Source organism: Platichthys flesus, chromosome 20 (assembly GCF_949316205.1).
Source record: "Platichthys flesus chromosome 20, fPlaFle2.1, whole genome shotgun sequence".
Lineage (NCBI taxonomy): Eukaryota > Metazoa > Chordata > Actinopteri > Pleuronectiformes > Pleuronectidae > Platichthys > Platichthys flesus.
Genome location: NC_084964.1, coordinates 13,648,954 through 13,716,999, shown reverse-complemented (window position 1 = coordinate 13,716,999; position 68,046 = coordinate 13,648,954). Strand labels below are relative to the sequence as shown.

Sequence of the window (68,046 nt, the reverse complement as noted above, 5' to 3'; positions counted from 1 at the left end):
TGGGATTCTGGTGTATGAACACAAAATAAATGATAACATAGTAAAACACAACTGTACTAATATGTAATGTGATTTCACAGGATGTTATCATTGTCCCAAAACACTGTTAACGTCATCAATGCTTAATGCTGCACATTTCTTCCTATTTTTAGTTGATTCGTTTTCCAAAAACACAACAAAACCCACATTTGCTCATTTAAATAAACACACAGTGTGAACATCTTGCGTTAATATAAACCTTATGAATCTCGTGACATATTGAGTCTGTCTTGAGAGTCGGTCTGGCTGCGAATGGCGTATGTTCCCTCACATGTGTTCTCAGTGCGATCATTAGTGAAGACATCTGCCCAGTACGTCCTTAATCATGTCCCTGCCAAAAGAAACAAGGACGCACACAGTCGCACTGAATTTCATTAACTTCCAAACCATCTTCCCTCTCTCTCTCTACCTCCCTATCTCTGTGTCTCTGCGTGCTTGTGACGAATAGTATTGGCAAGCCTGAGAATCCTCGCTGCATCAGTTACCTTCGAGTGGCATTAAGCTGAATACGTTCTCCTGACCCACTAACAAGCATGTTCCCAGGAGACAGGGAGCGGGTAATCAGGTTCCTTTTCTGGGTCTGAAAAGATACATCTTAGGCTCAGACGGTGTTGGAGTCGATGCATGGACGGCATCAAGCGGCTGCCTGGCTGCCTGTGTATCCGATGACAACATTTGCATGTCCCTGTCTTAATGGTGTCTGTTGACATGGCTCCAAGGGGCAGAGGCGAAAAAAAAAAAAAAGACATCACGCCACTGCTGAGACGGGAGGTTGGACAGCACGGGATGGCAGAGCTGACAAACAAAAAAGTGCCCTCAGTTTCCATCAGTGTAACTTTAGGCCACTCGGCAGGCGCCCTCCTGAATGCAAAGCAGAGAACGTCGGCAGCTGAAGGGAGAGCTGAAAAAAAAAGAAGCTGTGTCCGACGTCTGTATTCACTGACAGTGAGCAGACGGGAGTGGGGACAAGGTCGTGGCTCGTGTGGGAAGGACACTGATAAAGAATTCCAAAAAAACCCAGACTGGTATAATAAATCACGCCATGACGCATTAACACATTCATGAGGCAGTGAGATGAGAGGAAATGGATTAGACTTAAAATAACCACCAGTTTGCAGATGAGAACTGATCAGCTGGAGCTCAACCTGCTCGTTTCAACATCTATGAACACTTCCTGGTTTGGCAGGCGATTTATCTTTGGAACGATTATTGTGACTTTTTCCTGGGAACCTCACATGTCCTGAATAATGAGACGCTTAACTCTCACAAGCTGCTGTCACACATGAACAATTCCCCAGAGGGAATTCATGCGAGAACCCAAACGTCTGAGTTAGTTAGTTTGTGGAACTTTTCCTGCCTGCCCTCTTGTAAATGTCAAGATAGTTCACAGCGAGCGAGTGGGCTTGTTGATGACATTTCTAACACATGTCATGTCCTGCCTCCTGCCTGCTCTGCCCAGATGCCACAAGAATATTCCTGTTGTTGTGAACCCGTCTGACTCGGGCAAACTCGTTTTTCACATCTCAAAAGAAAACCCCAGAAATCTTCTGGACACGATTTTCCAGACATTTTCTGGAAGTCATTAAATTGTCGTCAACTAGTGGGGTAACTTTGTATTTGGATGACAACACGTGACAAAAAGTGGATGGTCAAACAGTGGTTGACTATTTTTGAATATTCTCCCAGTGCCTGCGAGGGATTTCTCCAGGTACTCCAGTTTCCTCCCACTCAGGTTGGGTCAATGAGTTACTCTTAATTGCCCATAAGTGTGAATGTGAACATTGAGTGCTTGTTTCATCTCTTTTTCTGTTGCTCACAAAGGAACATACTTTTACTGAGAATCTCTGCACAAATAAACCCATTATTATTATTATTATAAAACCATTATTTAAGTTAATTTACTTAAATGTTTGACCCTGATTCCCTAAAGAGAGTCAGTTGTTTGGAGTAGAACAAACACCTTAATGCAGCTCTCTTGAACAGGAATAGGTTACATGGCTGTTTAACCTGTTAAATAAGCTTTATTCTCCACTTTCAATCGTTCTGCACTCTGATCATTTTAGTTTTCCTCCTTAAACTGCTCCCCATGTGTTGTTTATAACGAAGAATCTGGTTACAGATGTATCAGGATTTGTGTTCAATGAAACAAGATGTCCTCTCCTGCCACCTACTGGACAACACCATTGACAACACTTCAGTGTTCATTTTAAACTAGAAACTGTATATCTCCATTTTTTAGTTTCTTACCTCAGAATAAGGTCAGCTCTTGAGTATCTCATGAGAAGCTGATGCTCCCTGCAGACGTGTAGTACCCCGTACAATCTGTGGAATATCTCTGGGACAGCTGGACAGTCTTCAGCTCAAACTCTCCAAAACGATGAGCACCGAATTCCTGTTGAGAAAACAGCAAATATAATTACATTTAATGCATCTTTTCATTATCAAAAACGGTTTTAACCAGTGAGAGATTTAGAGAAATGAAGGTAAGTGTGTGCAGACATGACATTAACATAGTTACGGGGGACAGAAGATTTGCTTTGACACCTTTGTGTCATTTTCAGAGGAAAGAAAATCAAAGATTTTGTTTTTTTAAACACATGCTTTCTATCTGCTGTGTCAATTTGGGGTGAGACATCCATTTACAGAATTTATAATCATATTTTGTTGAGTGTTTCTTTAAAAAAAACATAAAGCGATAATTTTTCTCTGAAATTTAAAAGGCGTCAGTATGCTTCATCACTTGAGAGTCTCTGACACCCTCTTTTCTCACTTCTTTCCTATGCAGGAGGTGAATGTGCTTTGTCCAACAATTTCAAGGTCTTGCATGAAACATTCATAGCCACTTCACACAGCTCATAATCAGTGTTTAAAGAGTTGGGTGTATTCAACAGAGTTTATAGGCAAACCCATATTTTTGTAGTTCATTTAGACAAAAGCTAAAAACAATGTATAAAAATCCTCATGTGTAAATGATCCCTCTGACAGATGTAGGAAAACAGGTCACATGTGAATGTTTAGATTTAGATTTATTTATTTTTATTTTGAAAGCAAAGGCAGGACAAGATTTCCCTCGCACCTTTAATATGTTCCTGGCATCGAAAGCCTCTCTTTCGTTCGTGGTTTGTCTCCTGGAGCTGCCTGTGTCTTCACCTGGAAAAACCCCGGAGTTAGAAAGAAGAGCTCGAAAATGTAGCACAGGGCAAACACATGTGGACCTGTTATCTCCTGATCAAATAAACTGTGTGCTGACACAGTTGTTCGGCTGTAGTACATAATAAAGGGAGATCGAGGTCAGTTAGTCTGTCAAATTAGCCTGTGAAAAAAATAAACATTGAATTTTAATAGGACGTTGCCACATGCTGGTAAACATGGTCGGCAGTGACACAGCGCCTCTCTTGTGTTGTGTTGCTGCTCAAATTTTGCGAACTTGGGCTGGACTTGATCCATGGCCAAAATGAATGAAGCCATTGTCACAGTACTTGGAAAAACACGCAGCTTGGAGCATGTAAACAGAGCTGTGGCCAAACGCAGAGCTAGCAGCCCGATCCTGCCTCTCCTCAGGAATCTGTAGCTGTGGTGTCCGACATTAAGCCTTGTCGTCACTGCAGATCCAGTCCGAGCCAAAACACAATGAGGGGACATTGGCAAATGGGTTCAGGCCAGGAGGTTCCAATGGGATCACAGCTGGTTAGCGAGTTTGTTTTCACACAAGCGCCAGGCACAGATGCTGTTTTGCGTTAGCCCGTCATGTGTATGTAATGTTTTTTACCTGTGGTGTCCCTCCTGAACAGAGTGTTTATCACGGTGCCGTGCAGCTTCACCCGGTCCCACTCTCTGACCATCAGCCCTGCCGACACAAAGTGCTCGACCAGCCGCTCTGCGATCGCCTGTAGCCTAAAGTGTGATCATATTTCAAAAAGAGATAATAGATTGTCAGATTTTTTGATTTACTTATCGCTCCACAGGGTTTTATCACTAATCCACTTACTTGTCAGATCTGTCTTTCACATTGACTTTGGCGTACAACACATCCACCATGGCTGGGTCGTCATTCATGTACTCTATACCTGTCACCTCCAGCGGCAGAGGTTTTCCTCCAGCGATTTCCCTGATGTGCGACAACACAAAACACCATCACAAACCAGCATTATAGTTCAGTGTTCAAGTCTTCAACTTACACTACAGCTCTCTGTGTTGGATTCTGCTGTTTAGCAGACTTGGCTTGGGACACCACACATTTTTTTAGCCCCAATCTGACAATTAATTTGACTTTATCTAATCTATGCAATCAAATCTAATCTAGTTACATGTAATCTAATTTCCATTCTCAAAAGTACAAATTTCATTAAAGAATAAGGCTGGTGATAAACTATATTTTTCTAAGCCAAAATCTCATCAATGAACTAAAACCAACAACAGTCTCACGATACGTTCCCACTGCCAAACCCCCTCTCCATCCAGGGTTCATCCATCAAAGCTGAAGACGTCTTTAAAATAAGTCAAAAATATATACTTTCAATTGAAAATCATACTGGTTCATTTCCTAAAACTGTAGTTTTTAGCAAAAATGATTAAAACTGGTGTTTGTTGGGGACCATTTTCCCCAGTAGATATGGAGCCCTAGTGACTATTAACAGGAGGAAGGTGTAAGCGGGCTTGTCTACAACTTAACTCCAGTATCCATGTTTATTTCCATTTAGGAACACATAAGCCAGACAATAGAGTTTTGTGGCAGAGAGGAGAAAGGTTCACTACACAGGTAATACTTGTTTGTATGAGGAACTTATTCTTTGTTTTCATGGGCTTTGCTAACTGTAAGAAAATGATTAAACGTCATTAGAATTATCCTGTAACAGCAGAGAAGTTTTTTTTTTTTAAAACTCAAATTAAGACGTTATTTATTTAGTTATACAGTTAAAATCTGAGTAGGATATAGTATCTTTGTCGTGCCCCTACCTGAGGACGTTTTGACACTCTTGGAGGTGTTCACATGCTTTTCTCACTTCCATCTCATTTAACAGAGACATTGTGCCGATGGTCAGATGAAGCTTTGCAGGGTTCTGAAAGATGGTTCCATCTACTCCATGATCCTACACATCAAGATACAACAATTTGTCAACATAGACTTTAAGAACAATATAATGTGCCACACATATAAAACAACATACCTGTGAACACTTCTCCAACACCTCTTCTTTAAACCGAAGGAATCCTTCTTGGATTTTGGGATCGTTCAGAGGAAATGACAGGAAGTGCGTGAAAGGCTGCTTTCTACGGAAACCGTCGAGGAGGACCTCAACCCGAGTGACAGCAGATGAAACGGCAGCTTTGTGGGAGCCTGTAATAACTGTGATGAGATGGAGGCAAGTCGAGAGAGAATAAGTCTCTGTCAGGAATGTTCCCTCTCATCTGTTTTCATCTGTGTTATGATGGTTTGATTAATCCTCACCAATCTGTCCCTCCATCCCTTGTTTCGGGATGTTGATCGACGTCTTTGTGTCCGTCTCTAAACGTCTGCGTGTCTCTCCCTTTTTCCCGATGATGTATCTGCGTAGAGAAATTAAGCACCAAGGAAACACAGACTCAGGTTGTGCTGCTTAGAAACAAAAACTCATGTGCGGAACCATCAAAACACTTTTATGTAGATCACTCACTTGTAAAGGACACTTGGGACGTCGATGGCACAGCGGTATCCTTTATCAGTCTGTTCAATGAGGTGGGTGTCACAGGTTTCCTCTGCCGCGAGCTCTTCGCTCTCTAAACAGACAAATAAGTTATTGGTTTCTTTCTATTATGGCTACAGCCTGGCATCAGTAATTCACAATAAGCCCTCCCATTATGAAGGTAAAGTTTTGTTGAAACAGTGATAACAAGGTGTTGATTCAGCTTCATGGTCTTTCCTGAAGGATGTTGTGAGGAGTTTTCTGCTGATTAGCCCACCCTCATTGATTTTAATGGGATGGTCACAATAATAGGAACCCCTGTCAACACTATTCAGTACAGTTCAACATATCTTAAACACACAATGTGCATTTCATGACGGTGTTATTTATAACAGCCCGTCTGTATTAGACTGCATTAGCTTGATGTACCTAATAAACTCAGTAAGTGAAGATCTGCTGTCTGTCAACACTAACCTGAGGGACCCATGTAGGAGAAATCCTCCTCTTCCTCATACTGTTCCTCCTTGATGACATTTCTTCGGTATATTCTTCCATTTATATTGATGAGCGAGGGACGTAAAACCTCCATAGGGCAAACTTGACAACGTTAGCTAAAGCTAAGCACAGCTAACAACACAGGCAAGTCTCTGGTTAGCTCGTTGCTAATTCAGCTGGCTAGCTAACTTGCTGGTGACGTTTCAGACAACGTTGAAGTTAGCCTCAAATTCGAAAGCGTGGAGAAACATTGAAAAGTACACGTTCTCCGTTTCTTTACGCTTTAATACATATTAATAACAATAATAGTTTTTGACATTTTAGTTTAACTTTCATCGATGTTCGAATCCCATTCTCAAAAGTTCAAAACATTCATTTTCTCTAGAATAACATCACTGTCGACTCGGAGTCTGACTTCAGCGTCGTGACGTACAATTGGGTCGGCGTTTCCGCTGGTTTATCGTGAGCAGATCTACACGTTATGAGGATCGACCACTCCCTTAAAAAAGCTTTGGCAGCGTTTCATCCGCATAGTTTTGAAATCTGCTGTAGGACCGTAAAACGCTGCATGTGTCGCAAAGTGGTTGTAATACCACAACTACACAAACAAACAACAGAAGGAACTGAGCGGATTTAGAGTCAATGCAGATTCAACTGGATAACAACGGTTGGTTCATATAGTTTAAAATAGACGTAATATTCGCGTGATGTGTCTTATGATACTAATGACGGCTGGTTGTTGACTTTATTGCTGTTAGCAGGGTCGTTAGCTTCCCTGCTAGCCACTCACAGCTGATTGTTCCCACTTGCGTTAGAATGGACAGGTTTGTTTTATCTAACTGGGCCTCGTGTTTGTGTTTTGAAGGTTTCTAACACGATGGCTGCGTCCTCTTCGTCCTCCTCCGCGGGTGGTGTCAGCGGCAGCTCGGTGACAGGATCCGGATTCAGCGCCTCAGAGCTCATCCCCCCTAGGAAAGTGCTGTACACATATCCCAAAGGTGCAGGAGAGATGATGGAAGGTAAGAGTCACCACTGATTTGGGCCATCTTTCTGTCTTATCTTCACAATTAGGCAGGAGATTAGGGGGGTTGTGTGGTTCCAGCTGAACCATACAACCATAAAGGACAAGTAGCATTAAAGACTTAATGGCTGTGTCTTTTTCTAAATGTCACTCAGCTCCATCCTTACTTCAGGTAAACCCTGTTTATCATAGTGTATACGCTTATCAGCAACGACAAACGTCCTACTCCTCATTGGTCCCTGCATCACAACACTGGATGATCTCCTCTACAGACTAGAATTTAGTTATTGTCTCATATTTATTCATAAAGCTCTAGTATTTAGGTTCCCACATCTCTTTCAACATCTACAAACCCAGATCCATCAATGATTTCACCTCATGTACCCAGTGGGTACTACCCACTCATCTTTACACAACTGGGTTTAATGCTACACACGTTTTTCAGAGGAATGAGCTTCAAACTGTCTCTTGAACTGAAGGCCTTCATTCCCATTGGATATTTTACAACTTAATTATCTTGATAATGGTTAAGGACTCTTGCAATTTGTTGTGTTATTTCTGTTTGCTGATTCTGTGTATATCTGATCATGAATGTTTTGTGCTCTCTTGACAAATAGATTTCAGTTTTCATCATATCTGATCAGTAAAGATTATATAAAATAAAATAATAAATGATAGGGTTACATTCACTTAGAGAGAACCGAGGCACATAGGTTGGTGTTCAGTCACTTGGTTTCTCTGGTGCAAATGCAACATGATTTTTCCAGAGAGTTGCAGATTATGTTCTGAATGAAACTTTCAGAGCTTTTATTCCCCGTTGGAAAATGTATTTCACAATTGTGACCTTTGATCCTGTTTCTTATTTAGTATTGGGTACCAGTACTTTGCACGAGTGTTTCTATTGGATAGTCCACTACGTTTTTAAGAGGAATTATTGGCGTCTTTGTTCCACTACATTGTATACAGCTTTTCTAGAACAAGTGACTTTCTGATAAGTAAAGTTAATGTAATTAGCCTTACGTTTACCAGCAGCAATGTTTAAGTTATTTACATATTGATGTACCAATAATGCTAAACTAGCCTATATTAATGGAATTATCTGCCTAAAGAGTTATTCTACTTTTAGTACTATTAGTCTATTTTGATATATAAACTCTTATATACTTATACACATATAAATAGTTTAATGGTTAAAAAATTACTTGTGATGGAGTAAATTACTATTGCTCTGCAATATTAAGTAAAAGATCTTAAGTACGTCTTCGATATTGTGTTGATAATCTTCATTATTGTGAAGTTGAATTAGTTGCAGAACCGGGGTCTAAATAATTCTTCATCACAAAGCTTTTGACAATCCGCACTTTGAAACATTTATTTAGAACGTGTCTATTCTCTGTTTTACCTAAATCCAGCTTTAAGCCGGCAGCCGAGTTCCACTGATCCGCCCTCGTGCCACATTCACTGGCTCGTCACTGCCCTGCTCACAGGATTTGTTTATGGGAGCAAAAGGCCACCTGGCTCTTTACTCCCCCTTGTTGCCTGTGCGGCTCAAACTACACTAATTAACGTGATTATTTAGGCAGCAGTTCACCGTGAATTTGGAAAAACAACCAACAAAGTGATGAATAGGAGCACAGTGACGCTAAAGCTGTTCCTCTTTGTTGTCTTGTTTTTGACGATTTCATAACTCTGAATGGGTCTTTTTACTGAAAAAGCTTGACAGCCTCATTTTCCTACTCTGCGGTTAAATCTTCTGAAGAAATCTTAAAATTTCCACTTTTTTGTGTGTCTTTTCAGATGGCTCCGATAGATTTTTATGCGAGTCTGTATTCAGCTACCAAGTGGCCTCAACACTGAAACAGGTCAAACACGGTAAGCCAGTAACCGTATATGCAGATTTTCTTTTGAATTTGCATGCTCCAATAAAGACCATTACACTGACTGGCCCACTGTCTTACATTCCCCCAGATCAACAAGTGTCTCGAATGGAGAAGCTGGCGAGCTTGGTGGAGGAGCTGGAAGCGGACGAGTGGCGATACAAACCAATAGAACAGCTGCTGGGATTTACACCGTCTTAAGTAAAGATGACCCTGATGCCTTCGGTTAACAAATCAGCCAAATATAAGGAAAAGGGAAGCAGCTACTTTTTTTTCCAGTTAATGAATTATATCCCTCCTTTTTATGGGTTTATGTTTGAAAATGTTACCTGGAGATATACGATGTGAGATGTAATATTTTATCACTCCTTTTATTGTATGAACATGGTTTACTTATTACTTGTAAAGCAACTTGTTCTATTCATCCCTGCATATTTAGATAAACTCTTCTCAACTTCAAATCTTCTATAATACCATAACAAATTCAACTTTTGTAATAGATTGTTAATACTTTTCAACTGGTTTAAGCTAATAAAGTGTTGCCAGTCTCCTCTGCTCTAAAGCTGAGATAAGAAAGCTATCTTTGCTAGCGTAATAAATCCCTTGAAGTGAGACGTTGTTTTTCCACTTGGCTGCTCTGTAACTCATGAATCTGAAAACCTGGTGCCTGTTCAGTCCAGCCTCCTCTCTGTGTGGATCCTGGTCGCTGCTCGCTCTCTGCGAAAAACAAAGAAAGCTTGTAAATAAAGGCTCACTTCGACATGTCCTGGCTCTGTTTCTGTTTGTTTTCTCTGTGTTGTGTAGTTTGTCCCAGACTAGAGGGGGATAGATCCAATTTGCATGTTGTTTGTTTTTTAATGTTTTTCCGTCAACTGAACGAGCTGAAGCCTGACACTAATGGATGTGATGGATTCAGTGTCACGTCCCTGCCGTGTGTGTTCAGCGAGGAAAGATGCAGATCTCAGTGTTTTGCTCAGCGAGTTGAGTGTTTTTTTAAACAAATGAGCGGAGGGCACGTACAGAATGTCCTGTTCAGTGTAAATGTCTGAAAGCCCTGAGCCTGACAGGCCACACCTTTTTATACAGCTGCAGCTCAAAATTCCTTCTTGAACAACAGCTCACTTTACGACACAACTTTCTTGGAACTACTGTAACTTTTACAAGTGTGTGTGCTTTCCAAGAGCTGCCTGTCCCCTTCGTCCCGTCGGATGAAAAACAAAAGGGAACCAACTTTTTTCCTCCCCCACCCAAACTTTGTGACGACAAAACCCACAGCATCCTCCCCTTTAGGACATACTGTGCCTACACGTGTTTACGTCTTTCAGTTCCTCCCTGACAAAAAAGAACAGCCCATCCCACTCACGTGCAGCGATGCAGCACATATGTGGACGATTCTCCAAAAAGTTTCCCCTGTGCAAACCTTGCAGTAAGCCACAGTGCGGCCCTGCCAGAGAGGAACACAACACCAGGCAGTTTGTGCAATGAGCTGTGCACATTGCCACTGTGCCTGCTGTTTGCTTGTGCCTCTACCTCAAGTCGGGGTGAACAACAAGGGCAAGATAACTAATTGATAGATACTGCACTGTGTTCCCACTGCTCTGCGTGTAGTCTTTGTTCCATCTGAGGACAAAGAGCTGTCACATAGCTTTACAGGGCACACTATCATGTTATTGCCGCTGTATCATTTACGCAGTGTTGCACTATGCAGCAGATCTTGTTGTTTGCACCCCTGTGTGGCTGCTGAGAGAAATCTGATGTAATGCTTCTGCAAAACAAGTGACGTAATGTGCACTGCAACACTGATCAGGCTGAGTTCTGCCTGCTGCCGGCTGGACTCTGTTCCAGGCTGTCAGCAGTGAGGCTGCACACAGACACACAAAGACACACAACAGCACATATAGTCACCCCTGCTGAGGTGGTGGGATACATGAAACAACAAAGAGCTGCAACACAATCTGATGCAGGCAAGTCTCTGTACATTTCCACACTGGGATCTGCTCTTCATCCCCACCATCCCCCTCAAACCCCCCCTCCTCCTCCTCCTCCTCTTGCTGTTTTTCTCTCCTTCTCTATGTTACCAGGCAGGACACTGGGTCAGATGGCGTGCCTCTCTTTTTGATTGGCTGGCCCGGGAGGCGGGGGGCGTGGCCCGGCAGGCAGTATATAAGCATTGTTGCAGGACGGATCTGGGAGCTCGGACAGCTGATGAGGAACAGAGGAGTCACAGGAGACAGCAGATTGTTGTTTTGCGAGACAATAACCGTGGAAATAAGCAACCTGAAGAACACAACGGACTCACACAGCGTCGTCTTAACACAAGCTGTAAGTATTGGGTCACAATGGCTGGTTTTCTGCACTTGTTAGCTCGTTTTTCCAGATTAAACAGCTTCTCAACTACCTGCTGGCTACTTCTGAACAAAGATGTCTGAGGATAGCTCTGCTTCAACTGTACTGCTTTTCTCTGTCAGCGACTCGCTGCAAGTTTGACTTCACTGACCTGTTGTCTTTGTTTCTCCTGGTTAGCGATCCGACCAGAGAAGAGGACAGACATGCCTGCTCTCTGTGCACCCAGCGAGGCCAGCGGCTCCCCCCACTCCCCGGTGGACAGGAGGCTGTCCTGGGGCAAACTGGTGCAGCGACTCGCCGACTTCAGCGCATCTGGAAGCAGCAGCAGCAGCCTGGACCTGGGCTACAACAATGGAAGCAGGAGCGATCTGTCAGACTCAGGTGAGCAGTGCTGCAGAGGCATCCAGGAACAATGGCTGGGCGATGATAAAACCATATCTATGATTAGTGCAATTCTATTTTCCTCCAAAGTCCCATTATATGACGTGTGCATGGTGCATACTGCTGGTAAAGTGATTAAAACCACAACTTTATCTTAGGAGCAAAAATGTGTTTTTTTAAACTTAAAATAAATAATTATAATGCTGTAATATTGAATATTTGAAGTCATCTGAGTATCTTTGTATTGCTTTAATCTAAAAATGTGTTTACCAGTGTTCCCCTGAGTATCCTTTGTCTACCAAAACTCTTTGTTAACACCGTTTTTTAAAGGTGCTATATGAATAAAGTTTATTTTCTCTATAGAACTTTTGGTTAAATATCGCCCAGCCCTTCTTGAAATCTTTTTGTCAGATGTGGATTTCATTATTTTCTCGATGCCTGGTTCCAGTTCTAACCCAGGGTTTCTTCACTACAGGCTCTGACATCTCCAGTGACCTCTCCCCCTCCGATGAGGACCTGTTTTATGACCCGATGGAGGAGACCATCCTGAAGGACGTAGTGGAACTCATAGAAGCCAGCCTGCGAGAAGCCAAAGACTCTGACTGCGCCCTGCGCTGCACCAAACTGCTCATCCCGGAGAAACTCCTGGAGCACATCGGGCAGGAGCTCCTTCACCTGGCGGCCAGCGAGCCCTGCGGCCTGAGGGGGGCCCTCATTGACCTGTGTGTGGAGCACGGGGCCATCTGTGAGAGCATGGGGCAGCTGTCCGTAGACCCCTACCTGGTCCCCACCTTCCAGCTGACTCTGGTGTTGAGGCTGGAGTCGGACGGGCTGTGGCCCAAGATCCAAGGACTTTTTAGCACAAAGTCTCCCTCCGCTCCAGTAGTGAGACAAGAGATTAAACTTCGGACTGGTTTCCGCGTGATTAAGAAGAAACTGTATTGTTCTGAAGAACTGCTCATTGAGGAATGTTGAGAAATGCAAGGGATCCTCATTCTTAGAAATGCCCAGTAAATCTCTCAGAAGAGCCTCAGTACTCTTACTGTGTGTGTAATGCCTTCTGCGTAAGGTGCGAGGAAGCACTTAGTCATGATGATGACTCAACTGTACGGCAGTCGAAGGTTATGGTACGTGAGCGGATGTTGCTCCTCATCGACATTGTCATATTTTCAATTGCAACATGTAACTATCATGCAATATATGGTTAATAGCATTATTTTGCAAGTATTAAAGTGTGAACCTCAGTTTCTATTGAAACCACATGATGGCAGCTAGCTCTATGGTTATATTCATTGAAACCCATTGTTTTTTTTGTTTTTTTTTTCACAAAGCAGTTACATGATTGTACGTGATGAATTATACCATAAGCAAACCATTAGGGACCTTTTTATAGTGACTGAAACAAAGGACTACCAGTGCTTGCCTTGTGCAGTATATGTGTGAAGCTGTGGCGAATGATTCCAATGTAACTTGATCCTGTATCTGTGTAGCCCTGTCCTGCTTTTAACTTTATTTATTTGATATTCAAATACTCATAACATTGCACTGAGTTTGTATTTTTCATGATCGCAAATAAATTATTTTTTTTACAGCTCTCTTCTCTGTCGGCTTATTTCATGAACCCGGTCACATCTAGTTTGCAGTTTTACATCCTGGTTCGTGTTTCCTATGGTAATTGTGTAAATTCATTATTATATATAAGCAATGGAGAGTTAGCTCCATTGTGCTGAGTAAACAGTCGTAGAACATTTATGAAACTAGAACTAGCCTATTTGAAGTGAGGAATAATGTTCAGCCATTTCGTCATGAACTTCAGCTGAACCAGACATATCATGCACAACGACAAAAAGTGTGGAAGTAAATTTCGCAACCACTTCCAAAAACAGCCGGGGACATTCTGCACGTCGCCCAAAACGTGAACGTGCACTGAGCCATGTTCCCAGTTCCCAGTTCCAGCCCCTGAGCCAGCCAGAGTTTAGTGCTGACTCAAGCCTTTGTTTCCACATTCTGCTCTGGAGAAATGAGTCGCGTCCCACACGTTTCAAGCATCCACATTTATTGTTCATCCGGGACTAAAAACATGGTGGAAAAAGGTTCTGTGTCATAATCTGTTCTTAACAAAAAATTAAAACAGATAATAAATAGCATTCTATGAACAAAAAGATGAACATCAGATGGGACAGTACACTCCAACAATAAAACCTGTGAAAGCCCCTCTCTGTGGGTAGGCACCTCTCTCACTCTTGGCGTTTACAGTACATTATATCACTCTATCCTTCATATAATTAAAGGAGGCAAAGTGTAAAGGGACATTTCATAGTTGTTATCTCTCTCTCACACACACACAGACACACTAACAGCAGAAAAAGATGACAGATCTCAGTTTTCACATGTCTCGACAAACCTTAGACATGAGTGTGTATTCATTAGAGGTTTCACATTATCCCTGCATAGTTTCACAATGTGCATTTAAAGTCAAACAAGCAAAACTCCAGCCCCGACTCCTCCCCTGGGCTGATTTGACTGTTGAAAATGACAGAGGAAGCGTTGGCTGTGGTATCTAATCAGCTGCTACATATATAACATCCATATAGCATGTAACCCCACCCCCCCTCTCTGGTTACATCCGCTGAGGAGCTTATGTTTAATCCAATGCAGTGAATTTTTTGTGCAGATCCAGAAAATCAAGATGCAGGAATTTACATTTTTCGATGTTTTCCCAGGAAATAATTTATCGATCCTGGTGTGAAACAAACCAGGCACATTAGAGAAAATATATCTATGCAGCTTGATGGCATTTAAGGGAAATGAGGGGCGGTTCATACTGCATTCTTAGAAGGAGACAAAAAAAACAAGTGAGCTCGGCCTGGGTCACGGCTTTCAGGCGAAGCTGGGACGTGGAGGTTTTCCAGGCCGGTGTCTTGTCAGGTGGACGAGCTGTTTTCAGTGGCTTTTCCTTTTTCATATCATTATGTTAATATTACATTTTAAACTTGACATAATAAAATTCATAGTTTCATCCAGTTTGTTTTTGAGTTCAGTTCGATGCAGATTGCTGCTGGTTTGTTTGTGTTGCTCGTTGAGTCGTCTCCAGATAGTAAAGCTCGTCTATTTACAGCCAGCAAACCTCAGTATTGATTAGGGAAACCTAGAGACGACAAGAAAACAATGAATGAATATGCAGGTGGCCTCTGTACAAAAGGTTTTCGGTTTGATTCTGGATACTTGTGTTTGAATATGAAAGCAGCTTCAACCGTGTTGTGACGCCGTGATCTCGGACAGCTTGACGCAGCTCGGAGTGCGAGCCCTCTGCGCCCTTTGGTACAGATCCGAGTCTCCAAAGTAGCGAGCTCTGTACAACATGCCTTCCTCTGCAGGAAACGATTCATGAAAGACAGAAGAGAGGAGGGAGTGATAAAAAAACAGAATATGTTTTTTTAATCCTTTGCCCAGAACTGGCAGAACAAACAGTCAATATGCGCAGCTTAATAAATAAATCAGCCTGATTCGTTCTACTGGCACACATACTTTGTTGTTTCTCCTTCCAACAATTGTTGCGAAGGTTGGAAATATAATCGTCCTCCACCGAACGCTCTAAATTCCTCCGATTCATCCCCGTAAACTCTTTGGAGAACTGATCCCCCACGTAATATGGCACCTTCAGGTGCTCGGTTAGCCTCTTCTGAGTGTAGCCTGCTGACCTGCACGGGAGAAAGGACAAAAGTGTGAGCGATGTCACACGTGACCGGCGATGACAAGGCTGACAGGCCTGGCACCGTCTGTCTCTGTGAGCACGACTCTGATGATGATAACGGCTGGAGTACGGGCCAGAAATGACAGAAGTGGATCAGGGACACAAAGGCAGGAGAGAAATGTGGAGAGAGGCCAGACACACAGAGCCAGAAAATCCTGAGGAGGCGGTATGGAACCGTTCTTTCCAAAACAGACAAGTCATAATAGATCTGAGGCTGCAAAACAACTAGTAACACAATATTTCAAATTGCTTTTGTTCAAAAACTGCATGAAAATCGAACAATCAAACTCACGGCCTGAAGCTGAGGCTGTAGGGGGGGGTGTTGACCATGATCTGACTGAGTGCCGACACAATAACCAGGATGAGGATGGGCATGACCTGCACGAAGAGAGCGAGTCCCCCCTGCAGAGGAAACATGACATCATTCCAACCTCTCTCTGCTTTTAAAAAAACAGACACTTGAACGTTGCAGAGGTAAAAAAAAATCACAGATGACTCAAGGTCTCCCCCTGCTGTTGAATAGTTACATTACATCACGTCTGCAGGCAGCAGGGTCTAGAAAGGAAAAAACATCAAGCTCACCTCTCGCGGTCGCTCTCGTCGCTCTCTCCTTGGAGGACGCATCCGCCCGTTAGCGTACACGTTAGCAGTACCTGGATGAAGGAAGCACATGTGGCCCTTAACATACAGATCATAACCTCTTTAACCTGGACTGAAACATAGACGGTTTATAAAAGTCGACAACACGTCTCCACTTCCTTCCACTATCCAGAAATGAAGCCAAAACATTCCGTATATCTAATTGAACGCACCTTCGTGAGTCAGCCTATCGATTATGAAGTTTCATCCTGTATTTATAGCATCAATTAACAAATTAAAACCAAAATAAACACCTTGAGCAGAGTCTGTGTGACGAGAGCAACATAAAATTCAACTTTTGCGTTTGGTCCATCTATTAACATGGAAGCTGAAGGGTTAATGACCACCAGGGGGCGATGGATGCTTTTTCGCCTCATTTTTGTGGAGCCTGTTATGTCGTCCTTCTTGCTATACAGCCTATGGTCTGAAAGCACACAGTGTAGCAGAGGCACTCACTTGACGGGTATCCTCCTCCGAAGAACATGTTGAAGAGGTCTTCAGGTGAGATGTCTGGCTCGAAGTTTCCCTGACTGGGTTCGTGTGTGGACGGATGTTGCCTCTCCTCCTCACACTGATCGTACTGCTGCCGTTTGCCAGCGTTACTCAGGACGGCGTACGCGTTCCCGATAGCTTGTGGAAAGGAAAAACACAAAGTCAAATTGTGTTTTCGAGCATCACAGAGAACAGAACAGTTGAATGCATGTTACCTTTAAAAGCCTCCGTGGCCCCTGGAGCGTGGTTCTTGTCTGGATGGAATTTCAAAGCGAGTTTTCTGTACGATCGCTTCAGTTCGTCCTCAGGCGCGTCTTTCTGGACCCCGAGGGTTTCATAGAAGTCTTTGCATTGTTTTATCCTGTGAATAAAGAACACATCACATCAGACTCCATATAAACGGAGAACATATGACCGCAGAGTAAACTCGGTATCAGTCGGGCTGACCTCCTCACGGCCTCCAGCTGGTCCGCCGTGTAGGGTTTGGAGGCGTCTGAGGGTTTTGGTTCAGGTCTCGCATCTTCACCGGTGGTCTGCCGCTGTCGAGGCCCCGAGCGCCCACTGAAGTCCGAGTGGCCGCCTGCTCTGGGTGTGAATCCATTCTTCGCTATCAGGTCCAGCAGCACTGGAACCAACACAAAAGCACCATTGTGAGGATTAACATATATGCAGGCATCCAACACACTTGCATAGGGAGATAACAACAGCAGATATTTCCTGTCTGATCTGGTCAGATTAACCAGGAAGGTCCAGAAACACTTTAAAAGGAAACACCATGAAATATCAGAAACTGTGGCCGCCTCAGCGTACTAATACTAAGAATGAATTGTAGGTTTCTTTGACTGTGGATGATGTGTAGGTCAAATCTTTGCAATCCACATTATTTTTAGTGTGTACTTGTGTTTACTACTTCTGCCTTTGTTTCCTCCCACAGTCCAACAGTGGATAGGGGGATGGGTTAATTGGATAAACGACTTCTGCCGTTGTGAGGACCAAAGACAGACATGGCAGAGTGAGGACATTCTGGTTAAGAGAGGACATTTGGGCTTGTCCTCACTTATTAGCACACATTCGTTGAGCAGCTACAGGAACCAGGTTTAGATTGAAGGTTGTGTGAGTGTGTGTAGGCCTACTTGTGTCTCATTGCATCCTCCCTCTTGGTCTGGAGCTGGAGTGTGTGTGTATAGGCAATTGTGTACACATTTTAAACTCTATAAGCACAGTACGCATTTGTTACATATACAAATATAAACATACTTTGTATCTTTTGTGGTTCCTTGTGTTTATACTTTATTTCTTGCATATTTATTACCTTTAGTGACTGTATTCCCTTTTTCTGCAGGTGCTGCAACACGGTTTATTTCACAGTGGTGGGATCATTAAACTCATCTCCTCTCATCTCATCTCATCTAATGTGATATCACAACTGGCTGTCAGACAACTGGCTTTATTTCTGGCCCAGTCACTGACTTTCTAGGTTTAGCTTGCTAATAAAAACGAGCAGCCAATTGCAAAGTGACATCACTGACTCCCTGTGTACTGTTTCATGTACAGTTAACTACCACCAGGGTACTCTCATTGTAGATGCACTTCAGCACCCCATCTGCTGTGTGCACACAGGGACTGCAGCTGGGGGGGTCTACGCGAGGCCCCGGCTCATCCGGGACGATGCAGGTGGTGCTGCAGGTGATGATGCTGCTGCTGCTGCTGTGCACCCCCCTGCTCCCTCCCTCCCCAGCTCCCCCCTGATTCCCTTTACTCCAGCTCGGCCATTTTGACTCACCCCTGGCCTTCTCGGTCGGGAACAGCCTCTGCGCCTTCTCCAGGAACCGCTGCGCCTTCTCCGGCTGCTCGTCGGTCAGCGCCTCAGTGGCGATGTCGATGCAGCGCTCCGCCTCGTCCCTGTTCACCTCCATCGCAGCAGCAGCGGCAGCAGATACGCGGAGCGGGAGTAAATACAGGCGCCTGCTGATGCCGTCATGTGGATGCTGCGGATCCCGTCGGCCGGTGACATGAAGCCGTCAGAGCCGTGATGCTGCCGCTGGAGTCGGACGGGAGCCTCTGGAAATACGTTCGAGCCCGTGTGCGCGATGTGATGACAGCGTCCGCTCCCTGCGCCACCTCGTCTCTCCACTAGATGGAGACAAACCGCTTGTTTTCAGATGAGCCCTCTGATTGGTCGCTGAGGAGTGATCGTGAGTGGGCAGCAACACGAGTTCTCTTCTTGGTTAAGTTTTTTATTTCAAATAAAAATATCAAGTCAATGCATATTGAGTCCTTTCCCCTTTTTCACAGGTCATGAATCTGTTATGTGAAATGTTCCAACTTTTCGTTCCAAACTGTTTCATCTCGTCTGATATTTTCCTCAGTCATTTTCTTTCAGGTCTTTCTGATTTATTAAACTACTAAATGTTAACAGCCATTTCAAACCACAACAGACTCTGCACTATCTGAACTATGCACAGGCCCCAGGGCCCGGATCAACCCATGACTCAGTTAATAGACTATTTATACCATTTGGAATAAATAGTAAGGTTAAGGGTAAAGGGCGGTCTTTATTGTCCCTTGTAATTTGGTTTGCAAACAGTCTTCACAAACCAAGAAGTTAGTCCATAGCCTTGAGTCTGTAATTCACCACTTGAATGAAAATCATTCACGTTCCTTTTTAGTAGAGATTCATGAACAATCTGTAAAATAAAGAGAACGTAACAATGCTTAAGGTAAAATAATTAGCAAGTCTGTCACTCTGGAAAATAATCTGCAAGTTGATATCTCTGGAAAAATAAAATGAAAGTTGCGTTCCAGGGCGCGCTGTTGAGCCATTTTGCCACGCCCATTTAAACTTACTCCAGAATACATAAATTCTCACCACTAAACTTTGGTAACAATTTGAGCACATTAAAGCCCTCAAAAAGCAATTTGCCTGGAGAAAAAACAGTACACTTTCAGTAGGGCTTTCCACTGATCGGTGCACGGGCCCTATTTAGCAGACAGCCTCATTTTATTGTTTTTGCTGAAGAGGTTCTATTTACTTGTTTTCGCTTCAAATATCAACCCAGCACCTATAGAACACGTGTGTCTATATAACAGTTTAACATATCATCACTTTGGGGATTTTCTGTATTTGCATTGGTGGGGTGAGGGTGACGTGCCACAGCTGTGTTCTATCTGTGGGCGGGCAGAGGTTTCCTGTAAGAGCGGCAACTAGAACAGCCATTACCCAACATGTCTCTCAGTGCCACATGATTACTTATTTGTTTTAACGCTTGCTCATGTGACCGTGACTCCAGATCCACGCGCGATCGGACCCACGGTGAAGTCACTGCGTGTCTAGACGGCGGTCCAGCTGCTGCCGTCGAGCGGAGGTAAATATACATCTGGCCGCGCAATGAATAAAAGGTGAACAGCAGATAAACAGCCGGCCAATCAGAGGCCGGGGCTGAGGCGAGTACTGCGCGCTGATTGGCCACTCGCACCTCCAGCCCCGGTTCCCATTGATTCTCTGCTGCGACGGCGCTGACTAGCTTCTCTCTCCCCCTTCAGAGCTGCTGGAGCTCCGCGTGCAACTCGCCAGGCCGCCCCGTGTCCGCCGTTCCCTCCCGGTGAAAGAGAGAAAACGCATCCCCACTCGTCTGTCGTCTATCGGTGAGTTGTTCTTTCTCTCCGCCGCTCATCCCTACGTTTTTTCCACAGGTGTAACATCTGCGTTACGCAACCGCCGGCGAGTGTCGTCAGAGAAGTCAGGAGCATCATCGCCACATCCACGCAGCTAGCTAGCTACCCTGGATAGCTTTATTAATAACAATAATAATGATTTAAAGATGGACGCATTTATTGTAACACTGTGTTTGGATGGTGTTTGAGGCTCAACCGACGTCTCTCTCTCTCTTTCTCTCTCTCTCCCCTCCGTGTCACAGCATCGCCACAACCGCAGCCACGATGACGGAGGCGGAGGCTTTGGAGAAGAAGCCGCTGCAGCAGCGGCGCACGTCCGGCAGCGGGAGCAGCGCCCCCCCGGAGCCCCCCAGGGAAGACACCGTGGATCACACGTACAAAGAGAAAGAGGGGCCCAAACCCCCCAGGGTCATCGTGTGGAGGAACGTCGTCCTGATGACCGTCCTGCATCTAGCCGCCGCGTACGGCGTCCTCCTCATCCCCTCAGCATCCCCCCTGACCTTGCTCTGGTGTAAGTGCACAACACTTCTACCTGTTACTGGGCAGGGGGTGTGGGGGGGGGGGGGGGGGGGGGGGCTTTCATTCTCTCAGTGTTACATCTCCTCGGCTGTTATGTCAGCAGCCCTGCCCACTCTCTCTCTCTCTCTCTCTCTCCCTCTCTCTCTCTCTCTCTCTCTCTCTCTCTCCCTCTCTCACACCACTGGTGTCTGCATGCAAAAACACGGTCGCTTACATCAGTGCATAATCCTCCCAGTAGCCTGCATGTAGGGGGGAGTATGGATGAGGCACACATCCTCAGAGATGTAATGTCTGAATGTTGCTGCCGCTGCTACACGGGGAACAGAGAGCTGCTGTTAAGTAACAGCACAGAAGAGACGACCTGATTGGTTGCTCAGTCGATCAGCAGGAAACAATCCAGCAACTTCTTTGTGAATTGATCGATGGCCGTGGGGAATCGATTACAAATCAAACTTATTAGTCTGGAAAATAATCGGGGGAATTGTGGGAAGTACCTGTCAAATGGATTATTCTTGAAAGGAATCTGCAAGTGAAATTATAATAAAAAACATTTAATTGCAGCTATACAACAGCATATATATTGGTTATAACATATATTGAGATGTAGGTTTTTCATTAGAGCAAAGAGGCTGGACTCGTGGGTAGATTGGAATGCCTCCAGTTTCATCATACATGTCAGAGATGCAATCATCAAATGGTTTAATTCGTCCAGTCACCCTCTGATATGATGCAATTACACGAGAGTGGAATAGATGCATTGTCTTGTGAAACAAGCAGGCGAGTACAGACCAGTCAAAGGTGGATTTTAAACATTAACATTTAAGCTTTTGGGTGTGAATTCACTGATTTGTTGCCTTCAACTAACATTAAAGGTTTTATAAGCTACAAGGTGATTCACAGACTTTGCAATGAGCAGTATCAGTTCTTTGTCGGGATCAGATCAGCATAACGTGGTCAAACTAATTTGTCTTTTGCATTTCTTTCCACAGCCGTACTTTGTTTTGTTGTAAGTGCTCTGGGAGTAACTGCAGGAGCTCATCGCCTGTGGAGCCACAGATCCTACAAGGCCTCCACACCCCTCAAGATCTTTCTTAGTTTAGCTAACTCCATGGCATTTCAGGTACCTGAATTTAACAGCTCCACAGGCACACACATTCATTACAGTGTAAATACCATGTTGTGTCCTTCACTGTGTGTAATCTACGTCTTAACTTATAACCCTCAGAATGATATCTATGAATGGGCCCGGGACCACAGGGTTCACCACAAGTATTCAGAGACGGACGCGGATCCTCACAACGCCGTCCGAGGCTTCTTCTTCTCTCACATCGGCTGGTTGATGCTCCGCAAACACCCGGACGTCATCGAGAAGGGACGCAAGCTGGAGCTCACTGACCTGCAGGCCGACAAAGTCGTTATGTTTCAGAGAAAGTAAGTCACTTCAGTGAATGATCTATTTTTACACTAGTAGATATAGTAAAAAATATAATTGTAAAAGAAAAGAAAAAAAAAAAAGAACTTTAGACTTTTGTCAGGTGTATTTGACTGGAACCATTGTCTCAAAGTCACAGCGTAAACTTCACCTACATAGGAATACGGGTCACTGAAGCAGTGCAGGTTAAATTAGACATTCTGGTTTAACCAGGTGACAATTACCAACATGTCATTCATGCACTTAGAGATCTGCCAACAGTCACTCTGTCATGTGAAGGAAAGTTAGGGTGTGAGCATGTCTGCCGAGCAGCGCACTTTTTTTTTCCATGGTTATGTCACACTGAGTAAATACTGACCTCCATTCTTTCCATCTCCGCCCTCTGTTTCTCCCTCACAGCTACTACAAGCTGTCAGTGGTGCTCATGTGCTTCTTCATCCCCATGTTCGTGCCGTGGTACCTGTGGGGGGAGTCCCTGTGGGTGGCCTACTTTGTCCCGGCGCTGCTGAGGTACACGCTGGTGCTGAACTCCACCTGGCTCGTGAACAGTGCCGCGCACATGTGGGGGAACAGGCCCTATGACCAGGGCATCAACCCCAGGGAAAACAAGTTTGTCACGTTCAGCGCTATAGGTACGGAGAAACACGTCAAAAGTGGGATCTCATTTCAAAACCTGCTGCAAGTCTCTGTCGAGCTTTACGAGAACTTTACTCTCATTAGGTTTTGCCAAAATGTAGAGTAAAGTACATTTGTGCACTTTTATCTTGACATAGCATAATCTCTTTGTTGGATTTAATCACATCGAAGTTGTTAAGTGTATTTGCCATTACATGTTTGGTGACATTTTCAATTAACTGGTCCTAAATCAGTGGAAACGTCTGTCTTCAGTCTGAAGTGCTCACCTCTGTTTCCCGTACTTTACAGGTGAAGGATATCACAACTACCACCACACGTTCCCCTATGACTATGCAACCAGCGAGTTCGGCTGCAAGTTGAACCTTACCACGTGTTTCATCGACTTCATGTGCTTCTTGGGTCTGGCCAAGGACCGCAAGAGAGTGTCCAACGAGCTGATCCTGGCGCGTGCGCAGCGCACCGGAGACGGGAGCCACCGGAGTGGCTAAGATCGCTGCGCCGCGGTCAGCTTCGAGGAGAAAACAACCGAGAGAGAAGAAGAAGCTTCCCAGTCTTTGACAGCTATACATTTCTCATCCTCAGAGGATGAACGTCAGCTTCATGAGGGCCTTGACCACATTTTGCTTGTTTTTGTGGTTTTTTGTAGCTGTAACTTAACAAATTGTTCAAGTCAGATTTAAAAAAAAAAAAAAAAAACACGTGTTGCTAAGCTCTTGGCCCTCAGTTTCTGTATTGTTCAGTCGGGCCAAGGTCTTGCAAAGTTGTTTTAGATTTGAAGTTGATAAGTTTTAAAAGTCAACTTCATTCTCTGCTGTTTTGCCACTTTGGTGTGCATTTCCTCATGCAAGATCAGTCATGTAGCCATTTTTATGTAGATTTTACTCAATTATTAATCAAAATGGATGAGAAGTGCCGTAACAAAAAAGGAAACAACATTTTATTCGATAGGTTGTGATACTTTTGCCTTTGTTGACGGTTTACATCAGATTTTTACAGTTCTGATTTCAATTAAGATTTGGAGCACTCTTAAAGATGTGTCAAAGTTTAAAGAGAGTTAAAATCACATTTGTTTTGTTGAAACAAAGTTGCTGGCTTTCATGAAATATGGCACCTGTGGATGACTGAGGGAACCCAGACCATCTCTTTACGACTTGACAACCAGATTGCCAAAAAGTGAACAGAAACCTCAGTCATGTGGTTTGTTTCTTTCTAACTGGGTGGTTCTCTGCGGAAAGCAGAACTTCGAAAAGGACTAATGCTTTCTTTAGTCTGTGTAGTAATTGGAGACAATCTTAAAAAAACTGCCAATAAATATTAATAGTAAAAGATAAATGTTATTTTACCTAAGAACCATGCAATGTGTTGTGTGTTTTTGATGGTTGCATAACAAGAGCGTGCCTGTTGTCGACTGACTCATTCTTAACCATCTCCATCCAGCAAGCTGAGTCAATATTGCTTCTCTAAAATTCGTTGTTGAAGTATTTTTTTTTTTTTTACATGTCTTTCTGTGGTATTCGACATGTTCCTCCTTTGTCCACAAACACCTGCCGCAGACGTCTCATTGGTCGACGTAGCAGCAGCAGCCCGGTCATGTGACAGCTCTGGCGTTGTGAAACATCATGCCACCCCATGCATGACGATATACCGTAGTAGGTGTTTGTAGTGAGGTGTTGTTTTCTTTACCGACGGAAGAGCTGCGTCTGATTTTTGTGATGTAACCGCGGAGATGCATCGCTTTTTTGGATCAACAGAGCTGTTGCCATGGTTTCCCGGCAGATTTCAGGTGTTTACTCTGGTTTAGAATATTTCTTATTGACTCAAAAGAATATTGCTCTAACCCGAACCTGTTTCTGCTTTGCAAGAATTGGATGACTGTCTTTTAAATATAAAAAATACCAAATTGGAGCACATATGTACTTTTATCCCCCCCCCCCCCTCGAAGAGTCAGCATACAACTTAATGCCTTATATATACATATAAATATATATATATATATGTCCTGTCAGATAGAGATATAAAACCCGACTAAGGTCCATGTTTACAGGCTGACGCACCAGGTCCAACATTATTACCTGTTTTTATCATTTTTTTATTCAATTGAGGCAGCATGACAACATTACGGTATTGTGAATGCAAATTGATCTGATTCAAATTTAACACAGTGTTTTATCATGAGATTAAACTTGCAAAACATGGTTCCCCTGCTGGATGTGCCAACTGTGCTCTCACAGCATCTCACTCTAAAAACCTGCAAACAAACGGGTGCTGTCATCAGAAATATCTCCACACATGCCAACAACTCCCTCTATCTGGTTTTTCCTAAAGGACCCGGAGGATGGAGAGGTTGTCAGTCTGAAAGATCATGTCAAATCTAAACTGTATCCTATTCTGAAATAAAAGTCACGATATTTTCAATACACTCGTAATTCAATTCTAACTGTCGTTGCTTTTTAAAATGTGGTTTATCAGGGTACTTAGTGTCAGTGTCTCAGTGTCGGCTGGCACGGCTCTTGTCAAGAGAATCAGGTGATTTGGCGTCAGCTGCTGCCAGAACACTCCCTCTGATAACATCTGCAAACACAACGCATCAATCAGCAGATAATAATGTCAATAATTATTCACAGATTCTAAATTACAATTTTTTTTTAACAACTTCAGGGACAAGATCAACCCGAGGGGGTGTGACATGAATAAGGGGAGAGGAACTTGATAAATTCCAAGTTATTGAAAAGAAAGTTCTTGTGTTGTCAGAATAAATATCACAAGACTTAAACAACAGGAACTGATAATAGGAATAATGTGTCATGAACACTGGGTGCCCAACCTTCCTAAAAACTAAATATTGTAAAGTAAATGACCTAAATGCTGTTCTTTTTCTTTGTGTACACACACACACACGCACACATACACACTGAGTCAGATATCTCCTGTATTTAGTGCTGCAGTAATTAGCAGTTGCCCGCAGATGAGTATAAGACTCAGGTTTCCACGGGTCAGAGAGGAATGTAGGACCGATATGTCGACCAGTTTAAAATACATCGGACTCCGTCAGGGGGAAGTCATGGAAAGTGGAAGTTCTGAATGAATAGAAAAAATCGACCTACTGTACTTAAGTAAAAGTGGAAATACTACACTATGGAATAGGTGGCAGGTTAAGGAGATGCATAAAAATGTAATAATACTATTACTAGGCCTTTATATTGACAACATAATATGTGAACATAATTATTGATGCATTAGTATCAATTTAGTGTTATAAATGGCAGGAGGGACTAATTTGGTCAACTCTATATACTTTATTCATTACTGTCTTCATTTTTGGTATTATATGATTGTTTATGTATTTGATGTGAATGTGTAAATGTAGTAGTGAAGAATTCGATGTAGAGGGCAGCAGCTGACTGACCGTTTCCGGTCCAGATGAAATGTCTTCATACGTGGAGTTTATATACAACAATAGATATTGTTTGTGCATAAATATGGATCAGATTTCCCACAGTGACATGTCACAGAGTCACACTCAGCTCTTGGCTCACTCATTCAACTGCTGGTGGTGTGATGCTGCATGTTACCATCACCCCAGGGTGACATGACACCAGGTTACTGTAGTTCATCATCGGCCCCCAAAACATTCACGCCACGCGGGGTTAGAAGCGTCTGACTGCAGCCGACCAATCACGGGCCAAGATCTGACTTATGATCCTCCTGGACCAATGGGACGAAGGGCGGGTGACGATCCAGATCACAAACTCTCAAGACGTATCTTGAAGTGACTGTGGATCCAAGCGGCGAGTTTTGATATCTGCTTAGGTCGTAAATATAGACTGAGGTGCATTCAGCAGCAGGGGGAGGGGGAGAGAGAGAGAGAGAGAGAGGGTGTGCATGTGCATGTGTGTGTGTGTGTGTGAGTTTACACCCCTGACAGAGCACCAAGCAAATACGTGTCGAGTACCTTGTAAAGGAAGAGAAAAATCACGTGTTGTCATAAAATGGAAAACACCCAGTGGGAATACTGCTCAAACAAAGCAAGAGCACCATTCACATGTTACAAAACTTTACTGACACAAGACAAGTGTATTTGTGGCTAAAGTACACATTGCCCCCCCCCCCCCCTCCCCTTCAGAGAAGTAAAATACCTTCTGTTCTGTAGGATTGTGCATTTTGATTTTGTACATTTGCTTCCTATTTACCAATCTATCTATCTATCTATCTATCTATCTATCTATCTATCTATCTATCTGTTTATCTATCTGTCGAATACCTTGAGTACAAAATCCCAAGTTTTCTAATGAGGCACCTTCAGCAAACCTCTAACCAAAAAAATATTATTTACTAATGTTTAATTTAGGTATCAGCTGTTGATTAAAACAAGAAGTTAGTAGCTAAACTTAATATATAAAGCTACTGAGTTTTCCATTTTCAAATATGAACAAAGGGTCACATGTGGCTTTACTGCAAATAAAGCAACAGCTCAAATCAATAATGATGAATGAATGAGGGAATTTTCAAGTTTTCCTCATAAATGATGCAAACCATCAAGAAAACCACTTGTCAGTTAATTTTTTGAATGAACGAATCAAAGCTCAAACTCTTAGAAGAGGGATTTTATTTGAAAAAGATACCGAAATGAGTAAAGTAAGCAACGTGGATGGTATAAATATCTGTGCAACCAAAATGAGCACAGAGGCACTTCACTGCCTTCTGCTGCCATGATTCACCGAAATGTCCAGCTACAAACCTCAAGAGCGTTTTGTTTTTATTCCATTTAACAGTTTATTCATGTTGTATGATCTGATATATGACCGGTATGAATACAAAAAAAAAGAAAAAAAAAGTCATTCAGAGTTACAAAGGATAAGAGGCGGCCGGAGGACAAGCATCTTTAACAGAAGAGGATGTCAATTCATTTTCAGTTCAGACATAAATCATCAATCTTTTTTTTTTTGTTCCCTAGCTGCCGTGTTACCTCAGCAGTGAGGAGTGAATCAGGTGTGAGGGTGAAAGGAGGAAACTCATTTACATTCAGCCATTGACACCAACTATGAGGAAACAGGGATCGGTGAAATCCTTCTGCAGAGCTTTCGCCCCCCAAAAACCCCTCATGGCACAATGAACTGGACACAATCGGTTACTGCAGGTGAAGAGAACAATCAGAGAGTTTGTTGTTCAACGACACGCCCCTCTGTAAAAAGAACTTCAGTATCAGGCGGTTTCTCACTTAAACAGACAGTTTACATGGACATCAGTGTACGATACTAACCCGATAAAGCAAATAATCTGAGTAAGACTAGAAACAGCATTTTCTGATCAACTTAACCCAAATGACGGCATACTAGGAATATGCAGTCAAGACGTGTGGAGTATTCCGACCTTAGATTATGAAGACATGGATACTTCTTAATTGAATTATGCAGTTTTCACTGCATTCAGTGACATCGACGTGTAGCATAAAGTATTTGCCATCTGCCATCTGCTTAACGCAAAATAAAATGGAGTTGTAGTTTTTGTAAAACTAGAAAGAAAATAACCCAAACTCTACATGTTAGCATTGTTCATTTAACTGTTTGATTCATAACCAGACTCTGCTCTGTAACATGTTAACGAATATATGAATGAAATATTTAACTAGTAACTAAAGGTTAACACCATAATCGAAGATAATGTCTTATTCGGAAAATAAGTCAACAGTATTTTAAACCCTCATCCTGACAGTGGAGGTCCAGGTTGTTTGTGTCGGACGTTAATCACAAACGTGATAAGAAAAAAATTAAGCACCGGTGTCGCAAATGTGGATTATCTACTCGTATAAACCCCACCTTGATTCAAACTTGCTTTGTATATTACATCAACTGTTGAATTTACACAGAAACACAACTGTCAGAGTACATTCATCTTTCTCTTTTTGTAAAATTACCACAGCAACATCGACACATCTCTACAAGAACCCTCCCTGCCGCCCAAAATCAGCTGAGTCCTTCACGAAGGAGCACGTGTGGAGTGACAAAGATCACAAATCTGCAATACCATCTTGATATCTCGTTTTCAAAGCACGTCATCAGGTCAAAAAGAAATAAATACATATATAACAATATGATAACACTGAAGTCTGGTTGGTGGAGTATCCCCTCCCCGGGGGAGGGTTAGACGCCCAGCTTGTTGGCGATGGTCATGAGCACTTTGAGGATGGGCATGAAGCCAGAGATCTCACTGAAGTTGCTGCTGCTGACCACCTGGGTGTGGACCTCCAGGCCACGCTGGTAGTTCTGGCTCGCCACGCAGCGGCTGATCTCGTGAAGCCCGTTCAGGATGTTGTGAGAGAGCTGAGAGATCGGCAAAGGAACAACATCAGATGTGAAAACAATCCATGCATCATTTTGTTGCTTTTCGAGATGTAGAACTTATTTACCGACTCCAAAAAACTGTCTGTAAGTGGAAACATGGTAAACAAGGGATGTGTGTTGTCAGGGGCTGAAGGAGGTATAGAGTTGAATTTTTTTGGACAGGTTATAAGTTCAATATAAATATACTTTGAATAAACAAGCATCCACTGCTCTGCAGCAGCGGGGGGGGGGGGGGGGGGGGGGACTCGCCAAATCCCAAAAACAAGGCGATCATGACAACGGCAACTGATGGGTTTGGTATTCTGCATGCTCAGTGGAACTTCACTGAACTGTGAATAAAGAGTGGTGAACAGCTCTTTGTGAGGCAGAGCTGGCGTGTCACAGACTAAGTCCTGCAGCCAGTCTTTACTTGCTGTGGCTCAGTTGCTGCAGGTCACTCTCACACTTTCAGTGAGAAAACAAGCAACCAGCACCACCACAGAGTAAAGACAAGGCACAGATTAATGATTGAAATAGTTTTTTAGCCAAGAACATTTTGTGAGTAACACCTGTTGTGGTTGAGAAGAGTTGTGCACTGGGTTTAAAAGTTGCTGTCTCACCACTACTGTGTTTTTTTATCTTTTATAATTTAGTTTTAAACGACAAATGTATACTTTGGAAAGTAGTAAGTTATTGATGGGACCTTTTTCTAGGTCAGACATTTTGACGTGTTCCAACAGGTGAAGCAGAGGTGTGGTCTTAACATTAATAATAACGACAGTCTTCCATATAAGGGGAGAGATTAATGACATTCATGCTCTGACAAGTTAAAGTCATGATTATTAAACCTCAGCCTGAGACTGATCTGAGGTGATCTGTGGGACGCTGTTCCGATTTCTATCTGCAAAGTGAAAAGTAATGTTTGACATAAGCAGATATTAATAAAGTTACTGGGTGATGGTTTAGACTGAATATAGCAAGTTCTGCAAAAAAGAAAGCCAAATGTGTCTCAATCGCCCCCTGGTGGCTAACGGCAGTAAAGTTATAAACTCACCTTCTCCAAGTCAAGTTTTTGTTTTCTGTCATTTAAGGTGATTTATTATCAGACTGATGTATGATGAAGTATTCGTTTTATCCAGTAAGTGTGGTTTAAATTAGTTATATATCATTTATCGATGGGACCACGCTACTTCTCAGACCTTGAGATACGTTGTCCATCTTTACATATATACTGTCATGGGTTCCAACAGTTTCCTTCCTCATAAGATTGATGATCCCTTAAGCTTAAGAGGTTTTACTTTTTTCTGAATGATAATGATTTCGTCTTCCACTGGGTGTTTTACTTTCAGAACATTGTTGGTCTTTGGAATAATTTTTTTGGCAGCATATCAAAGACCTTGGCTACATGTAGTAATTCCTTACCGACTGCTCCCTCAGCTTGTCATAGAGGATCCCCAAACGTTTGCCTGCATCATCAAGTTTCCTTTTGGTTTGCTGAAATGAAAACAGTTTTCCTCTTTTAACATGTCATCAAACTTTTTAAATCAATACAAGGTTTAGCACAAACACTTGGATGAGACCTGGATGACAGGCAGCAGCAGCAGAAAAGGCAGCAGGACTTACAGGGTCTCCTGCTGCGAGCTGACAGCGATGCACCAGGCTGTCAAAGGTGGATTTGAGTACCATGTGTTCAGCGGGGATTTCTTTCTGCTCCACCCTCTCCGTAGGCATTTGCTGGAGGAGCTGAGCAACACAAGGTGTTAGAGGTGTTTGCTATGGTTGTGGCTGCTGAGATTTCAGAGAGCAGCCTCGTGTGACACACGTACCTGCACGCTGGGCTCCTGGGGGGCTCCAGGGGGGACTTGGGCGTGGTCGTGAGGCTGAGGGGCCTCCACTGGGTATCCCATCACAGGGGCTGTGATGGGTGCTGGTGGAGTGTAGTTATCAGGGATCTGTGAACAGAAAAAAGTAACATAACCATAAGTCTGTGAGGGGGAGGATATGAATAGGAACTCCAAACCTTGCTGACTGAATATTGATTTTTAGTTTAAGTTTAAGTCAACTAGTTGCTAACTTTGTGTCAGAGCAGATGGTGAACAGTTGCTTTATTAGAGCTTATTTGCTCAAAACATCTGAATCCTGCTGCTGGAGATCAGCTTAATGAGAACAAGGTTTTCCTTCCCCACTGTGGGTTCTTTACTACACAAACTGGTTTTAAACGAAATGTTGTAATTAAATACATTGTTTTTGGAAAACCTTAAATTATTGAACTGGGCTCTTAGTGGGTTTAATTATTTACCTCTGGGCGGTATTAAGTGCCGCCAAGTGCTTCCAATCCGGAGAATATTACATTCACCTGAGGGTAAGTGAAAGGATTGTGTAGCAATTCAGCCATGAAGGTGTAAGTGGTAACCCTGGCTTTTAGTTTTTGAATATTTATTTTTCTCACAATAACTAGTAACAAGAAAACAAGTCAGCAAGGGGAGCAGAGAAGGTGACAAGATCTGTACAAATTATTTGATTGCTAAGTATATTTCACATTTAACTGTTGCAGGGACTGGACAAAACTTTCATAACCAAAAAGACGATTTAATAGTGATAAATCTGTGAATACCTTCTTCTTCCTAGGTCCACCTCGGACAGCGGGTGGATCATTCCAACCTTCTTGAAATCCTACGAGTAGAAGAAGAGTGAGAATTAGAGAGAATCTAGTAACATTTTTCTTCATGTGGTCACACTCAAGCAGCCAAATAATGTCTGCGTGACAAGCTTTGTTTTAGTTTAGATGGCAAAACGCTTTCAGTGAGAACACAGCTTTAGTCCATAGACTTGAGCAATGTGTGCAAAAACAAAACAGCAAATGTTCAGGCAGCAGTCACATACGTACCAAAGGCTGAGGAATCATGAGCATTTAACATATAAAGTGAATGCAAGTATTGTAAAATGTGACAATAAATATTTTAATTATTGCAGTTCCCTGACACATTGCAAGAAAAGCATCAAACACACACTGACTGATCACTGAAATAAAAAAAATAGATTGCAAAAACAGAATGCAATCTATTGCAAAGATATAACATAATAAAATCAATATTGTATTGTACAGGCATACAATGTTATAATTGTCAATGCATCTAATTCCATATCCAGCCCTAACACTGTCACCTTCAAGGTCACACTGGGAATACAGCCACGGAAAATGTCCTGCAAGTCAAATCAGGAGTAAAAGCATGAGTAACAGAATTATCTGTATTGCTTTGTAGGTTTGTCACTATCTAAAATTATTTGGATAAACATCTGTGAAAAAAAAAAAAAAATGGAATAAAGATAATTGATCTCTTGACTATAAACGTGATCAACATGTACCTGTAGGAGGAGGAGCAAGAGTAGGGGCTGGGAAGGGCTTTGCAGCAGGAGCTCCGGGGCCTCCCTGTGGATACCCTGATCCAAGAGGAGCGTAGGGACCAGAGGTCATGGGGGATACTGGCCCCTGGTTGTGTGGGCCCCCTGGGTACATGGGAACTGGGGCTCCCGGCTGGGAGCTGGTTGGCATGAAGTTTGAGGGTAAAGAGGTAGACGGCATGAAGGCTGTTGGTGGCACCCCAGGGCTGGGCATGGGGGGGAGGCCTCCCGGGGCTGATGACGAAGGTGGTAGTGGAGGTCCAGATAAGCCAGCAGCTGGCATAGAAGGACCTGGAGGAGGGAAAGAAGAGGGTCCGCCCATGGACATAGGTTGAGGCTGGAATGGCTGGTGAGGCAGGAAACCTGGGAAAAGACACAAGTGATTGTAATTATGCATCAAATAAGATCAGCTTGAAATAAGAGGGCTACACAAAAAGTCAAACCTGGAGCCGGAGGCGGATGTTGTGGGTAGGATGGCCTCCTGGCAGGGCGGGCTGCACCGGGCGGCTGTATATGAGAGGAAGGAGGCAGACCAGGGCCAGTGCTGATTGGAGCAGCGTTTGGGGTAAAAAACGATGCCATAGGATTCTGTGGCGCCACTTGGGAAGGAGCAGAGGGCTGGTACTGACCCTAATAAAAAAAAAAAACTGGTTGCTCAATATGTTTTAAGGAAAAGCCCCAACATTCATAACTAGATAAGAAAGAATCTTGCAAACACAAAAATGATTTTAAGCTTTGCTGGTAAATGTATACCATAATTTGTGTTTTGGGTGCAGGAGGCTGAGCAGCAGGAGCCGGCTTGGCTGTCGACACATCGACTCTGTTGAAGGAATTTGGAGGCTGCTGTCGAACGGCAGCTTCTTCCTGAGCATGGAACAGCCTGTCCCTCAGCATCATGATCCCAGACTGGGGAGACAAAGAGCACAAATACGAAAAGGTGCTTATGCAATCCAAATCAAAAGACGGGGTTTTAAACTAAGGTCAGCTGGGTTCCCTCTCACTTGCTCCGAGTTCTCAGGCAGGTAGGTCATGGCGGTGGAGAGACTGCCCTCTGCAGCAAGTATGCCGGCATAGCAGGTCAGCTTCTCGGCCAGGATGGGGCTCTGGACTTCCACCTCGCTATTGCGGAGGCGTTCGATTGACTTCCGCAGCATCATGACCTTCTCAACCAGATCCTGCGAAACACACAGCCCATGACACTGTTAGTGGGGCAATCCTCAACGCTCTCACATTGGGGATACGATAAGGCATCGAATGTGCAGCCCATAAAAATGATCTTTCAGGTTATTTTCCAATTTGCAGGCCGTAGCGTTTCTTTATGATGGAAATTTAAACATGCTTAATTTGTTTAATAGGGGATGGGATCCTTCTGACATGTACTTCAAGACATCTGACATATCTTCTCTGGCAGACTTGACTATAGTCTCAAAACATAATTTGCTTCATTGTTACAGGACCCGACCTCTAAACCAAGAGGGGAGGAGCAGTCTCGATGCAAGGCCCAGCACTCCACCAGCTTCTCCACGTTCCCAGAGCAGATGTAACACAGACAGGCCTGCAGGCAACGCTTCTCCGTTCCTTCATGTTCCAACCGGCCTCCCAGCGTATCTACCGGAAAATACACAATCAAACAATGGTAAAGAAAGCGCGAAGGCTGACATGAGAGCAGAGAGGATGAGCGTAGGCAGGAATGCCATTCAGCAAGTGAAACAAGTACCGCTGAAGCAGTGCAGTTCTCATGGATGTGAGCAAGTCGCAGCACGTTCAGTGTGTGAGAGACTTACCGCACAGACGGGCAAAGTCTTCAGGGTGAGCATAGGTCAGGAGAGCAGCCAGAGCCTCCTTCCAGTTGTCCAACTCACAGCTCTGCACTATGTCTCTCCAGTTCTGGGTCACTACTGATGATATCAGCTAGAGAAGAGGATAATCTTTATTAACTTCCCATTTCGATATTTCTTTTCATGTGATTCCTTCGATTGAAGTACAATTGATGAATCAAATGTGACGATTTCATCTTTACATTGATTCTCTCACCATTGAAATGCTGTTCTTTTGCTTGCTTAGGTATTTTTGCTGAGTTTTCTTGAGCAGTTCTTCTCCTCCGCTGATCGAGAGGAGGATGGCTTCAGCGTACCGACCGTCATTCAGACACAGATCCACAGCTCCCTCAAAGTTTCCGACCAGCAGCGCCTGGCTTATCAACCCATCGGTGTCTTCAAAAGAACAGGGTCATTAGCCATAAATAATGCAACCGTAACAAGGACACAAATACGAGGTGCAAGATATATTATCAGAGCTAGTGTGTAATAAATGGTATTTACCACATGATACAGGGATCTGGAAGTTGGAGGTTTCCTTTGGGGTCTGAGTGAAAAAGTCTGCTGGTGACACAGAACCTGATGTTCTCGCATCAACTCCTGCAAATTCATCAGATCTCTGGAAACATGACAGACACCATTGCACGGTAAACATGAGCTGAAATTTACAAATGACCATTAAGACGTGAAAAATAAATACTTTTGTGTGCAGACCTCGGTGGAGAGCCGCTGCATCTTTTCTGCCAGATCTTTGGCGTCAACTCCATGACCGTTTGGTTGAAAACTCTTCCCCAGGCATTTTGAAATCTGAAGGAACAACATTTTCAGAACAAAGACACAGGATGAGGATGAGGATGATGATTTACGGGCAAATGTTTATGTGTGATAGGTGTTAGCAGATAGCTGCAGTTGTAATCACAGGGAAAATACCTTTCTTTCCAAGTCATCTTTGTTGAAACCCAAGAGTCTGAGGAATTTAATGCGAGCTTCCTCTTCAAAATTAACCTGTAACCAGAGAAAGGTCATTACTTTAAAATACAAGAGTATAAATCCGACTGACAGAATAAATAATATGTCAGTGTGTAAGGCCCCACCAGAAGGAACTTCCATATGTCCTGCTCAGCATCTGACTTGGCGTTCTGAATCTTGGCCTGGCAGTAGTTGTTGAACGAACCCGCCTGCAGCGCTGCCTGCAGCTCCCTGGAGCGCTGGAGGAACTCCGTCTCCGTGGTAACCTGGCTCATAAACACTTGCCTGGGGACGGGCTGGGGGCTCTGCACTGGAGGCATCTTGGGATTCTCAAAGGTTATCAGCTTTCCACCGAACTACCAAGCAAACAATGGATTGGACGTAAAGGTAAAGATGTTTCCCTTTTCGATAAAACCTGCTTATAAAATATTTTACTGTTGCACTTACAGCAAAGGACGCTCCCACTGGCCTGCGCACCCACTTCGGTGGCTTTTTCAGAGGAGGAACGATGGTGTCCTGCGCTGCAGGCTGAGGGACCTGCAGGGGAGGCAGAACCTGCCCTGTACCGAAGGGATCCATTGAATCAAATGAGGAGGATATCTGTTGAATACAATGTTAAATGTTAAATACAAGCATGAGTCTAGAAAACAGGATGAAACAAGCAGTCAATCAACAGAAAACTCAATTATCCTGGTAATCAATAAAGAAAAAAAAAACTCAAAAGGAATCTGGAGTTTTACACCAGCTCCATCTTGTGGATAAACAATGCTATGAACAGTGCAAGGCCTTAGGAATGAAACTCACCACATTAAGACAGAACACCCCTCACCTTATCAGCCGTGCTTTGCTGCTGAGCCTTCAAACTCCCGCCCATCACTGAGTAGACGGTGATTCTACCATCAAATGATGCTGTTGAAAGCAGGGCTGGATTTCTGGGGCACCACTGAACGTCAAAACACCACTGGTTTGTTGTTGGGAGCTCGTAAATGACCTAAAATGGGGGAATTGACACATGATAACTTATGGCATCATAATCAAGTCACTGTACAGGGACGAAGCCATTTAGAGAAGCAACAGTTAATGTGTTATACCTCTCCAGTGTTTGGATTCCAGCAGAGGATCCGGTTGTCTTTAGCACTACTCAGCAAGAGCTCGGAGTCGGCTTGGCTCCAGGATATGGATAGAATTCCCCTGGAAGAACATACTAACAATGTTAGATACACAACAAGATGGTCAATGACAAAACAAACAAATCAAAATGTTAAAGCTTCACCTTGTGTGGTTCTCAAAGACTTTGAGGGGTGATGTTGCAAAACGGAGGTCCCACATCTGGATGACTGGCAGTCGGTCATCCTCAGAGGCCAGCACCAATTGAGTGGCTACATCCGGGTGCCAGAGCATTCCTGAACAGTGCATCTGAAACCACATAACGGATAAAAGGGAATTTCAACAAGGCGCAACACAAACATTTAAACTTTCTGTCAAACCTTAACGGCTTAAAAAGATTGTCAATATGTATCCTGCCCTTTAAAAGTAGATACGAATCATCCGTTGAGAAGCTCTCGAGTTGAACATCAATCAATCAAATCAATAACTGTCTGTTAGAGACACTCCAGGGTGCACTAAGATTTTATTTCTCAACATAAACTTAAGTGTTTACAGCCTGTTTTATACAGAGCTGTTGTTGAATAATTTAAGAGCCCAGGGGTCAGTATATACATCGATTACAGTACAGTGGTCAGAGGGTAAGAACAAAAAGTAAATGTTGCTGAAGTGTGGCCAATGAGCCTTCTACTTAATCCATGACAAACAAACTTGCAATGATTTGGCAGAAGGTTTACTTTGGACTTGTATGAGGTTTTTCAAGCCACCAACCCTGTTGCTGTGGTCACTGATCTTGATGATGGGCTCGTTCTTTCTCAGGTCCCACACAACTGCTTTCCCACTGGGGCTGGCAGAGGCCAGGATGTGCTGAACCTGCCTGTTCCAGGACACTACACTGATGTCTTCAGCAGGCTGAAAGAAGAGATGGAGGCCGTTACAGTCAAAAACCAACCTGCTTTCTGAGACAACCATTCACGTTGTAAACTTCATAAAACCTGTGCTCTCCCAGTCATGCACCCACCTGTGACTTTGCTCCGGGTGTCATTGGACTGCCCAGGTTGTTTAGATCCCAGATGTATATCTCTGAATCGTTCGCTCCTGATGCGAGCAGATTACTCTGAGTGGGGAAGCAATTTAGAAAGATTGATACATCAAACACAGTCCCAGGAAAGAGAATATAATCGTCTTTCAGGACACTGAAGATTCAGAAGTCAGACATTTACCTGAAAAGGGTTGAAATCAAGAGCTCGAACGGGTCCTGTGTGTTTGTCAGACTGTCCCACAACTGTATCCGGTCCGGAGTTCATTATTTCCTCTGGATTATATATTGTCAATGCGCCATTTTCACTGCCTGCAACCAGTCTTCCTCCAATACCATCTGCTCCCATTCCAAAGTTCACCCACACGATGCTGTGCAACCTGTGGAATATTAAATATCTAGTGATATATTTGCAAATGACAGACTCATAACTTAACCTGAAGTGCACCAAGTAATTCAAACGTTCTGCATAATTTCTGCTTCCATACATTGCGCCATCTAAAATCATATTATTGAACCTGATCTGTTTGATTACCTGTTTGCAGTGGGTAATGATCCTTTCAGCTTCATGTCAAGACAGGGGTCAGAAAAGTCTGTCTCAAATATCTCCAGGGCAGCGGTGGTGTTGAAAGAGGCATCCAACTGTTGGGCGGATGTCCCTAAGGCCAGGTGGATGGGATGGTGCTCTGCAGGACTCCATGCCTGGTGGGCAGTCCTCTGGATCTCCTTCAGCCTCATCTTCCTCCGAGTACAAGTTCAAAGTCCTGAACAGACGTTTGGACACCTTACAAATCAAAAGGTAAAACATTTGTTCGCCTAACATTTATCATGGACTCACAGCAACGTCAAAGGAGAAAAATTAAGAAACACAAATATGAACCTAAAGACAGTGTATTTTCTCCATACAAATAACACAGACGACTGGTTGTTACCTTTGTGTACTGGCATTTGCATTGGTTTCTCAAATCAAATGAAGATTTCCCAAATGTAACCTTGGTCTACAACAATCTTTTTTAACCAGCTGTAATGGCTCTGATCTGATCTGAACATGGTCTAATTTAGTCTAGATGGGGAAAAAGCAGTAAACTCTACTTTTTAAATGTACAAGTCATAATGTGGGTTTCAAACCACATTTATCTTTTGCTGACTGGACTGATCTACAATATCTAACCCACGTTCACACATACAATTTGGTTTAAAAGAACACAGACTTGATCGCTCAATACTGTCACTGATGTTTCCTCAATCTGGAGAATGAGTTCAGACCCTGGAGGCACATGTTCCTGCTCTTTACCTGACTCGACTGCAGCAGGGTACCACCCTTACTGACAGATTACCTCCGACTATTTCCTGGAATTGTGGCTAATGCGTTTTTATGCCAAAGCAACTAATAACACGAGTCACCACAAAACAAGCTGTTATTTACACCACGATCTTATCTTATTCAACTGTTGTCGTTACCGCTGATATTGTTTATAATCAATTGTCGACGAGACTATCACAATTTAAGGAAGAATAACCTGATCGTAGCGGCTCCACACACACGTATCGTTAGCTTCATCTGACGTTACACACAACCTGACTGCAGCCATTATCTAACTCTAAGATAGTTTTCGAGGGAGTCTGTTAATAACTCTAATGTACCACTGTATTTAAACAATAATCATGAAGCTAACTTGCTAACAGGTTGGTGTGGCATCCTCCCCAGTCGTTTTATTCCAGTGTATAACCGGAGCCTACTTGGCTGCGAGCTAGCAAGCTAGTCACCGGCCACCACCCATTCCAACAGAGACGCTGTGTATCCGGCTCATTTAAACATGTTAAAACATGAAATGATAAAAAATAGTTCTAAGTGTAACTCACGTCAACTGTCTAGCACCGCCGGACAGTCCGCATCCAAAACTAACTGGGAGGCTAGTCCGGAGCTAACAGCTTAGCCACAGGCGAAGTCCGAGCAAAGTGCTTAGCCGTGTTGTCACTGCGCTACGGTGGCCGACGTGGATCACGTTTCATATGGAATGGCCTGGGTTAACCCCACTGTCTCCGCTCAACAAAAAACATAACCTGGAGTTATATTATCTTTCACTAACTGAGAATTATTTAAAAAACTTTTATATAATTTATACACATGCAAGAAAGAGACACGGACACAATCTTAACTTTTATCATACGTTTTTATTCTTCACAGAAATATATATACACAAGTAGAAGATTTAAATCGTTTAGATTTCGTAGTTTTTCACTTCCTCCGGTTGCTTTTCTGGATCTCCTCCTTTCTCCAAGTACAGGTCGTTGTAGGGAAACTGTTTCGCTGCCTGGAACACAGACAAACCCTTTTATGGAAATGTGCTTTCAAACAAATGCATTTTCTGCCTGACTACTTTGTATATACTGATATGTTTCCACAGAACAGCTGACATTTATGAACAATTTGTGAGAGTATCATCACAGATTTACTGAAAACATAAGAAATATAGTAAATACAATGAGCATGAGTATCTAATAAAACTTGAAGATGGATATCATCTAAACTGTACAATAGTCTGTTTTCTTGAAGAACTCTATTTTGTGTTAATTAGTGCACTATAACACACAAGGGATATTTTCCATTTTAGACTCTGTTCTAAAATGGGACAGTGTTTATGTTAAAAAACACAAATAGAGGTAATGATGTCAGATCTACTGAGGGGGCCACATGGCTCTCATAGTTCTACCATACAAGCCAGTAGCCAGTCAGATTTAACTTTAGCTTCAAAGAATCCTCAACTTTTGCCTTTATCATTGATTACAAGGCCAAAACAATTTATGACGCTAAGGTGCACAGCCGAAGTTATGCAACTAAAATCCACTGGTGGCCGATAACACTTGCTTACATTTTCTGGAAGTTGGTGACTTGAAATGTGCAGAAGACCTTTAACGGTACAAGGGATATCAACAATATTTTCACATATTCTAAGATGTGTCACATGAAATGTATGAAATCAAACCATCGCTCACGAATGTGAATTTGAAGCAAGAAAAGCATTTTTAAAGATAATCTGAGATATTTGGAGAATGATTATCTTCTCTGCATCAGTCATTAAGATCACCCTTTGAAAATGAACTTGTGAATTGGACATATAATTCCAGGCCTTGTTCTGTACTTACAACAGGTTGATACGCTGGGAATTTCTCCCCAAGGTAGAACATAAACAGCATGAACCCGATGAACCCAAACAGCTGTTTGCACATGGTCGACCAGGACACAGGGCTGGGAGATGTATCCACACGGTTCCTGATGTACATGTCAAAATCCCAGTGCATCTAAAAATAGACAGAGCCCAGACACTGATAAATAATCAAGGACAAAATAATACTGAAAAATACACAATAGTGCTGTCTTGAGTGGAGAAAGAACAGTCTCTGCCCCAGTATGTTACTTTACTGAGGCACTTTGAACTTATGCTTGTTTGTATTGCTTCCATACAGTTCGGACGCAAACATACATGTACAACCTTCAGACATTATCCATTGTGATGTACAGTATGAACTCTGACTTTTCATTGCTACAGTATTATACTGCAAATTGTCTTGCAATCAATGTGGAACTGATATCTGATGCCATAAGTGAATTTAAAAAATTTACAGCTTGGCAATACTGGATTTGTTTAAGCTGATATATGGGTTAGGGATAGCCAATATTCATATCAGTGACTCATACGAATGACATTTCAAGAGTAAACTTATTTTATTGGATCCAAGATATGTTCATAGGTGCGGTATTAATGAGTCATATTGATTCTTTGTATCTAGACAACAAAGTTGATGTTAGAGAGAGATGAGCAGTGTGCATGTGGTGGGATTACTGCTACAGTAGTGTTTGTATTGAATTGATTTTGAAATACTGAATGTATGTTATTACTTAGTAATAAGGTGTAGTGTAATTCAAATGTTTAGGTTTTACTTAGCTTGTTGTGTGTTTTCACAAGTTTATCTACTGTAATAAACAGAACCAAATCACTCCAGGAGCAGTAAATAAAACCAGTATCTCACCGGCTCTCCCCAGTTCCTCCTCAGGTCAGGATGGTCCCATTTGTACCAGGGGTCCCTCTCATGCTGAGATCTATCTTGTAGCTTTGGATAGTCACCGAAGCTACAAAAACACAACAATGGCATGATTATCTGTCACTTTTCATTGTGAAGTGTGAGTGTACCTGGTAAACAAAACAATTGACCAGCTGAACACATTCTTCAGCACCCACAGTTGAACTCCCATCAAGCAGAGATTTTCAAAATAAAGCTCACCCCTCTCCCTTATCCGGATACGGTTCATACTCCGCCACCGTCATGTTGTACTTCTTTGCTGCTGCAGCTTTCTCCTCTGGGGTCTGGGGGAACGCACCAGGCAGACCATCCTTCGTCAAACCAGAGGCTGAAACACCATCAAATATATAAGAACAATACACGTTATAAAGCTCTAAGAAGGCGAATGAAAACAAAGACAACGACAAAGCTAATCTGACCAACTTCACTCTCATTCAGGATAGACGCTCAGCTAGCATGAGCTAAGGCTAGCATGTCAAGGTTACGTCCACTGAGGGGCTTGTATTTCACATTTTCACGCACGTATCCACAGAAAAGTACATCACGCTGCAAGACGAAAAGACAACGCACGACTCACCCGCTCTGCTTCCCGACACCAGGCCCGGAAGGCCGGGCCGGTTCCCTCTACAGAGAGCCTGGGCCAAGCGTCGGAAACCAACAGCAGCCATGTTGACTGTCTGACAGAATGAGCAGTGCGCATGCGCAAGGTTGGAAGTACAGGTCGAGATAAGGATCAATTCAACGCGGAACATTCGCGTACATATTTAATGCAGATATTAAAGAAATAAAGAATTGTACAAAAACGTTATTTATAGTATTTACATATAGCATTGTAATACAAATATATCGATAACCTTCAGCAAGTATCATAATGGTGGCGGTAAGGCAAAGAGGAACATTGTTCAAGTAGATAGAAAACTTTCAAGATATCCACTCCATTTCAGAGTGACATTGTGTACTTTTCGGCACTATCTGATATCTTGATTTGCATTTTTAGACTCGAGGACATCATAAAGGGGGATATGAGCACACTGATAGAAAAGAAAAGCGTAAAGTGGAAACAGTTTTTTGTCGAGTTCTACTTTGATACCTTAAGTATATTTTTTGGATTATACCTCTCCTGAAGTGTAGGATTAATTTGTAATGGGATACTTTTACAAAGAAACAAAAACAATAAAAGATTTGTTTTGTAATGCTTTATTTAATTCTAGTATCAGAGCCCATAACATTAGACAAGAGTGTGATGGTGACATGAAAACTCCTCCAGTGGCTGAAGGGAGCTGTTGTCAGAGTGAATGCACTAAAGCTCTGAGTCCTGCTCCTCTTCCCATCAGATCCAGCTCAGGTGCATGTGCGCATTTACTGGGGGATCGTCACTCTGCCACTGATGTTCAACTTCAGAAAGTCCGTCAGAGAAGTTCTGCTATGTCCTTCTCCACATTGTCAATGGGGCAGTGAAGTTCATATCTGCAGTAAAGGGAAAACATTAGTTGTTATGCATGTTAGACCTAAAGGAGTGCCGTAGCTCATGTTACTTTACCTTCTGAAGGGCCGGCCATCAGCAGTTATGAGAAACTTCTCGAAATTCCACCGGATGTCATTGACTTTGATTGGGGACCAGTAGAATTTCTTTATATCTCCAATAACAGGGTTCACAAATGGCAACAGTTCCTGAGTTGAACAAGAAATGACCACGGTGACAGCTGCACTTCTGACAGAGAATATATACCATATAACCAGCAATGTGATCCTGTGTAAACATACTACCTTCAGATAGCTGAAAAGACGCTCTTCATTTAATCCATTCACCTCAACCTTGCCAAAGACAGGAAACTTGGGCACAAACTCTCCACCAGGTCTCACATACTTCAGAATATTGAGGGTTTCATGATTGACCTCTGAAAAAAACGTGGTATTAATGATTTGTTTTAAACAGAAAGTCACGAAAACCATCGCATCCCTCGATTGCTACCGTTCAGACTCTGGCCCCAAATACAGTATGCAAGTGGGCAACGTTCATATCCAAGATATTCTGGCTTCATTTCTGGATAGTGGTGGGAAGTGGAGATGTGTCGCCAATCTTTGTATACAGGTGTGAGCATGTTAACAAACCGTATGTAGGTCAGAGATGGTGGAGTATTTAGATTCTTTAATTATAAAAAATACCAATACATTAATGTAAAAACAGTAAAAAAAAAACACAAATGGTATCAGCAGTAAATATATTTAAAATATAAAATGTAAAAGGACTCATTAGGCATAAAAATGGCCCTGTCATAGATAAGCATTTTACTTCAGTTGGCTATAACTTAATCAACTTTAGATTCTGAAGTTCAGTTATTGTCCTCTTTTACACAATAAATAGGAAGAAGAAAACAAATGCTGCAATTCCAGATTTTTACTTTCTTCTTAGGACTTTGGCCAAATCATTTTTGTGTATATTTTTAATAATATGCTCAATGTTTTCAACTTCATACATAAAACTTGAATCTGAATAGTAACTAGAAAATATAGCTGTCAAACAAATATAGTGAAATCCAAATTGTTAAATAAATCAAAAAGAAGTATATAAAAATGTTCCTTAATAGAGAACTTGAGTAAAAGTACATTCCACAGGGACTTAGGGAGGCTCCACAGTACAGTATTTCTCTTGGTGCCGTAAAACAATTATTGTCCTGTCAGATTTACAATCTGTCACATTTCAGAAGCTTCACTGAACCCACCAGGTGACTGAAGACCAAACTGGTTGCAGGTGAATCCTAAGACAGTGAAGTTGAGGTCACCAAACATTTCCATCAGTGCATTCAGTCGGTGGTACTGAGGGAACAGGACACAAAAGCAAACGGCTCTAATAAAAGTGACATAGCTCGCGTTGTTATGGATCTGACCGCAATCAATCAGGGCTCTGGCGGGATATTACCTCCTCTGTAGTTGACCCTCAGAAGGTGGCAACGTTGACGATGAGAAGCACCTTACCCCTGTACTTACTGAGCGGAACCGGCTGTCCGTCCAGGGTCTCAGCACAGAAATCATACACTGATTTATTCGCCATGTTTGTGCTCCGGCTTGTAAAGGGGGACTGTTAGTCAGTCAGGAGTGAGAATTCACTCTTGCTTTCCTGTTGGCTCATCTCATTCACGCACACATAACTCATGGGTCAGCAATTGTTCCTCATGACTGACTTCATTGTTTCTCTGGACAGAGGTGAGCCGGCAGGGGGGGTCAATTGTTCAACACATGTGTATCAGGAAGAGGAGCTGATGGCAGCCGATTGGGATTAGGAAATTTAAAAATTAAAACAAATATGGGGGCACATATAGATGTTTCTACTTATTTTAGCTGCATTATTTCCTCTTTACAACTGACAGTTTGATGAGGTCTCAGAGTAAAGAGACAATCAAGAGTAAAACACATCTTTTAAATTGAATTCCTCGAGGTTTTCAACAGATATATATTATTTCTTTTACATGAAATCATAGTCTCAACTTCCTGATTTGTACTTTTTTCAAATCAGGAAGCTAAAAAATGTCTTTATCACAATAATTAAAGTTATAGTATTTTAATTTATATGACATTCTGACTAAAATGTATTATTTTATATATTGCTGCAATCACTTGTGCTTTGAAAACGCCTTCACCTTTGATAGTATACTAGGCTGAAATCCCTCTAGATATAAATATATATATTAAAGGATGTTTAATAAATTATTTTGCTGATATATTTAGTGAATCACCTCAATCATCAATTCTCGGCTTTTCCCCCAGAAATGCCGGAAGATTTGTATAATTTTCCATATTACAATTTTCACATTTACGTTTTTTGCAGTAGTATTCAGGGAAGAGGATGATCCTTGTGGAGATATATTATTTTAACTTTTAGCGTTTTTATCCCTGTCATCCCTTTCATTTTCTACATACAATTCATACACTGTTGGATTTGAATGCTGCTTGTTTTTTTGTTTAGCATGAACTCTTCTATTATTATTAATTAGAATAATAAGAATAATGGCATAACATTATTACTGAACATCAACATTGTTGTCTTTCATTGTGGATCATTCTTCCGACGGTCATTGAAGGCAGCACCGGGTTCGGGCTACACCACAGCCGGTTGAAAGATGCTAAAGATAAACACGTTGTTTTTGTGCTCGCGTGAAGAACAACACACGTTGAAAAACGGTGTCTAACGCATCGGACTCACAATGAGTGAAGACGCCACGATACGGACGTGAGTGGCTTTAAAATGCAGTGTTTTTTTTAATTTACAAACCCAGCAGGGTCGGTGGCCCCGGCAGGTTAGCTTCTCCGCTAGCGGCTACAGCAACAACGGCCGAGTCACCGAGCCCGTGTGTCCGTTAAACATGGAAGCTGACTTGTGTTGTGTATGTCTACCCCCGTGACACCGCTGGTAGAGACCCTCCAGTCTGCTCTTGTAACCCCGCTGCTGTTCTCCTGCCCTTTAAACCCCCAGGTTAACGTGTAACCGTGTTGTTGTTGTTGTGTCAGCTGTACACACTGTAAACACTCAGGTGTGAATGTGTGTGTGTCTCCTCTGCAGATGTCAGCTCCTGGATCTGCCCTGGGAAGATGTCCTGGTCCCCCACATCTTGTGCTACTTGCCCCTGCAGCATGTGGTGAGTCTGCAGAGGGTGAGCAAGCATTTCCACAGCCTCGTCCAGGTCTACCTGGCCAACTGCAGGACGTTTGATCCGTCCCCGGTGAGTGTGTGCACTGGGTTTCCCTCTCAGTGGAATGCAGGGTGAAGCTGAATATCACACGTGTTACACAGATTTCACTGTCATGCCTGTTTAAGATCTGGCAGATAACTAAAAGACACAATAAGGCCTCTGATAACCAGAGATTGTACTTGAACTTATATGGATTTCCTAGTTTGCATGTGATTGTTTATGATGTATTGAACCTGGACCATAGATACGTGGCAGAAGATTGATACATAAGTCTAAATGAGCTAAAATGAGCTCCTAGCAAATATTATTCTCAATGATTGTGAGGATAACTAGAATCAGTCCCCTTAAAGTCCCCTCATCAACATCCAAGAGTTATTCTCCAAGAAATCAATGAAAATGTGGAAGAATGTCCAATCTCCTAACATTAAAGTAAGGTTCATGGTAAAATGTCTGTTCCTTTGCAGAATTGGGAAAAAAATTGATAAAATGAACGCATATGAAAACAACCTCTTGGCAGACTTAATGAAAGCCTTCTTCACACACAGTTCACTCGCGGTTTTCTAAGTGTTTTATGTCTCCCACGTACACATGACCTTGTAAATGAAATATCATACTTTCCAATACTTAAGGCCTTTGATGCGGGACTTGAATTGAATGTGTTTTAAGGCCTGTCGATACTGAGAGGCAAGTTGTTTGTAGTACTGGAAGAAGTCTGCTTTCTGCTCTGTTGACAGATTGGACAATGCATTCCCAAGGAAGCGTTTTGCTCCATGCTGAAGGACAGCAAAGTTCTCCAGAGGCTGTCGCTCCAGAACTGCTCCGACTGGGTGACGGACCAGGAGCTGCTGCCGGTCATCGGCCAGAACCAGCATCTGCAGAGAGTGGAAATGAGCGGGTGCGTTTGGCTCACCCGGCACTCCCTGGTGGCCGTGTCGCTGAGCTGCGGCCACCTCCAGCACCTCGGCCTGGCGCACTGCGAGTGGGTGGATAGCCTGTCCCTGCGCAGCCTGGCCGACCACTGCGGGGGGCTGCAGTCGATCGACATCACCGCCTGCCGCCAGCTCAAGGACGACGCCATCTGCTACCTGGCCAAGAAGTGCTTGAAGTTGAGGTCTCTAACTTTGGCAGTCAACGCCAACGTCACTGACGAGTCGGTGGAGGAGGTGGCCAAGAACTGCAGGGGTCTGGAGCAGCTGGACCTGACGGGTTGCCTGAGGGTCAGAAACGAGTCCATCAGGTACATCTTACTCTCAAGTAGAATCCAACTAACTTTGTGTCGACACTTTGACACGTGTCGTCTCATTTGTGCGACCATCCGTAATGTCTTATGCATGCTGTGCTCACAGGACGGTTGCGGAGTATTGCCCAAAGCTCCAGTCCCTGAAGGTGAATCACTGCCACAATGTGACAGAGTCGAGCCTCGATCCTCTACGGAAGCGCAACGTTGTGATAGATGTGGAGCCCCCATTACAGAGGGCTCTGGTGCTTCTTCAGGACGTGCTGGGGTTCGCTCCTTTTATCAATCTCCAGATATAACCAAAGGGTCATGAATCTGCACGACACAGGTAGGTGGTATCAGCAGTATATCTACTCTACAAGCTCAATACACGTTAATATTTAAACTCAAGGTTCAAAAGGCCAGAACTTCAAATCAGTGAATTAATTCGTAATACATTTCATGAACAAATAATGTTGGAAACAGTCAATCCATGGTAATCAACATTTCACATTTCTTTGCTACAGGTGTCTTCATATCAGCAGTCACACGCTCATGAGCTGCTGTGAGACAATCCGAAAAAAATCCTGAATGTGTTGCACTCAAGTTTGAATGTGATCAGAGATACGTATTCAAGATGGTACTGAAAATGCTTAAATGACTGAAGAAAGCCATGTACATTTTAAAGAATTGCTGCCTCATGTCCAAAATATGTCACGGCACTTTTTTGGGGTGTTGTAATAATCTGTTTTTTTAGAAAAAAAGCAATTCCGACCAAAGTGCAGTGAGTGTGTTGTATTTGTACCTTGTGTACATGATATTGTGAGAGAGAAAAAAGAAGCCGTAAAACGTATGTTTCTTTTAGAAACATTTAAAACATGTTTGAGTTGAATTAAACGTCTCATTTTGCATGTTAAGTGTCCATTTAAAGGAAAAGTTCACCCAATGTGTCCCGCCGAGCTTTTTTCCACTTGCCACCAGCTCTGTTCAGCCTTTGGTTTTTATTCGTCGCGTCTTTTTTTAATTAACTTCCTGTCTGATACCTCTGCCTGCCATCACAACACAGTGAGGGCACTTTGTTTGTTGTGTAGATCATGTGTATTCCAGGAAGAATGTCTCCTCAGGATCATTGTCAGACCTCATTGTTTACAGTGCTTAAATGTTTCCAGATGAAAACTGTTTTAAGCAACAGTCATAACACTTCAATCAAGTCTTAATGGCTAAATGATGCTGGGGTAACTGGGAATGTTTTGTTTTGTTTTGATTTGTGTGATGCAAACCCTTTAATCCACATTAGTAACCATTCTGTTGAGGTGAAACCACAATTAAATACACTAGATCCAGATTCTTATTTGGGTCTGCACCAAATTGCAAACACTTATAAATGTGTCATTCCCCTTAACATCACTTTTTTATCACTATCCATTAATTGTTCCAGGAGAAATCCACGAAAATGTGGAGAAATGTTAAAGGAAGTAAAAAAAAATGTATATATTGGTTTATTTTTGTCGTGCACTGATTACTGGTTGTACATCAAATTGCCCTTGAAGGATAATAAAGATTTTCTTTTATGGACAACTTTAGTTAATCACAAGCTGCACAAACCAAGTAAGCGCAGCAGAGGAACCCATAAGCCAGCAGGGGGCAGCCTCAGGACATCACATGGAAATAAGCAGCAGCAGACTGCTTGGAAATTAAGCAGCAAAGATCCAGGGATTTGTTGTTGTTGTAGATTCGTGCTGTAGTGAGGCCTCAACTGGTCTGTGCATGAAGTGGAAGTCAACCAGAGAAGCTAAACTTGAACGGGGACATCCAGAGGGGGACAGAGAGACAGCTCACCTTCAAAGTAAAAGTTCAGGAGGCCGGAGGTTTAATTTGAGTAATGAGTGACCCTTAATCCTTGTGCTAGTTGATGGGAACAATATGGCATTTATTTGATCACCGAATATAAACTAGAAACTCATGCAAAACTAGAAGGTTTTGCATGAGTAAAGTAGAAATAAATACTCTCTGAAATGTGTATCAAAAGCAGCAGAGAATGACACTGACACACACAATAATTTGTCCATGTTCTGGCTGTGCTAAGTTTCTGATGGGGATGTTCTGATGGGGACAAGAAGGTTGCCGGTTCAAATCCCAAAGGCAACCCCAACTGAATGCTGAAGTGTCCTTAGAAAGACACTGAAACCCTATGAATTGGCAGAACTTCAACCACCTATTTATTGCACAATATCTTACACTATGTAAATTCAAAAAAAATTTAAATAACAAAAATATATTTAAAAATATTAAATATTAAAATCCTGCGCAGTTGACTTCTGTGCAGGAAGTACGCAGATGGCTTCTGCGCAGGAGGTAAATTAAAAATGTAATTAAATAGAAAAGTAAATTTTCACCACTTTCTAATTTTCTGCAATTTTTGGTATGAATTTGAGCATGTTAAAGCCCTCAAAAAGCCAATTCATTTGCCTGAAAAAATAATTATAATAACCTTACAATTTCGATAGGGCCTCACTGTCTGTCAATGCTCGGGCACTAAAAACGGTTTCACCAAAATCATCGTCCTTACATCAAGCCCTTCCCCTCCAAATAATGTCATGGAAATCAGTAAGGTAGTTTTTCCATAATCCTACAGACAAACGGATGAAAACATCGTTGACGGAGGTAATACATGCATAGAACATGTTTGAAATAAGTATAGGAGTTTATTATGACTGTTTTCCTTTTAAGCCTTTGAAATGACTTTTGTACAAAGCACCTGTGTTGAAATGTTTCCCTGTAACAAAATGTATGATTTATACAAACAAATATTAAATTATAAAATACAACACCATCACTTTTCCTCCTTCGTCTGTTTGGAAAAAGCAATAATTGGTATTCTAAAATTATATTAGCAGCATTGTAAAAGCACAGAATCCTATGTCTATGACTCAAAGAGGCACAAGGTGGCAGCAGTGAGTCGGATGTTTAAGTTATACATGTTGCTTGATTACATTTAAACTAACAGTGCATGCAGGTCTGTTATTTAAATATATCAACTGCCAGTATCAGGAGGAACCTGTATGATAAGGCCAAGAATCTTTTTTTTCTAAGATTTAGATGATGGAATGTTTTTGTTTGATTACTAAGGAGGTTTGTGAACAGAAGCATCATCTACCTGATGCAGTGAATGCACACTAGGAATCCCCAGCCTCAACAGCTAGGTGTTAAACTCCCTCAGTTTCCCCTGGAGGTCCGGTGGGCAGACTATATTGCAACTTGTCTCTGTGACAACACAACAGGTCTATTTTCCACTTGATGGCACGGTTTACCCCATCTGCTGTGGGCCGTCCACTTGCTCAGCGTGCACCTACAGAGAGTTACATTTGGAGGATCGACCGGTTTATCCTTCTGCCACCGAGGAGACTTTACAGCATCAGTGGTTGTGAAATTTCAATTCGCGAAGCCACTCGCTTTGAATAATCTCTCTGTATTTTATTCATACTTAAACAGAAAACTATCAAGTGATCAAATGATGCACAGTGGAGAATATTCCTATGCACGCAAAGGGAATTATACAAATCAGCTGTAACTGCTCAGTCTCAGTAATGCGTGTAAAAACACCTCATGTGCTCAGTGGACCGTCCTCGCTCCTGTCCAGCAGCCACCGGGTTAAAAACGTTTCAGACTACATTCATCATGTAAGACTTCAATTAGCATTGATCTGCAGGAGGGGGAAAGAAACATCGCTGCGTTATTATATACCATGGAGCAATTTCTGTTCCAGTGATTGAGTGTGTGGGGGGTTTTCTCAAACGCAGCCGGCCCAACATATTTTGTCTCCCTGCCAATAATCTGGCACTTGTCTAAATTATTGATCAATAGAAACTGATCATTTTATACCGAGGCACAACAATGTGGTTGCTTCATTTTATTCAGAATGCAGCTTGAGCCCCCGGCAGCATGTAATATACTGTACTTATTAAAAGAAAGAATAAATTTAAGTTTAATCTCAGGCTGCTTTTCGATGTCCTCCCTGACAGAGTAACTTACTGACTGTGATCCTTCCAATAAAACAATTAAATATAATATATATATATAGCTGTGCTACCACTGTCAACATCAGCATTATATACTGTATTTAGTAGTTTAGCTGTAAAGCAAAAATTGTGACCTATTGTTAACATTATATTTAGATATTTGATATGAAAAGTTGATAATCTGTCTACAGACACATATAACAAAATCACAAAACATAATTTGGTTCTTTTCATATAGTATCCTATCTTCCAGTCTGTTCTGAACATCAACATCACAGTTTTCAAAATGTGTGACCCTATGTAAATATGACTCTACCACTGTGTTTGGTGACAAAAAGCATGAATTATGGGCGAGTTGAAATATACATATACATATACATACTACACACACACAAACACTCATACAATACACTGTATTGTATTGTACTTCCTTAAAGGAGAAGCAGGAAACTAAATATCTCAAATCTAAGTTTTTAAAAACATAAATTCACCATAAGTTGTTTGAACACAATTAAACCCACATACTTTTTAGTATATTATTATTGAATCTCATCAACCATAACCAAACACTTTCATTCTCTGATATAAAGAAAGAATATGTATAAAATATATAAGGCTGCCCCCCTTATGACGGTATAATAAGTAAGTCTCAAGTGTAAGTTCTCCTTTTAACTAGCTTTTGACCTCATAGCTACAGGTCTGTTACCATTTGTTTCATGTCAAATAACAACCAGTCAAACAATAGACTTGAATGTCAATGTAACTAAAGTCCACCTGCAAATAAAACCACATTTAAGTTGGAAAAAAACCAAGAGAAATAAGTAAACTTGGGAATATTTTTCATGTAACATCAACCAACTGAATAATAAAGTAAGAATTAGCTCAATTCTTCGAGTCGTTGATACATCATCTTAAAAATCTGCTCAGGAAAATAATTAGAAACTGCTTGAGGATACTTTGCAGCCTCCGGTTAATTAAATGAAGTTCTCATAAGGTGGAGCGAGAATCACTGTAGCTGCTCAGACGGGCCCAAAACTGTGTCAGAGATTTTGTTCATTTTCATATTTTTAATTAACAGACTTTTTTTCCGCCGCCGTCTTCCATCAGTGAAGGAGTCTTTCCCCCGTTTATTTGATGTAGTTTATCTCCCCCAACCATTCACACACGGCCCCGTTGGATCCTGGGACTTAGGGATCCATCTTTTGCCCACCAGAGAAGCATAACTAATGACAACATTAAAGTGGCTTTTGTGAGCGTGGCCATCGAAATGTCGATCAACCAAGCAGGAAATAATGTTGGGGTTTTAAAAAATCGGCATGAATAAACATGTGTGTTTGGAATCTGGTGGGCTCAGGTTTGGGAGGGAAGTGAAGGTGCTGGTGATGAGAAATCTTCAGGCTTCAGGGATGGGAGCAAAACAAAATAGAACATGTGTGTTTGCAGCCTCCGAGTGGAATGGATGACAACACCACACAAGACGTCTTCAGGGTGCCGTCTAATTGAAGCGACGTTTCCAGCTTTCCAGGGACTCAGACTTGTCAGAGCCATTAGCATCCTCCCTAATTACCACGGCCCCAACCACCGGGCCCGGACGGGGGAACACATGGTCAGCCGGCTCCGGCCCCCGCAAACCGCTTAGTTAGTCCGCACTAAGTTTACCTCTTCATTAAGACATTTTTGGTGTGATTTGCCCTGAATGAATGGAGCCTCACAGCCAGAGCGACTCGACTGGTCACTGACTGCATGGCTGAAGAATGTGCTGGCCCAGTTCTTTGGGAGGAACCCTGGGTTTCACTGCAGCATGTGGTGTCTTCATTAACCAATCATTGCTTATAACAGAAGTTATGATTAAGAGAAACGACAACAAATTCACTCAAATAAAAGAATGACAATATTAATTAAAATATCTGTCACTATTTTTATGGCATTACCACCAGGTGTCGGTTTCTCCATCTGCTATACTGCTGAATTCATCACCTTGAGCTGAGGGAACTTGTGATGTGATATTCTAGTGATTAAATAATGAGTCGATCAATTAAAAATGTCGGTAATAACAATAATCAATAGTTCTGATGCTAGTACTGTAAATATCTGTGTAAAGAGACACTTGAGTAATGGGCTATAGCTGATGGACTTGAATAATACTCCAATATTCCAGCACTATATCCTTTAATATTATCAGACTCATGATGGGACAGTTGTAAAAAGGTATAAAGGTCAATGCAGCAGAACCAGAAATACTGTCTGACAGCATCTCGCTAACATGACCCATAATGCAACTAGACCGCAGACAGTTTGGAAAGTGGCAGAAGAAGCTGGATGTTTCACCTGTTTAAGCCATTAAGCCTTAACCTTACCATGGACCTCCTAACAACTGCACAAGAACCCAGTTGTCATATAGTGCATCTTACAGTATATCAATAACAACATATATTATATACAGGGGAGGCATATACGTGGCTGTGTGTGTAAAAAGTTCAGTATTTCAAATGATTTAACTGCACATTTTCAAAGAACCTGATCTTCTCCCGTCTGAGACTCCGTGTTCCAACAATTCTTACGATAAGACACTTCATGGTCGTCGTGAATATCCTGTGAAACAATAGATCAACGGGGGAGATATCAGCTTTGAGATCGTGCAACCTGAGCTGAACAGACCCACGTGTCCTCTCTTGTTCACTGTCATGCTCCAGATGTTTGCGATGGGGATTCACAACCAGGTGGAACTCTCCTCGTGCACGGTCGCCGGCTGATGGAGCTCCTGTCACATCCCTGATCCACTCCAGCCTCTCTGCACAGGGAACTGCTCCTTCTCTTTTTCCTGAGGCCTTCTCAAAATCAGAGATGGGAATTTTTTATTTTTTCAACTGAAGATGGGTCACAACTTCCCTCCCCTCCTCTGCAGATGCTGGTCGGTTAATGAAGTAACAACAAATTGGGCCGCGGGCTAATTTAGAGTGGCGTTCCCTGGCCCCTCTTGGCCCACAGAGATGTGTTTCATTTTCTCTTATCAGTGATTCAGTCATGTGGATTCACGCATGGACGCCTCTGTCTCCCCCGATCGCTGCGCTAATGGAAACTTCGTTAATGTCATTAATCTACGGGCCGGGACATGTACTAAACACATATTTTGCTGTTTGTGCTCCATTTGTCAAATAATACTGCGAGTTTCCTTCATGTCAGAGGGAAGCAGCTCGGCTGAATGAGACAGACGAGGCCAAGGTGATGTTTTTGTATTTTTCTTTTTGGAATGTGTTAATCATTCTGTGGATTCAAACATGGAGAGACCTCCTCCTCCAAATCATCACACTTCATTTCTTGGATATCCCCATCCACAGACATGGATGGTGTTTAATTTAAATTGGGCGTTTGTTCACCGAATTCAGACTTTGCCTTTGTCGTGAAGCAGATCATTGTGTTCCTGCAAAGTAAATGAGAGCCTCCGGGCATCTCTCAGTGTCCACTAAGCATAACAAGATGTGATCTGCGATTACAGCACAATGCTGAACTCTGATCTCTGTTGGCTGGAGGACACAAGTTCAACACAGTTACTCACAATTTAGCAGCCCAGATTAGTCAGAGGGCAAAATGCTCCTGCCAGGACGGATACTCATCATGTTTTTTTTTCTTGTATGCATATTCTGTATCCTCTATTAGGTAAATCAGCGTGTGTTTATATCGTTGGCAAATGAAGCATAACTAAAGAAACTTGGCCTCTGGATGCCCGGGACTGGGCAGGGACTCAACCCTGGGTGTCAGAGGGCTAGGGCAGGAGGGGGGGGGGGGGGGGGGGTTCAACTCTCAGGGCTGAGAGAGTGGAGGAATGGACCTGCTTTTAAACCGACACTTCTCCAGTTCATCAGCTTATATTTGGAGTAATTGATTAGGAAGTGTCAGAATGCAACTGAAATGCCTGAATAAGCTGGTGAACAAGGTTTTTTTCAAGTTTTTAACTTCCCTGATTCTGTGCAGAGCATTTAAAGCATAATGTTTTAAACACTGAAGGTTAAAGGCCTTAGATCCCCCCCTTCATACCCAAACAGGCCAAGGCAAACTAATTTCTTTATTTTAGGTATATTTCAAGTAGGTTTAGGTTATTCTAATGTCTCCTTTACTTATTCTGTTTAAGTTGTGCAATTAAAATGACCTTTTATAGAAAACCAGAGTTATGACTGTAACTAAAAATATAAAACTTTTTTATTTTCAGGCTACTTCGACTACAACATCTCAGCTTTTGAATTTGAAACAGAATTTAGAATCCGTCTTGTTTTATTTATAAGTGAAGATGCAGCCTGGGATGAGAATTGAAAGGAAATGAGTCTCAATGTAAGGATATTAATACATTAGTGATATTTCACATGGACAAGTAGAGAGGCGAGATGTTCATTGTATTTAATTACCTGGTTATATGTGTATAAATATATTTCTTATTAATACAGACGGACAGGTTGTTGAGGTCTGGTTCTACGATCTAAAACTTCATAGTTGTTTAAATTACCATTTATGGATTACACTCTTTAGTACAATAATATCCCACATTTCTGACTAATTATATTTTGAAGAGTGATTTACTGGATTATTGTGCTTTGTGAAAGATGTTGCACATGGTTTGAGTTCACGTGGCCTATTTGACTCTCAAATAAACAACTTCATCTATCAGGACCCTTGTAAACCCTCATAAAAAACAGTAAAAACTGATAAACATTCAATTATTTAAAAGTAGACTTATGCAGTAGTAGCAACATAAATCTAAGAAAACCAAAAGAAAAGAAAATGAAAACTTCTGGTATTGAGCGCTGAAAGGTCGCAGCACATCCAGCCTGTAGTAGATCAGAGGAGGTTCAGATGGAGCTGATTGGCCTTTTCATCTCTTATCTGTCCCTAAAGGACGTGGATGTCTGGGGTGGCTGGTTTCTTATCTTCCATGGCCCAGTAATATCCACGGGGGACCAACACCGTTTGGCACCCTGAAATCCCCTCTCCCCTGCACCGGATGGGAAATCAGCCCACGCGGATCACAGGGCTTGAGACATGGATGCCATATGTCGTCCTTTTTATTCCCTGTGGAGCTCGGGCCTCTCTGATGCCCGGCGTCTAAATGCACACGAGAGACTTGGACAATATGTGACGTGACAAAGGAATTTGGGCAGTTTATGTTGTTGCTTGTCATCATGAGAAGATCGACGAGACGCATTAGCATCTTTTAAGCACTGAAGACACACTATCATAAAGAAGCAGTTGTCAAGACTCTCATGGAAAAGAATATAAATGCAGTAATTATTAACACCACCATTCTCGGACTGAAACTCCACATAATATGGTTTTGTTTTTTTTAAATCAAAGCCTCACATCCCTGAAGCGTGTTTTGATTTGTGTTTGGTCTTATTAACTTTTGAAAGTTTTTTTTTTTTTCGGTGCCTTCCAGCCACATAAACACAACCTACAACAAATCATGACCACAGGGAAACAAATTATAATGATAATAAGTCCGAATACAAACAATTAATAGAGGAAATAAAAAAGGGAATTAAGATTAAGATGTTTCTTTGGATACTTTTTAAAGTATAATTTAAAGATTTTTAAGTTTTTCCCCAATAATAACATACATCCACATTCTTCTATACAGAATAGCATTTAATTCGATATCAGGCTTCAATTTACAATCACAGATAGTGTGGTTGTAATTTGATTGACAGGCCTGCTATAAAAAAAGGGTGCACTACTGTGTGTGGCCAGCGGAGGGCGTGCTTTCCTCAGACTGGGGGGATAGGGAACATAAAGCCACACAGAGGCCATTGTGCATATAGATCTTTACACTATCTACATAGAGAAAACTGAGAAAGTGGATACTAGAGGCTTTACTAGAAAGAAATATACCACATGTACATTATGAATGAAAACACTTACGTTTTTAATATAATTATAGGTTTTTAAAAGTTGAGTTAAATACAATCAATGAAATATAGAATTCTACAGTTTGTAGATAAATAAATGTCTTTGTTAAATAACCTCCTCAGTGTACATATAGATGAGTGAGAGCTCGCCCCACAACTTTCAACCAACTTTTCCCACGCAGGTGTAAAGCCCAGCGAGATGAACCCACCACAGCACGATGCGTGTGTGACGCAGACGTGGGAGACCTCCATGGAAACTTCTTTATGAAGCAGATTGAGGACAATTTCGCTGCTGAAAGGTGGTCCCTACCTGGACGGACGGGGGCTCTCTGCCAGCTGCATGTCATTTCTATCAAATGTGGCCAGGGTCTGTCAATTAAGAAAACACAGGGCAATCTGTGGCCGCTGAAAGAGATCCCCTTGGCCCGCTCCCAGGCTGAGAGACGGCCTTTTGTTCCCAGGCATGTCTCACATACTTTCAGAGCCCAGATAAGCTCAGGCTTCATGAAGCCCTGCTTTATATTTGCCCACTGTATGTCTCTGTGGGGTCAGGGAATATGGGGAAGCACTGTCGGAGAAAAGGGTCCCCCCCCCCCTACCCCCAACCCCCCCAAACCACACACACATTAAGGGTTCAGGAATAGAAGCCACAGGTTAGGTGGTCCTGAGGCCAGACCAGGGGACTTCTTTCTCTTTTCGCTGAATGATCCCACCCTCAATCCTTCTCTGCCGAGGACGTAAACTGCAAAACAAGCAGGCAGCTTCGGCCGTTTCCTTGTATCGGATAAACAGGTCCCCTCTGCCTGGGTCTGCCAGTGTGTGAGGGGGAAGGGACTTTCTTTTTCTAAGTTCCAGCCGGACCACCCACAGACACGTAAACAGGTACACCAAAGGTTGGTTGAAATATAAGTCGAGGGGAAAGGGAGGGTTGAGGCCATCAGGTAAAGAGGGGGGGGGTCAAAAAGGGACCTCTCGATGACTCAGCGTCATTGTGGTTTATCATAAAATATGTCTTTTAAGACAAAGGAGGAAAATACCAAGCATTCTTTGTACAAGATACTCTCTCGTGAAACAGATTTACTTACCTTAACGTAGGATAGAACACACAGGTATGTGCATTTCTATATCCAGACTTTATGAACAATGTGTTTGATTAGTTACATTTTTGTTATTGTAGTTTATTTGCTTTAGTTTGTTTCGTTTTCACACGGATTTCAATTAATCAGTTTTTGTTTTTCATTTCAGACATCGTGCAGAACTCAGGTATTGCTATCGGTAAGGATAACACATTCTTTATGGCTAAAATTAAAGTTATTAATTTGGCAGTTTATGGTTTAGGTGAGGCCCCTTAAAAAATCCTGCTGCCAGAACATTTCTTCCCGACTCTCAAATGCATCACAATAAAGTCCTTTTCTCTTTGCCTTTGTTATATATGATATGATGATATAATAAATGAAATAAGTATCTTCAAAGTGAGACATTGTGTTGAAGTTGAAGCTCAGTGGTGTTTTCACCTGGCAATGAATCGATTAATTGGTCTTAATTTATCTGTAGATTGACTGATAATGGACATAATCCTTAGTCGCAGCTCTATATTGTGGAAGAACTGGACTGACCTTAACAAAACCCTGTCACCCAACATCAGAGACATCATCACAGATGCTCTTGTGGCTACTTGGAATAAAATATCTATAACCTGGTTCTGACAAACTGTTTAAAACCTTCACAGAAGAATGGAGTAACTATAAATATATATATATATATTCAGCAATCACATACTGGTTTAACGGTTGAAGCATCCACATAGTTTTGGCCGTACCGTCTAAAGCTCTCGTTTTGACTGGGCAGTAAAGTGTTGCATGTTGAGAAAAGCTCTTTCTCCATACTTTCTTATGTCTTTCTCTTAAATTTGAATTTGTGATCACTCCATTCGTCATTGTCAGCAAATTGCCCATGCAGGAGTGGAGGTATTTAGCGTCCGGCCTGGGTGTGGTTCCATTAGACAGCTTTAGGAGCATGCTGAGTGCTCTTGAAAATTAGTTTTTGGGCAACTTCCCGGGATGCACAGTCTCCCAGCAAGCCACCGAGGCTTTGTCAGGACTGTGCTGGTTTAAGCTCGCAGCTTTTCAAGCCTCCCATTATGCCTGACCCAGTCGGGCAGAAAGCGAAAGAGCCTTTTCTGCAGTCATGTGGGCACACCGGCATTATACACAGTTCAGTATTAGATATTTGTGAGTCATATAAACAGAAGGGAGGGCACTGAGGCTTCTTGAAGGGGAAGGGGGAAAAAAAACTTTATAATTGGGGAGTTATATAAGTGTCTAAATCCTCCTCCAAGGATTTAATTTTCCCTCTTTGTGTGTTTTGAAAAGCAGGAAAACCTCACAGTGGAGGTGACAAATCCTCTGGCACACACAGCTCAGGGTTTTCAGAATGACGTGTTTAAGGTGAGAGATAGTTAACAGCCTCCTAATGTAATCCCTTAGTTATATTTTGCCTTTTTGTATACCTTTAACCAACCAAATACATGTACTACTGAATCTAAATGTTTTGTGTGAACTTCCTTTTTGAAAATCTTAACCAAAATGAGGAAAAACACAGACTTGACAGATAACACAACAGACACACTTATACCCTTGCACTGCTCCAAATGTATTTATCATATCTCCCCTCCTGAAATCATCCCCCTTTTTCTGAGTCTCCTCTCAGACATTCAGGTCTATTTAGCCTCATGCACCCTTGTGTAGATTTGTTATGGTTCTCTTCTTCCTTCAGTAGCCTTCCCCCAATTATAAACTGTATAGATTTCCCCATGGTGAGTCCCTGTCCTGTCTTCACAGTGATAGTGTGGATGTGTGTGTATCTGTGAGTTAGCTGTGTGTGTGTGTGTGTGTGTGTGTGTGTGTGTGTGTGTGTGTGTGTGGCTCCCTGTTGGCCCAGATGCTGGGGTGTGTACAGTGTGTAAATCTGGGGCTCGTCGGGTCACTCAGGCATGACCTGGTCTACGTCGGGCCTTGTCCTCCGAGCGCCTCCAGCAGTGTTCCCCTCCTCAGCTCTGACCAGCCAGCCTCACAAACAAGGATTTAGGTCATCTTGACACCCCCCCACCCCCCCACTGCATCCGCCATCAGTTTGTTAACATGGCAGGGTGTCGCCGCATCCGAGTTGATGCTTACAATAGTTGTTTGGACAGAACAGTTTTTTTGCCTTGTTGCTTTATATTATGCACATTGGGTTTCTTAATTCAGTTGCTCAACTTTGTACCTGGAGCAGAATTTCTCACCCGTAGTTACAAACAGCTCCCCATAACTATCTTTGTCTGTGTAAAAGATGGCCGACGCGTCTCCACTTCCTCCCATTGTCCAGAAATGAAGCCAGAATGTTTCAGATACTTACTAATTACTCTTGTGCATTTAGAGCCAGAATACGTGGAGAAGGGATCAGGGAATGAAGCCAAGGCATCAAGGTCCCATTCATAAATGTACTCGACCAATCACAAGTGGGTCTCAACTGTCACTTATGATGTTTCACCCTGTTTTTATTTAATCAAATAACTAACTCTTGAACAAACATCAGTGTGGCAATACCTAAAATAAAAAAAAATACATTTTATGTGTACTTTTAGTTTGATCCATGTCCCATCCACTAACATGGAGGGTTGTATGACATATACCGCAGCCAGCCATCAGGTGGCGACACTTTGGCTTCACTTTTTAGGAAGCCATCGTCTCTCCCATCTTTATTTACAGTCTATGTAATCTATACAAATTCTTTTAATAGCATCCCTAAATCCAAAACGCCCATATAATTTGATCCCAGCAATTCATAGAACCCATGTGCACATCCAACCAATTTTCCAGAAATGATCCGGAGTTCATGTCTGAAAAGAGCCGATGAATTGTGACTTGACAACCCATGCTGTAGCCAATCTAACTGATTTTCTTGGACCCACTGTTATCTATATGTTTTACCTTTTTATTTACAAATCCCACCTCACGTCTTCAAATCCCACCACACCGCTGCAGTTAGGAGAGAGCAAAGGCCTGTCCCAGTACAACATTTACATGGTGCCGCTGAAATCAGATTATGTATGGGTTCAATTGACTTAATGGATTTGAAGAGACTAGATCCTATTAATGAATAGGCTGCCCTACGGCGCTGCCCCGACCAATAGCAAGCTAATCTGGCATGCAAATTAAATCCTGCCTCAATATGCCTGCCTGTTTAATGCGATCCATTACACAGTTTCACTTATTTATATATACTATTACAAAAGAATGGGCTTATAAACAATCCGCGGGAGGGGTTTGCTCTATAAATGGGGTTGTTCTGGCTCGGGGCCAGTGGAGGGGGCTGTGACGTTCTCTGCCAGTCACCGACACTAGGGCTGCCTGTGGTGTGGACTTGATATATTAAAGTGAAAATGATCAGTTCACGTCTAAGCATGAATTTATCTTATCTCAAGTCCTTCCCGTCGGTGTATTTTATCATTATGGAGTGTTTTGCTTTACGTTGCAGGCTTTTTAGTGAGGTTGTATAATGCATCATGAGAGTATGTTAAGGGGAAGGGATTTGATCTGTTTCCGATTTGATTATGTTTGAAACATTTAATCTCCTGTGCCTCTTTTCCACTCCACATTCCCGCCACTTTAAGCCTCGCTGTGCTGCGGGGTGATAAGTGATTTGTAGGTTGCAGTATGTGTGTGTACTCGAATTCATAATCTGGCACATGATCACGCTGAAGGCTGAGCAGGACGTCTGCCGAGGAACTCCGGTGCTTCCAGCCTCCTCGGCTCTGCCAGGGCTCGTCATGCCTGGTTACCTTAGAGGCTGCTTTGTTAGCGTCGTCGGGAATGGGGGTCAGGGGGAGGCCAGGTTTCTCCTGACCTCTGCTGAAATATTACAGCCAGGTTTACTTACCGGGGGGAATGAGGCTCCAAAGCTGGGGAGCAGTGGGAGGGAAGAAGAGGGGGGGCTTGAATCTGATGAGGCTTTTTCCACTGGTGAGGTTAAATCACAGCCACACTATAATTCCAGCCGATCCCCTGCATCCTTTTGCCTTTAAAACGCTCCCACGTTGGACGAGTCTCATGTCGCACCAAGGAGAATGGTCTGATTCAATCTGTTTCAGCGAATTTCCGAGCATACTTCAGCACAACCGGCTTCTTTTTGAGCAAAATTGAACAAGGCGTGAATTGAATATTTTCTGACATGGGTTCCCTGACAAACATAAATAAATAAAACCTTCCCGATGCAGGTATGCTTGAGTGTGTGCACCTCATTTCAAGCACAATTAACTTGAAATGGAGTGCTGCAGGATCAATAGTCCCCATTTGATCCAGAGGGGGTCTGTCACTCCGTGGAAATGGCACACGCATGGTAATACGGGCAGCTTAACAACAACTTAGAGGATTTACAGTTGCTGTTTTCGGGCAAACATGAATAACGAAGCCGTGGACCACACTTAAGGAGCCATCTTCTTTTATCCCAGCTTCAATTAATCTTAAGGAGAGATGCCGTTCACAGCTAATGAACAAGGGGTGAAGCTAATGCAGATGGATACCGAGAGGTGAGAGCGTCAGAATAAGATTGTCTGTAATATTCAGAATCATGGCGGGGGGGGGGGGGCTGCATGGTGTTGCTATAGGCAGCCTGGCTGTAGCCGCTTGCCTTAGAAGAACACAACATAAAAAGATAAATGAACACTGAATGACCCTGACGTAGCCGTGTACCTTCATCATATAAATAACAAAAAGCAGAGCGAATAAAGCAGACTGTGCCGGGGCCAATTCCCCAAAGGGTGCTTATATGAAATGCAACTTTCAGGCGTTCTCCCCTCTCCGAATGTGGCATTTATTTGCAGGACTCTGTTTCAATTTAGAGGGAATGGCAGCTGAAGGAGGCACAGGGGACAGTGTCTCATCACCGCCACTTACCACTCTTATAGGCCTGCTGCCGGCGAGGAAAACCTCAGCAGGCAGCTCCACTTAAACAGTGAAGACCTCCACCAGTCAATGTAATGTGCCCGCCTCTGATAGCCTCATATTCTCAATCCTGTGTGGTTGCGTGGGCGTTTCTTTCCCCGCATGTATGTGTTCAGTGCACATTCGAAAAGGTTCACAGGGATTCTTGAGATGCAGCGAATCCTCTTATGCTCAAAGGTATTTCATATTTGAATAAAAGGAAAATTAGACACCAAAAAAGGTTTCACCGTGTTATTCAGAATGTATCAGTTCACGTCTTGACGTTCAAAGGTAAAACCCACAAATAATAAATCCTTTCACTTTTACATCTTGAGAGAGAGACTCACCTGAAATCTTTCTGGTGGGGTTGTATGTGGGAAGAGATTTAGCTCCGGAGTTCACCCTCAGCCTGCTTTTCACACATGCACAACGCAGCGGGAGGTTTTCTGCACAGACGCGTTCACAACCGCAACAGATCCTCTGCATTATTCAGGCGTGAGGTGGATCAGCCAGGCGCAGGCAGAGGCAGGAAGTTACCTTTTAAATCTGCTGATTTTCTCATGATATATAGATATTTGTTTTCTAAATTTTTGCGTATATGTTGCAAGTTAGAAGCATCAACTTCACTTGCTTGCGGTGAATCGTGGGGGGGGGGGGGTGTCACCTGCTGTGTTCACACATTGACTTTTCTTGGATTTGTACAGACAGTACAAATGATAAAGTCTGTAAAGGCCTTTTTCTAACACTTGATGGACGCAAACCTGAAATAAAAGACACAAACAAAAGGAATATATGTGCATGAAAGAAATGGTGCCATTCAGTTAGAAGAAGGAAAAAAAAGTCCTTTAGCTTTTGGCGATAAAAGGCCAACACCATTATCGATGCGCTGTGAACAAAAACACATGATTTCCACCGCGCAATTTATACTTTATATCCTGTCCCCTGAGCCCAGACACCACTCTTCACCTGAGTGTGCCGGACATTTTTGTTGTTGTGAACGCGTCTGACCCAGACAATCTCCTGCTGCCTTCTTAAAATGTGTGAAAGGCAGTTCCTGTCTGAAAATGGCTTTATATTTTCTTTGTTAAACTGGAAACAGTTCAGCTTTGTCCAACCTCTCAGCAGAAAACACTATGTGCTACCTTTGGATAGAGCTGTTTCCCCCTGTTTCCGGTCTTTGTGCGAAGCTAAGCTAACCGGTTAATGGTACTCGCATTAATTATCTCGTATTTTCACCCTGGGAGTCACTGAGACACCAGACAACTGAAACAGTGTGACTCCCCGCCCAAGGACGTTCCTTGGACTGCTCTTGAAAAAGGCGGCATACGGACGTTCCTCGCCCAAAGGGTTAATGTTGATGGAAAACAAACATGCCCATAAATAGGTGCTTTCCCCTGGAAGAGAGGCTTTATATGCAACGAGCTCATTTGAAATTCAGCTGAATGTCTCACACGATGGTTGAACATACAGGGCTGACGATGGGGGGTAAATTAGAGCTTGGAGATGAATTATCAAACAATTAAAAAAATAGAAAAAAAACCATTGAGGCTGAGCCAACTGGGAAACAGAGCACAGATGATATTGGCAATGGTTCTGGGATGCTCTCGTCTTCGTGGGTTTGTCTTCACGTTTGTTTTATTCTCCTACTTTTGTGAATTTTGGCTGCTTTAAAACATTGTTTGTCATAAAATGTAAAGGTCAATTTCACTTTTTTTCCCCAGGAAATCAAATATGTAGTCACACAAGCTGACGAGTTGGCAGAGAATGTGCCCCCCACCACCCCCCCCCCCCCCTCCCAGCTCTCGCTCGCACCCTGCTCTCCGTGCTCCAGCCATATTCATTTTGATTTCAATTAAAGATCCTGAGTGTGACTCTCGGAGAGAAATTGCCTGCCTTTAATTAGGTAGTCTAAGTTCATGGAAGCAATTGTTGTTTCCCCAACACTTTCAATTTGATGAGCCAAGACTCCCATTTTATAGCTATGAGTGAATATGTTGCATACCCCTCAGGTTCCTTGTCCTGCTAACTATCTTGCAACCAAACAGAGAATATTACTTGTGTGTGTTTGTCATTAGTCGCCGGGGTTATGCTGCCACAGGAGTGTCTGTGTGTGTGTGTGTCTGTGTGTGTCCCCTCCAGTCTGCAGGTGGGCTCTTCCATCTGTGATGAAGAGGTCAGTAGCTGGCTAGGACCACATGGTGTGGTGCAGGCCGCTGCCCGCTGGTCAATAATCTATTACAGGATGTCCCTCCTCCTCCTCCATGTGACTAATGCACTGCACAGAGATGGTGTCCCAGAGGTTAATGCTGCTCGGCTGACCCCGGCCCCCCCTGACAAACACTGTCAATGCTTGATCCAGAAAAGCTCTTCCTCAGCCAAATATCAGGTCAGTCTGTTCGGAGGGAGGCTCAAGGGGTTAATCAAAAATCCAGTAGTGTGTCACTTTTTTTTCTTCATCATCAAGCACAGTTGCTTTCATGATTCAGAGGTGATCCATTAATACGTGCATAGGGTGCAGGCCTGGTCTTAGGAAATGAGTCTTTCTGCTTGAGCGTATTCGTGAGCGAAGCTGAGGACGCTGAGGAGATAAAGAACAACTCAGGTGTGCAGAGAGATCTATTACGGAGGAAGTCTTTTCACTTGTGCGGAAGTAATTTCAGTCGTCACACGGTGAGCTCAGAGGACAGAGGTGAATCTGTCATTGTGTTGGCTCCGTACTCACTATGACCATGACTGTAAAGTAATGAACCTGAAAAAATCTTTGAAGTATTTAAGTTATATCATTTGTATGAGTTAAAATAACACTGGAGCTATAGTAACATGGCATCATTGCTAAAACAAGCAGTGATGACATGGGGCAAGACACATTAGCTGCCTTCAGCACTGAAATCCAGACATTTTCATGAAATGTGTCGGAGAGGCTGTGTCTGAAAAGGCAAAGTTTCCAAGTCGGTTGTTGAGAACACATTTTCTAGGGCTTTTCCTGCCAGCCTCCTATAGTCAAATTTAAAGAAAATGTCAGAGTGAGCCTAAGTGAGTATACAGCAGGAAAATGTTTGTTATTACCAAAAGAATACAAATATCTCAAGGGAAGAAAAAGAGGTTGCTGATGAATTTAGCAGCAGAGACAATGAGAGTCGAGAGCTAATGATTATAAAGGCCAAACATAAGACATAGGAGTCGGGTAGAAAATCACATCCCTGTCCTCACTGCACTGTAACTGTCAGGTGTTTTGCCGCCGCACTCTGCGTGTCTCTGTGTTTGGAGCTGCGAGGTGGAAGGTGCCTCTGTGGTACTGCGATAATCAGATCTCTTTATGGGACCCTGATTGGTAGAACATCATGTTATTCTGACAACCCTCACTTCCAATCAATTTATGCCTCAAATTCCGACTCGTATTCACTCAAGCGTCGCCCGTGGCCTTGTTCCTGCGGTTTTTTTCCCACAGCCTCTCTCTTTCTGTGTCAGATCAACAAGCAGCATTCGGCTCGATCAAATGTTTGTCATCGCAGCTCTGTTCACCTCCCGACACTCCACCTGAATCGGACTATTGTGAAACATGCGAGCAAACTAAATGTCGCTGTTTGTTTTCCCATCTAATTTGCATCCAGTGATATTTACACTATTTATGTGCATGATAAATGAGCTGGATCATAGACTCTGAACGCGCCACAGTTACACTGTATTCACTGTGAAAAGAATCCACAACATTAGGGCCACTTCTCTTTGTTTTCACTGCTCTGTTTTAATAAATCACCTGCTGCCTCCGCGAGAAGCTGTCATTTGAAATTCTAGCGGCGGCTCTCGTCTGAGGCGCGATGACGACCACGGGCAGGCCTCACGTCTGCGTGTGGAGCAGAAGGAAATTAGCCGCACCTGAATGACAAGGCAAAGGCTCCCACCCCCAGAGGGACCGTGATCTACACACAAACTCCCTTTTAATAGACTTACACCTCATTTGGCCTCTAAAGCTTGTTGAAGGGTCCCAGAGGACGGGGAGGGGGGAGGCGGGCCCCTCAGAGGTCAGCCCCGCTGCTCGCTGTAAACCAGCTGCAGTGAAAGGCAGAGCTTGATTAGATGGCCATTCACACCCAGAAGGGGACTGCCGTGGAGGGACAATGCCACATTTTCCCTTGCAAAACAACAGGGACATTCTGTCTGGCCTGTCGAGAGCAATGTCTGTTAGGTTGTGGAAAAACTCAGTGGGGACAGAGCGTCACAGCGTGTGGCGGACGACTTACAATGAGCAGTTGCTACGGTTAAAACAAGGATCATGTGTTGAAGTGGCTCCTGAAGAGGCCGTTTGACTTAATCCCCTGTTTAGTTGGATAATATTTAATCTCATTTTAAATATTGATGGTTGTTAAGGGGTTAAGGTTAACCCTGATTGTACAGTCAACTGCTTTTGTGGGCTGTGGGTTTTTAAGATAAGATAAGATAAGCCTTTATTAACACAGAGGGAAATTCCTGTACCAGTTTACTCCAAGATAACAGTATCAACAATATAGTGAATCAAACAATAGAGTGTAAACTCTCAGAAATATATGCGAGACTAAAAATAAA

General features: G+C 42.8%; 9 protein-coding genes across 12 annotated transcripts in view; 4 read left to right on the top strand and 5 right to left on the bottom strand.

The window, feature by feature from the left end:
• Positions 1-6,553, bottom strand: part of ascc1 (activating signal cointegrator 1 complex subunit 1) — a 10,899-nt gene extending 4,346 nt beyond the window's left edge. The window contains exons 1-9 of the mRNA XM_062414071.1: positions 6,177-6,553; positions 5,694-5,796; positions 5,489-5,586; positions 5,208-5,386; positions 4,996-5,129; positions 4,028-4,147; positions 3,809-3,933; positions 3,116-3,189; positions 2,287-2,431 (exon numbers count right to left, since the gene is read on the bottom strand). Coding sequence (XP_062270055.1) covers positions 2,315-2,431; positions 3,116-3,189; positions 3,809-3,933; positions 4,028-4,147; positions 4,996-5,129; positions 5,208-5,386; positions 5,489-5,586; positions 5,694-5,796; positions 6,177-6,291 — 1,065 coding nt within the window. The 5' untranslated portion in view covers positions 6,292-6,553 and the 3' untranslated portion in view covers positions 2,287-2,314. The remainder of the gene's footprint in view (positions 1-2,286; positions 2,432-3,115; positions 3,190-3,808; positions 3,934-4,027; positions 4,148-4,995; positions 5,130-5,207; positions 5,387-5,488; positions 5,587-5,693; positions 5,797-6,176) is intronic.
• Positions 6,554-6,712: 159 nt separating this feature from the next.
• anapc16 (anaphase promoting complex subunit 16) lies at positions 6,713-9,859 on the top strand. Its single transcript, XM_062414072.1, has 4 exons — positions 6,713-6,864; positions 7,063-7,216; positions 9,016-9,090; positions 9,187-9,859. The coding sequence occupies exons 2-4, from the start codon at positions 7,075-7,077 to the stop codon at positions 9,294-9,296; spliced, it is 327 nt and encodes a 108-aa protein (XP_062270056.1). The 5' UTR covers positions 6,713-6,864; positions 7,063-7,074; the 3' UTR covers positions 9,297-9,859.
• A 1,396-nt stretch (positions 9,860-11,255) lies between these two features.
• On the top strand, positions 11,256-13,413 carry ddit4 (DNA-damage-inducible transcript 4). Its single transcript, XM_062378440.1, has 3 exons — positions 11,256-11,417; positions 11,619-11,822; positions 12,298-13,413. The coding sequence occupies exons 2-3, from the start codon at positions 11,645-11,647 to the stop codon at positions 12,795-12,797; spliced, it is 678 nt and encodes a 225-aa protein (XP_062234424.1). The 5' UTR covers positions 11,256-11,417; positions 11,619-11,644; the 3' UTR covers positions 12,798-13,413.
• A 456-nt stretch (positions 13,414-13,869) lies between these two features.
• Positions 13,870-19,486, bottom strand: dnajb12b (DnaJ heat shock protein family (Hsp40) member B12b). The gene is made up of 9 exons (XM_062413759.1): positions 18,491-19,486; positions 17,155-17,332; positions 16,923-17,068; positions 16,672-16,845; positions 16,159-16,229; positions 15,869-15,978; positions 15,351-15,523; positions 15,077-15,193; positions 13,870-14,970 (listed from the first exon to the last, which is right to left on the bottom strand). Exons 1-9 carry the CDS (start codon positions 18,621-18,623, stop codon positions 14,951-14,953), a joined length of 1,122 nt encoding a protein of 373 aa, XP_062269743.1. The 5' UTR covers positions 18,624-19,486; the 3' UTR covers positions 13,870-14,950.
• Positions 19,487-19,925: 439 nt separating this feature from the next.
• Positions 19,926-25,384, top strand: scd (stearoyl-CoA desaturase (delta-9-desaturase)). 2 transcript variants are annotated; one of them, XM_062413758.1, is made up of 7 exons: positions 19,926-20,072; positions 20,251-20,352; positions 20,625-20,893; positions 21,891-22,021; positions 22,127-22,332; positions 22,733-22,965; positions 23,258-25,384. In XM_062413758.1, exons 3-7 carry the CDS (start codon positions 20,647-20,649, stop codon positions 23,455-23,457), a joined length of 1,017 nt encoding a protein of 338 aa, XP_062269742.1. In that variant the 5' UTR covers positions 19,926-20,072; positions 20,251-20,352; positions 20,625-20,646; the 3' UTR covers positions 23,458-25,384. The 2 variants fall into 2 exon arrangements, with proteins under 2 accessions (XP_062269742.1, XP_062269741.1); XM_062413757.1 differs by lacking the exon at positions 19,926-20,072 and adding an exon at positions 20,081-20,106.
• Positions 25,385-27,558: 2,174 nt separating this feature from the next.
• On the bottom strand, positions 27,559-39,603 carry sec31b (SEC31 homolog B, COPII coat complex component). Of its 3 annotated transcripts, none has more exons than XM_062413987.1 (26): positions 39,484-39,603; positions 38,156-38,384; positions 37,805-38,000; positions 37,603-37,698; positions 37,353-37,493; positions 36,751-36,893; positions 36,569-36,668; positions 36,307-36,468; positions 35,925-36,077; positions 35,603-35,833; positions 35,439-35,513; positions 35,223-35,315; positions 35,013-35,127; positions 34,726-34,904; positions 34,476-34,602; positions 34,154-34,299; positions 33,693-33,866; positions 33,445-33,597; positions 33,135-33,321; positions 32,656-33,054; positions 32,455-32,493; positions 31,904-31,962; positions 31,116-31,241; positions 30,913-31,032; positions 30,712-30,783; positions 27,559-29,289 (listed from the first exon to the last, which is right to left on the bottom strand). In XM_062413987.1, the coding sequence occupies exons 2-26, from the start codon at positions 38,356-38,358 to the stop codon at positions 29,110-29,112; spliced, it is 3,669 nt and encodes a 1,222-aa protein (XP_062269971.1). In that variant the 5' UTR covers positions 38,359-38,384; positions 39,484-39,603; the 3' UTR covers positions 27,559-29,109. The 3 variants fall into 3 exon arrangements, with proteins under 3 accessions (XP_062269971.1, XP_062269970.1, XP_062269972.1); XM_062413986.1 differs by having other exon boundaries at positions 38,156-38,404; positions 39,484-39,595; XM_062413988.1 differs by lacking the exon at positions 32,455-32,493 and having other exon boundaries at positions 38,156-38,404; positions 39,484-39,595.
• Positions 39,604-39,775: 172 nt separating this feature from the next.
• Positions 39,776-42,414, bottom strand: ndufb8 (NADH:ubiquinone oxidoreductase subunit B8). Its single transcript, XM_062378872.1, has 5 exons — positions 42,281-42,414; positions 41,905-42,031; positions 41,653-41,752; positions 40,768-40,923; positions 39,776-39,935 (listed from the first exon to the last, which is right to left on the bottom strand). The coding sequence occupies exons 1-5, from the start codon at positions 42,369-42,371 to the stop codon at positions 39,843-39,845; spliced, it is 567 nt and encodes a 188-aa protein (XP_062234856.1). The 5' UTR covers positions 42,372-42,414; the 3' UTR covers positions 39,776-39,842.
• A 470-nt stretch (positions 42,415-42,884) lies between these two features.
• Positions 42,885-44,811, bottom strand: gpx9 (glutathione peroxidase 9). Its single transcript, XM_062378381.1, has 5 exons — positions 44,624-44,811; positions 44,427-44,520; positions 43,471-43,601; positions 43,244-43,374; positions 42,885-43,170 (listed from the first exon to the last, which is right to left on the bottom strand). Exons 1-5 carry the CDS (start codon positions 44,753-44,755, stop codon positions 43,113-43,115), a joined length of 546 nt encoding a protein of 181 aa, XP_062234365.1. The 5' UTR covers positions 44,756-44,811; the 3' UTR covers positions 42,885-43,112.
• Positions 44,812-45,775: 964 nt separating this feature from the next.
• Positions 45,776-48,982, top strand: fbxl15 (F-box and leucine-rich repeat protein 15). The gene is made up of 5 exons (XM_062378664.1): positions 45,776-45,931; positions 46,262-46,421; positions 47,126-47,628; positions 47,738-47,956; positions 48,135-48,982. Exons 1-4 carry the CDS (start codon positions 45,906-45,908, stop codon positions 47,925-47,927), a joined length of 879 nt encoding a protein of 292 aa, XP_062234648.1. The 5' UTR covers positions 45,776-45,905; the 3' UTR covers positions 47,928-47,956; positions 48,135-48,982.
• The last annotated feature ends 19,064 nt before the right edge of the window (positions 48,983-68,046 follow it).

Excerpts from the sequence above, each read along its gene's own strand:
- anapc16 (XM_062414072.1), top strand. The coding sequence starts at position 7,075 with ATGGCTGCGTCCTCTTCGTCCTCCTCCGCGGGTGGTGTCAGCGGCAGC. Across the intron at positions 7,217-9,015 it reads TGCAGGAGAGATGATGGAAG|ATGGCTCCGATAGATTTTTA; the intron begins GTAAGAGTCACC and ends GTGTCTTTTCAG. Across the intron at positions 9,091-9,186 it reads ACTGAAACAGGTCAAACACG|ATCAACAAGTGTCTCGAATG; the intron begins GTAAGCCAGTAA and ends ACATTCCCCCAG.
- ddit4 (XM_062378440.1), top strand. The coding sequence starts at position 11,645 with ATGCCTGCTCTCTGTGCACCCAGCGAGGCCAGCGGCTCCCCCCACTCC. Across the intron at positions 11,823-12,297 it reads GAGCGATCTGTCAGACTCAG|GCTCTGACATCTCCAGTGAC; the intron begins GTGAGCAGTGCT and ends TCTTCACTACAG.
- dnajb12b (XM_062413759.1), bottom strand. The coding sequence starts at position 18,623 with ATGGAGGTGAACAGGGACGAGGCGGAGCGCTGCATCGACATCGCCACT. Across the intron at positions 17,069-17,154 it reads CAGCTGGAGGCCGTGAGGAG|GATAAAACAATGCAAAGACT; the intron begins GTCAGCCCGACT and ends CTTTATTCACAG. Across the intron at positions 16,846-16,922 it reads GGCCACGGAGGCTTTTAAAG|CTATCGGGAACGCGTACGCC; the intron begins GTAACATGCATT and ends CCTTTCCACAAG.
- scd (XM_062413757.1), top strand. Across the intron at positions 20,353-20,624 it reads CACTCGTCTGTCGTCTATCG|CATCGCCACAACCGCAGCCA; the intron begins GTGAGTTGTTCT and ends TCCGTGTCACAG. Across the intron at positions 22,333-22,732 it reads GTCGTTATGTTTCAGAGAAA|CTACTACAAGCTGTCAGTGG; the intron begins GTAAGTCACTTC and ends TCTCCCTCACAG.
- sec31b (XM_062413987.1), bottom strand. The coding sequence starts at position 38,358 with ATGAGGCTGAAGGAGATCCAGAGGACTGCCCACCAGGCATGGAGTCCT. Across the intron at positions 38,001-38,155 it reads TCATTACCCACTGCAAACAG|GTTGCACAGCATCGTGTGGG; the intron begins GTAATCAAACAG and ends AATATTCCACAG. Across the intron at positions 34,905-35,012 it reads CCAGATCCCTGTATCATGTG|ACACCGATGGGTTGATAAGC; the intron begins GTAAATACCATT and ends GTTCTTTTGAAG.
- ndufb8 (XM_062378872.1), bottom strand. The coding sequence starts at position 42,371 with ATGGCTGCTGTTGGTTTCCGACGCTTGGCCCAGGCTCTCTGTAGAGGG. Across the intron at positions 41,753-41,904 it reads TATCCGGATAAGGGAGAGGG|CTTCGGTGACTATCCAAAGC; the intron begins GTGAGCTTTATT and ends GTGTTTTTGTAG. Across the intron at positions 39,936-40,767 it reads TCCCAGCGTATCAACCTGTT|GCAGCGAAACAGTTTCCCTA; the intron begins GTAAGTACAGAA and ends TCTGTGTTCCAG.
- fbxl15 (XM_062378664.1), top strand. The coding sequence starts at position 45,906 with ATGAGTGAAGACGCCACGATACGGAC. Across the intron at positions 45,932-46,261 it reads GAAGACGCCACGATACGGAC|ATGTCAGCTCCTGGATCTGC; the intron begins GTGAGTGGCTTT and ends TCTCCTCTGCAG. Across the intron at positions 46,422-47,125 it reads GGACGTTTGATCCGTCCCCG|ATTGGACAATGCATTCCCAA; the intron begins GTGAGTGTGTGC and ends CTCTGTTGACAG.